Below are 72,089 nucleotides of genomic sequence, written 5' to 3' on the forward strand. Positions count from 1 at the left end.
TTTTACTATCAATCTAAATTTTTTTTTTTCATAATTACTGTAATATTATTTAGTTTATAAAAAACTTAATAATTTCATTTAGTTATCAAAATATTTGTTAAGTAATTAAGGCAAATTATAGTTAATTATGTGATTATTATTGACTATTATCTAAATTAAGCTTAATTGTCTGATAATTATGATTTAGACTGCTAGAGTCACAAACTCTAAAAGTTCCTCAAGTTTATAACTACAACAAATGTATAAAATGTAAAGTTTTAAAAAATACATAAGTTTAAGTTTCGTGTTACTAAAAAAACATTGTTAACTATTAATTTCTACTTCACAAAGATTTTTGTTTCAAAATGTAAAACTTATATTAACAGAAGGAACAACCTCACCAACCTACTGAAACAACTTACACTTATAAGTTTAACATTTATATTTTTTAAGTCTTAACTTTAATTACCTTTATTTTTAAAATATACTGCAGAGTTATTTTTTTAGGTGTGGTCCGTAAAATGTCTTACTAAAACTTAAAACTACAAACAAACTTAAATTTAAAACAAGTAAATTACTAATGTTTATATTATACCGTGAAAATTTTAACAAGTTTATAAGTTTAGCTTTTAAAAAGATAGTAACATTCATATACAAAATATAAATTAGTTTTAAGTTTTAAGTAAAAAAAAACTAAGAACGCATTAAAAAAGAGTCTGTTTTTAGATATAAAAGATTATAATATTAATTAATAATTATCGAGATAATATTATAAGCAAAATATATATTAAATCTGTTTTGTATTATTTAATATATATATACTATTGTTTTAAGTTTAGCTTGTTAATAAACTTTTTTAAATCAGACTGTTTGTCAGGCTTTTTTATTGTTTGAAAATTTCAACATAATAGAAATCATTTAGACAAAGTAAAATAAAAGTTTTAAACAGTTAAGCTTTTTAAACAGTACAAGGAAACAAAAGAAGTATTGTTTACAAGTTTATTAAATAAACTTCATAACCATTGTTAAGTTACTTTTAAATTTTTATATATTAATCTGACTTTTGAAATTTAATTTGATTACGTATAAAATACTTTTGTATAACTTTAAAGTTTAAGTGCTGAAGATTTTCTAATATTTAGTATTGTGCTTGTAACTAGTATACAATATACGACTAACTCGTTACCTTCTTCAACAAAATAACCACAATTAGAATACAGTAGCTACAAAGCAAAAAGTAAATTGAAAAACTTTAAATTGAAATTATTGCAAAAAAAAGGTTACTTTAAGTAAAATACACGTTTAATAGTTATTATAAAATCAGCAAACTACATTTTAATTACTTTTACACACATTGAAAATTTTACTAATTGTCAATAAAAACGGAACAAACACAATGTTTTCTTTATAAAATAAAACAATTGACAACCATAAAAACAGACTTGTTACATGCTAAACTTTTGTATATAAGAAAAATGTTTTATCTAAGGAATTTTAGTATTTGCTTGTGCTTAATTTAAAAATGATTATACTTTTATAAGTACACAAAAAATTTAAGTAAAAAAGTTTTATTAAGTACAATATGCTTAAATTTCAATAGATTTGTTAGAATTTTGGTTGTCAATTAAAAAAGTTACTGTTTTTCTATATACACCTCAATAAAGCTCAACTTATTTAAAACCTGTGTGCTCATTAACATGTAAAAGTGTAACCTCTTTTTTAAAAACAGAAGATGAAAATTTAATTATTAATAAATTAATATTTCGAAAATTACACTATATAAAAAAAAATTTAAGCTTTTTTAAACAGATATGGAAATATTCGTTTTCTAGTTTGATATGATCAATGATTTTTAGGTTTTTTAAGTATACATTACATATGGAAATAAAAAGCATTGTACAAATATTTATAAATCATAGTAAAATAAACTGTTTAAACATTAAAACATTTTAATTCAAAATGAACTAAAATTAATTATAGTAGCTAAAATTTTCGTTTTTTTTTGTGTGCTTTACTTTTATGAGCTTTGGCATTTGTTATATTTTGTAATATACATTGTAAACGGTAAAGATTTATTTCTCTAAATATTTTCAAAAATGTTAAATTAAATAAAAATAATTTCCATTTGCACCATTTAAACTCCTGTTGTTTAACTATATATATTTTGGTATTTTTTAGCTATTTTTAATTCAATTTTTTTTTCTTTAAGTTATTTCATATCAAGCTAATTTTGAAAATTTGATAAGACTTAAGAACAAGTCGTTATAAAGCTGGCAATTGTCATATGTTTTTTTTTTGTATTTAAACGAAGAATTTCTCCCTAATAAATATTCTTTACGTAAAACCTATATTCAAATTTATAGTTTTGATTGTTCCGTCTTATTTTACAACGAGTTTCTAACTCAATGCTTGACTAACATGTTTGAATACAAAAATAAACTTCCTTATCGAATGAATTTATCTAATATTTATAAACTGCATTAGTATTTTAGATGCAACTAAACCACAGAATTATCTTTTTATAGCTTTTGTTTTTTCTTTTACCTAAAATTTTTAACAGCAACGTTATTTATTGTAGAACTGGTAAAAAAAAAGTTTCTAGAGATACTAAAATGAATATTAACATAGCTTTATCCATAAGGAAATATACAGCTATTTAAAAATTTTTTTTAGCTGTTCAAATTAAAGGTTCTGAAAGTTTTCAAAAGCTAACAGTACACAGTTGGTTATATTTTAAAAATTTTAGTTAATTTGTTGTATACTTTTTTACAAAAAAAAATCGTATGTAAGGTTGCTATAAACTATTAAAAAAGACTTTTCGAAAATGATTAAATTAAAATAAGCACTTTTTAAAATGTACGCTCACTCTTCAGCAAAATTGGTGTGCACCAAATGCTAATGCATACTATTGTGCAAAAGTGCTTATATTGAAAAACACGGGTCTAAAATTTTATAAACTTTTTGAAAAGTCTATTGCTATTGCGATAACATTTAAAACTAGTAATATTATAAATAGAACTTAAATTTAATAGCTTTTTTTTTAATAAAAAATTGAAGTTTACTTAGTTTTGTAAAAGATTTGCTTATTAAATAGTATATTATTTATGTAAATCAGCAAAAAAATATCTGTGAAAAGTTAATAAAGTTAATACGCTTATCAATTTTTAATACCATTTTTTAGATAATTGAAAAAGTTTAAGTGATTATGAAACATATTTCTCAACAACTACCTAAAAACCAGATTTCTAAATTTAACACCTAGACTATCAGGTTTTCAGCTTTTTTTTTTCAAACTTTTATAAACTTTATTGACTTTTTTAGTCATTGTATAAATTAGTTGTGCAGCCTTTTCAATAAAAACTGTTATTTGTAAAATTTTTACTAAGTTTTATTTTATTAGTTTACTATAAACATCTTTACAAAGTAGTTAAAAGGTATTGCTGCGGTTATTTATAATAATTATGAGCTTAGCAAAAGAGTTTTAGATTGTTGTTTTGTTGTAGAGTCTTTGGTTCACTTGTTTAAATTGTCATGAAATAATAAAAACTTATTAGATTACTCTTTATACACTTATTAGAATTACCACTACCAACTTATAAACGAAATAAATGAAGTTTAACTTCTATTTAAAAATTGTTTTATATCACGTATTCGCACTAAAAGGCAAACTAATTGACGCAATTGTAATTACTGATGTTTTAAAACCTCAACTAGTTTTATAAACTACTTTTTTACCGCGTAAACTATTTAACATACACTTTTTATGTTTGTTAAAATATAAACTGTATCCTTTTATACAAAAAATATATCAATTAAAAATCTTTAACAAGTTTGATGATCATAAATATTTAGTCGCATATATCAATTTTGTTATTTTCTACTTACAGATTCACAAAAACCTTAACGGTATTATGAATTTTAAAAAAATACATACTTTTGCTTTTATTAAAAAAATCTAATTAGTTTTTATTAAAATAACAACATTAGTTAACATTATAGAAAAAAATTACTTAGACTCTGAATATTTTCAATTTCTCAAATGAATAAACAAACTTTTCAAGCAAGTGACGATGACAAACAGAACCAGACAGGTTCAAAACCATCTCCTCAACAACCAACAAACAAAGAATCTAACCCGATTACAATAAATCAGGCTGTAACGGTAAACGTCACACAAAGTCAAGTGAACAATAAGAAACCCAAATCATGCAAGGCTTTCTGCAAGCACTGTGACAAGATCGTTATGTCAGTTGTTGCCGTGGAGGCGTTTGGGATAACAAATCTTTGGTGCTGTGTGGCTGCTACGATTGGATTATGCTTAATACTAATTCCGAAGCTGGCAAAATATTGTCATGAACACAAGTGTCCTGAATGCAAGTCACGTCTAGCGGTTTCGGAGTCTACAGAAACTGGCGGAGACGCTTAATTTTTTAGTAAAAGGTTTTGTTCTAATGCTTCTTTTTTGCTGTATGAAAAGCTATATAAATTTATAAAGCAATTTTTTTATTTGCAATATGCCTTAGTTTGGTGAAAAAGATCAACATTTATATCTAGTAGTTAAAAAGTTCAAAAGCTTTCTAATGAAAGTACCACAGTAACCTTTTGTCACTGACTTAACTTTAAACTACTTGAAAGGTAAGTTATGAGGCTTTGTAAAAATATAACAAAAAACATTTGAACATTGAAAAATGTTTACTTACTTTTTTTTGATTTAAAATCTACACTAGTATCTCAGATTGAATAAGCTACCTAATAAACTTTAACAACCTTTTCTCAATATTGCTTTAATAATACTTTAAATAGTTCTTTATAAAATAAAACTTGTTGCGCAATAATTTTTCATAATGCGTAGTTTTCGTTTCACAACAAATAAAATACTTTTCAACTTTTAAAATAAAAGAAGAGCTTACAATTAGTATTAAAATGAAACTTTGATAACTTTTCTAAAAGTCTTACACGCGTTATAAACTTCCAGTGTTTATACATAGTTTTCTTTTAGCTATTAAATGTGTAAAACTTCTTAAATCTAAAATACTTAAATCATCTAAACTAAACTTAAAATGAGAAGAGTACTGAAGTCGACTTAAACACGGAAGAGTGTCAATGCTATTTTTGTATTTATAATTGACTAAACATTGTTAAATTTATTTTGCTGTTAAACAAAAGGTTTCACAAAATAATATGATTAAAATGCTCGACGTTGGCTTTGCATTAGATTATAAACATAATAGTATACTTAATAAGTAACAATGTAGATTTCTTAAACTATTTAGTAGAAACATCTTTGCTGATAGTAAGTCTATAGTGAACTAATTTTTTATCTAAGATTAATTTTAACTACATTGTTTAATATATCTTCAACTTTTCAGTTTGACAGCAATAAAAACAGTAAGCAATTAAGCAAATGCCTAGCGAATATTTTATTAGCATGAGTAAAGTTTTTAAAGTATACTTTAAACCTGCTTAGAATAAATAAAAATTACTTTATCATGACTTAGCTTTAAAATCTAAGACCACTTTAAAAAATACTGGTGTATTAATAGTTATATATTTCTTGTTATTTATAATGAAAAATCAAGTTTGATAAATTCTATTATATTAAAAGTATTTTCTAATCAGCTCAAATTAAAGCTTAAAATAAAGTTATTTCTTTTATTTTGAATAAAAGTAGGGGAAAGAATAACAACTCCCTAAATTTATTACATAAATTATCGTTATGTTAAAGTAAACTTTACATTAATCTATAAGGTGTATTTCTTTACAAACATAAATATTTTAGCACGTGTAGAAAGTTTATTTACCATTCTAAAAGAACATTTACCATGATTAAGTAAGATTTTTTAGTTTTTTTATTATTTTAGTTTATTAAATAAGTTCATTATTTGTAGTTCAAAATGTTGTTAAACACTTTACTTTTTTTTATTTTTATACCAATAATGACATATATAAGTTTTAATTTATATAAATTTTCTGTAATCATTGTTTAAAATATTGTTCAATGAGTACTAAAAAAACTCTATATTAACGTATTTTATTTAAAAGTTACACTCAAAAGGGTTTAAAGATTAAATATCAAGCTTGCTTACTAACTTTCTTAAATTATTGAAAACAAGAAAAAAAAAGTTTGGTAGCATTTATTGAAAATGTCAGGTCGACTATTGCGCAGTTTACATTTTATAGTTTCTATTTATACTTTTAAGCTACATTTATACCTAAAAATCACGTTAAACCTTTTTTTCAAGTGTGCATATGTTAAACTTTAATCAAAGGTGTTAATACCTTTAAAAGGATAACTTTATTTCTGCAGAGTTAGTCTGTTAATGGACGTAGTCATCGTTCATATGTTTTGTTCCAAGGTATTTTAGTCAAACTAAGTTTTTTTCTTTGTATTTTTTATTAAAAAGCTATTTTTACGATAAAAATTGGTTTAAAAACTGTGCAAAACAATCTAAATTGTTTTTTTTTAAACCTGTATAATAGTTTTAATTTAATTTCCAGTAAGCTACGGTTGTAGTTATATTGTTATTTTATTAGTATTTGTGTATATTTTAGCCTTTTTTATTTTTGATAAAATGTTTAAAATGCTACGGAAGCCTTCAAAACAGCTTTTTTATTCAACAGGCTCGTTAAAAAAAACTGGCCCATAGCTTATAAAAGGCTACAGACCTCTCGTCTACACAATAAATATCATACCTATACAACAATATATCGAAGTTCTTTAAACGCAAAGTAATAATACTAACAAATCAGTTTATAAATGGTATCAAATTCAGTATTTTACAAAATTTTATAAAACTTTTATTGAAAATAGTTGACTGATATTTTAGATAGTTTTAAGTAAAAAAAAAAAAGTTTTGTTTAATGTTACACATAAAGTTCACTTTACCAAGATTTAGCAGCATTTCATACAAAAGTCTCTAGGTTTTCGGTTTAAAAAATTCTACAAATTAAAATTTTTTAACGTTTATGTAATGAAAACTACAAAAAAACTATTTTAGCAAAATATTAGTACTTAAAGTCTTTGGTCTATTTTTCAGCATACACAAAATAACTTTCATCATGGTTGACGAAGCCAAGAACGCTACAGAGGGCGGCAGTGACGTGACTGTTCCGGCAGTAGCATACAGCATTCAGCAAGAACAAGTTTCAGTTCAACCTGCGACCGGCGATGATGAGGAAGAAGCGAAACCTGAAAACTCCAGAGTTCCGTGCGAAGCTTACTGCAAGGATTGCGAGAAAAAAGTGACGACGTGCGTTGAGATGGAAGTTGGAACTTACGCCAATCTGTGGTGCTGTCTGATATGCTTGTTGGGAGGAGGCATTTTGTGTCTTTGCTACATACCTTACTGCAAAGACTCGTTCTTGGATGCGGTGCACACTTGTCCTGAGTGCGAGGAAGAGATTGGAACTTGCAAGCGATACGAGTGTTGAATGTGTTTCGTTTTGTTTAAGCTCGTAGTTTTGAATTTAGTCTTTTAAACTTTGTAAGCTTTTTAAAAAATCCTTGTAATATAAACTTATGGTACATTAATAACGTTTAAACTGGTTTAAAATATTAAAATGTTATTTTGAAAAATGTTTTGCTTGATGTTTTCAATTAAAAGCCGTAAGTAAAAAAAATCAGCAAACAAATTGCTACTTGTAAACATAAGTTCCATCTTAAAAATACTTAGTCTTAGAAAAAAAGTTAAAGGCAACAATTTGTTTTTATTCTAAAAATAATTTCATCTATTTATTGTTTAAAGGAAATAAGTAGGTTTTAAATAATATATTAAACAAACTAATATCTTACTAAGCTACTTATACCAACTATAAACTAGAGCTGGGCAACGTACAACCAGCAGCCGGAATTATTTACAAAAAAATCAGGCTCACGACGTGTTTTCAAGCTTAAAAACATCTTGTAAAAATGTTAAAAAATTGATATTTGTTTAAAAAAAACTTTGGAATGTGTTCTTTCTTAACTTTATTTTTCTTCAAAGTAATATTTATTAAATGATTATTTTATTGAATTTGTGATATTAAAGATTTATATTTTTTGAGTATTACAACCTAAAAAATTAGCGACTCGTTTAGACTTATTTTAACAATTCCGGCCGTGAATAATTTTTTCAGGAAAATATGACTTGACGACTGGAAAAATTTCCCAACCCTATAATAAACATAACTAATTAGAAAAATTTAAAAGTGAACATAACTTATTGATTTTTTTAATAAATATTTTTTTTACAGTCTCTTTATCTGTAGTAAAAATTATATTGATTAACTTCAAGTTTTTAAAACTAACTTTGTAGTTAATAATAGAATCAAATTGAATGTTGCTTATTATCGAGCTATTCAAAAACAAACTAATATTTATTTCAATTACAATATAAATCCCTTATAATTTGAAGATATTTTAAAATACTTGATAATTATGGAAAAGCTACTACTTTATCTACTTAAAAATTAAAATTTTGTTTTTTCTTTTAAGTTAAAAGTGTAGTTTTATTGACAAAAAAGCAGCCAATTGTATAGACATACTCTAATATTTAATGTTTTCAGTTATAATCTAAGTTCATCATATACTGTTTTCACATAATATAGTTTATAAGGCTTTAGCGTTTTTTTATTTTAGCTTTATATAACCTTATTTTTAATTAAAAAAAAATCAATTTAATTCGTGAAAAAATTCTTAACTATTTTATACGAAAGTTTTACTTACTTAAATTGTACGCAGCTTTTAATAAAAAGACTTTGTTTAAACAATCTTTTGTGCGCCGTAGTACTTTTATAAACTTGCATTTAAGACAATAATTAAAACAACAAATTTAGGTTGTTTTAGCATTATAAAGATTTTTATGAAGTTGCTAATCAATATTTTTACATGTTATATACAAGATTTTTTTTTCTAGAAAAAAGTATTAAAACCATGTCATTTGTCTTGTCATTGTCTTCATTTAATCAAAAAAAAAGTTTTAAATTTATTGCAAAATAAAAAAAACATCATACTTAAATGTTATTCTTATTTTTATTCATTTATATAATAAATTAGTGTGTATTCGAATGATCCAAGTATTCCTGCTTACTAAGTGTTTTTATGAAAACATTTTTGAAATAAGTTAAAATTAACAAATAACGTTTTTCTATCTTTATTCTAGCTGAATATATATCTTAATTTAAAGATTCAATAGTAATGAACAAGTTAGACAGTTTATTGAAAACGATAAAAAATCAACGCTCAAAATAAGTTTAAAGAAGCTGAAGTGTAGAAATACCTTACAGTCTTTGAGCTATAACCCATTTAATTAGTTTAATTATTTTTAGCTATATAATAAATTTTTCTAAAATTAACAAGCTAAACTTCTTTTCTAGAGCAGAAGAAAATAAACTAAACACTAAATAAAATTTAATTCGGAGTTACTTAACATGAAAAAGTGGTACATAAATGGTAGAAAAACTTTACTTAGAATGATGTACTCAAGGGTCATAAATCTCTGTTATAAACTCTATAAATAGACAAAATCGTTTCAAAATCTTCGTGCTTCCAGAAAAAAATTATTATATGTTTATAGTTATTAAATTTTTACAACTGTAAATGTATACTTATACCTGTAAAAATAAAAGTAAGGGAATAAATCATGTAAACAAAACAAAAAAAGTTTAACTTAATCTTATATTGATTTCTATATGAGAAATATGATGTATATATATATACCACAGATGTTTTTGTGTCAAAACTTTATTCCGACTAATGGCGTTTCACTACTTTCAAATAAATTTAAGAACAAATCTACGGAGTCTATAGAATATTAACACACATTAGAAAAAAAGCATGTATAATTATGTGTAGTATTTATGTGAGTAGTAACTATAAACGAACTTTATGGTTTAAAAACATAAAAATATAAAATTGTCTACAAAAACTGCAAATTTAATAAAAGTATATACTAACCTCAAAAAATCTTAAAGTAGAATCGTCGGTTGGGGGGAGAAATATTCGATAAATCTTGCCGCTTGTTCAGAAGTAGGTCTTTATCTTCTGCTGCAATTACTGCTCTTTCTGTATTGCAAGTTGGGCAAATTCTACTTACTCCGTTAGATGTATGTTTGATCTTTGAAACAATACTCCACTCCATGTTTGGCCTTTTACCGTATCTGTGAAAAAAGCTCCAGACATAATCCGATAAACGCGTGCTTTGTTTTTTATTTATATTCTTAAAGCCGTAAAATAAATAAAGATAACTGCCCATTAAAAGGTAATTGTTTAAAATAAAAATGTAATTTATAAAGTTAAAGTTGAAAGTAAGGGTCCTGATAAAATTTATATCGGAAGTACAGCAGGGAGTTTCAAGGATAGATATGCTAACCTTAAACATACTTTCAAAAATATAAATTCAAAACATATATTTCAAGATTTATCGAATATTTGTCCCCCCAACCGACGATTCTACTTTAAATAACTCTGTCTACTTATGCACTTATTTATTTTACAACATTTCCATATACAATCACAAACACTTGCAAGTTAAATACTTTATGTTTTTAAGCTGCAAAGATTATTGATTAATTTGTTAAACTTATTATGACGTAACATTTCTGCACAACTTAATTTAATTTTTTCAAAAACTTGCCTAATCTTAAAGCTTTTTTGAGGTTAGTATATACTTTTATTAAATTTGCAGTTTTTGTAGACAATTTTATATTTTTATGTTTTTAAACCATAAAGTTCGTTTATAGTTACTACTCACATAAATACTACACATAATTATACATGCTTTTTTTTCTAATGTGTATTAATATTTTATAGACTCCGTAGATCTGTTCTTAAATTTATTTAAAAGCAGTGAAACGCCGTTAGTCGGAATAAAGTTTTGACACAAAAACATATGTGGTATATATTCCGATAAGCTTAGCTTATCAGAATCTCCAGGATTTAACGCCTTTTAACGTTACATCTTATATATATATATATATATAAGATGTAAGGCTATGTAAGATGTAAGGCTGAGGACGCGTATTAAACGCAGAAACAGCTGTACCAAGCAAAAGTTTATTTTGTGTATGTTATTTCTATATATATATATATATATATATGAAATAAGGTTAATGTTTAAACGTAAACACTTTCAACTGAGCCCACTTGAAGGGCTTTTAAATAATTTATTCAAATGGCGATTTTAAAAATTCTGGAACATATGTTTCACAAAGCTTTAATTTTTCATAAAGCTTTGATCATCAGCCAGTTAATTCAAAATACAAAGCACTGTACTAAACAAAGATACAAAAGTTATGCAAAAAAACAAAAAACAGTATGACGTAATATTGTACATTACAAATATTCAGTACAAAAATCGATCTACCTTCTAACTAATTAAACAATAAAAAATATATAAAAAATGTCAGATTTTAAAAAGTTTGATATCAAGCACTCGATTAAGAATATTCCATGTGGTAAACAAGATGTGTATAAGGAAGCATTAATACAGAAGACTCAACACTTAGTAAGACGGATGCGGTGGAAAGCAAAGTTCTTCGAAGAAGAAGATCAAGTGGCTGCAGAAGAACACGAAACATACGGGTTCAAAACAACACGCACACCTAAGCCAATACAACATCTACAGGCATTTGAAGAAGACCTAATAAAAATGGTGCAAGACGTGGAGTTCAGAACAAGTAGAAGCCGTTTCCAAAATGAACTTTCAAAGATTGTGCAGGACATAAGTAAGTGCAAAAATTTGATTGTGCCTTCTGATAAAACTTCTAATTTTTACGAAATTTCAGTAAATGACTATAAAAAATTATTAAAGCATTTTATAGTCAATTAACTGTTGTTTTCGTTAATTTTAGTTGTTTAATTAGTTAGAAGGTAGATCGATTTTTGTACTGAATATTTGTAATGTACAATATTACGTCATACTGTTTTTTGTTTTTTTGCATAACTTTTGTATCTTTGTTTAGTACAGTGCTTTGTATTTTGAATTAACTGGCTGATGATCAAAGCTTTATGAAAAATTAAAGCTTTGTGAAACATATGTTCCAGAATTTTTGAAATCGCCATTTGAATAAATTATATATATATATATATATATAATCAGCTGAAATACTATCAATTTTACACTTAAACAGTCATTATAGTTGGTGATTTAAATAATAAATTTTCTGAAATTAACTTTATTATAGACTTAGTAAATTGACTTACGCAAAAGAAGTATTAGGTTCAATAAACATTTTAGTAAAATTATAAACCATAACATAAAAAAGATTCACTACAACCTGTAGTTGACCAATGTCATTAAAAATCACCATACTCACTTTGGAATATCCTTAGATATAAAGTTATCATTAGTGTTTTCCTAAAATGTATAAAAAAAATAAACCGTATTCAACATACTTGTACTTAAGTATTTATTTTTTCTTTTAGCAAAATATATCTTAGATATACCTTCAAAGACTGCCTTGGTTTTTGAAAGCTGTTAGGCACTTTAATCAACTGACTATGTCCTGATTATTTATGTCCTTGTTAACTTATACACTTTGGTAAAAAATAAATATTTTTTAGTAATTGTTTTTAAAAGGATATGTACTTTATCTAAGTTTCAAAATAGCACAAAAAATTAACTTGTTAAAGTTTATCTAAATTTATTAATGTGTTACAACAATGAAAAGAATTAACATTGACACATTATTCTTTTTATGCGATATCCAATAAGATACAATAAAACAAAAAAAGTTGTTAGTTCTTCAAATCATCTTAATAAGTCAAAAGGTATTTTATTAATCTTTTGTCTTAATATTCTATTTCATATTATATGGATTATAACAGTTATGATTTGTAATGATATGATGATATTATTAAAGTATATTATTTTTCTTTCATTTTAAACTTAGATTACTTTTGTTGTAAGTACTGCCGATGTTACCTTAATGAAACAAACCAAATTTAAAATAAGTTCCGTTCAGCTACTTTTTGCCTGAAAAAGACAAACGAAAAGTACATACAAACAATAAGAGTAAGCTAAATCAAAAACTTGTAATCTTTTATATAGAAGTACGAAAGAAAACACAGCAAATTGTTTATAATTTCGCATTAACTGCAGAAGTAAATGGGTCGAGTATCAATATCTCAAAGACATAATCACCTTTCAAACAGTAGTAGTTTGTCAGGTTGTAGCTATAAACATCAAAGCAAATAGTTAAGCCTTCTAGACATCTCAGTTCTCAAAAACTCAAGTAGAGTTGTCATTATCAACAAACTTCATTAACTTGAGAAATAGTCTTAAATATAAACTTACGATACTTTGTATGAAAAAGTTCGTAATGAGCACAAAAGGAAAGTAATCAAGTGTTTCTTCTTATGTTGAATGTACTAACAGCATGACCATTAAGATACAGTAAACTGCCACCTAGGTATGTACTTCTAAAAACAAAACATGTTTGTTGAAAGAATATTAGAATTCCTAAGTATTTGCTAAATAAAAGTATTTATATGTAAGCATTTATTTTGGTGTGTGTATTTATATTCAACCCAGAAAGTTTTTCAAAGTTTTTGTATTTTCCTGTACGTTTAAAATTTACAGCTTATATATTATTAATTACTTACTTTTAATAAATAAAGATTGATGAAATCATTGACCATTCTATATCAAAATTGTGTTTAGTCAAAAAAGCTAGTTTAAGGTATAAAATCTTACACCTGCTTTTTTATTATTTAGTAATTTTTGAATTGTTTAATAAGTGTTCAGCTATCGCTGATGATCTATTAGATGGTTTTTTTAAACCAGTGTCCATCCATCTTCTGAGGGAATTAAAAACGTGTTGGTCCCTTCTAATATGGAATCTTTGAGACGTTCTGCCAATGTACTCACTGTCACAGTGGCACTTGTACATATAAATAATTTTGCTTTTTTCCTGATCGGCAGTACGGTCTTTGCAAATTCCATTTAAGGGCTTTCTTGTAGCATGACTGATTCTTAGTTGTACAGAGTTAAAAGTGGAGTTTACAGTGTATTTTACAGTCTTTTCTAGAGCAGTTGCTACTTTACCGAGATATGGCAATCTCAAATATACAGGGCATTTTCTAGGACCAAATTTAACCGGTTTTTCAAATTTTGAGATTGTATTGTTAATTGTCTTTCTGACTATATGCGATGGATAACCAAGAGCTTCAAAAATATTTTTTATTTTATCTAATTCCTCTTCAAACAACTTTTTCGAGCAAATCTTGTGTGCTCTGAATACCAAACAAGAGATTAAACCGAGTTTTTGAGATAAAGGGCAGAATGACTGAAATGGAATATATTGACCAGCAAATGTAGGTTTTCTGTACACAGTGGTAAGCAACTCGGAAGATGTACGCAACAGATGTACATCCAAGAAAGGTAAGCAATTGTCTTTTTCTTTTTCAATAGTAAATTTTAAATTTGGGTGTAAATTCGAAATTTTGCTAAATAATTCATCAATGTTATTTTCATCATTGTAAGACACAAAAATGTCGTCAACATACCTAATATAGTTTATTGGTTTTTGATAATTGGAAAAGAGCAATGTTTCAAAGTATCCCACAAAAATGTTGGCTAAAATAGGGCCAAGTGGACTACCCATCGCTACTCCATCTATCTGTTTATAAATATAAGAATTAAATCTGAATTCAACATTTTTTACTGCCATGTTTAACATACTAAGACAAACATCTTTTGGAACAGAAGGAGCTGTAAGACCAGAATTGTAAAGTTCATTTAGACATATATTTATAGTTTCATCCACTGGGACATTAGTAAAGAGGCTTTTTATGTCAAAAGAACACATGTTACTTGGTAAAAAAGCATTTTTTCTTATGACTTCAACGAATGAGAAAGAGTCTTTTATACAGAAAGTGGAATACTTACTGGAAACTGGTTCGAGGATTTTGATTAGAAGCTTTGAAATTTTATATTGTGCAGAACTACTCATATCTAAAATAGGTCTTGTTGGAACACCGTCTTTGTGAGTTTTAGGTAGTCCGTACAGTTTCGGACACTGAGAACCTGAAGGTCTAATAGACTCATACAAATCCTTAGAAATATAACCTTTGGCATACCAACCTCTGAGCTTAAGTTGAAAAGCTCGTTCTATTTTAACAGTTGAATCAAATCTTTCAAAAGGACCTAGTTTAATAAATTTATCTTTATCTTCTAAAATATCATACATTTTCTTTAAATAATCCTCTCTATTTAACAAAACAAAAGATGAGCCCTTATCAGCCTTTAGAATTGCTATATCAGGATTAGATTTCAGAGACTTATAGGCTTCATTGCAGTCTTTAAACATTCTAAAATCAGAAGAGTTACATTTTACATTAGTAAAAGAATGAGACAAACTGTATAGCTTTGCATTACAACCGTCTAACTTCTCTTGGGATATTGGTCTGTGATGTCTAAGTTGTCCTGATAAAATTTCAAACTCAGAGAAAATTTTTTCACGTTGCAGGTTGTTAAAGGGGATAGAGAATTTCAGACCATTTTCTAATACGAACTTTTCATTAACATTCGGTACATAGTCAGAGAGGTTTAATACTTTAGTAAATGTTGAAGAAAAATTACCAAAACGTTTTGTCCTGAGGTGTAGTAAACTTTTGTTGTTTTTATCCAGAATCTTTTTATCATTTCTTTTGATAAGTTCACTCAAATACTTAATAAACTTTAATCTATCTATCAATGACAAAAAAGTGACAATAATTTTAAAACTACTGATAAAATTCAGTTTAATATATTTGTTCACACTGCACAGTCTACCAATTTCATCTTTTATAAACATTTTTTCTACTGATGGGCTTTGCTTAAGTTTTGACCTTTTTATTCTGTGATAAATTACATTTGGACATACACGAGACTGGATACAATCATTTAAGAACTTGACTTTCAATACATTATTTTGTAACTTCAGTTTACATTTCTGAACTTTGTTCAACAATATCAATTGTTCTTTGGTGTACTTATGTCTTAACTTAGCATATAACTTTTTAGTACTACATATCTTGTACAGAAATCTAAGACAAAATTCATTCAAAAACATCTTTATTAAAGCAACAAACAAGTAAAATCGATTTCGGCTAACGCTTTTCAATTACTTTAGTTAGCAACTAATTTTAAGATTAAGTTTTGAGTATATAAATAGTTAGAGGTTACATCAGAAAAATCAATTAACACTAATTAGCATAATTGAGCAAAATTAATTAGACATTCACTATTCATAAATGCATATATAAAAACAGTTTATCAGTAATTTAACTAAGATAAACAACATCAAAAATAAAAATAAAATAAAAATAAGCGACAAAATTCAAATAAAATCTATAACAACTTATAAAGATTAGATTTATAAACGTATTGTTGCTTACACAATTTAGGTTTACATGTTTTTATAAATAGAGATTCTAAAACACTAAGGTGATAATCGTTACGAGCTTTACTTAAAATTGAAAAGTTACTATCACTATAGTTCTTTGCGCAATCTGAATTGTTTAATAAGTGTTCAGCTACCGCTGATGATCTATTAGATGGTTTTTTTAAACCAGTGTCCATCCATCTTCTGAGGGAATTAAAAAAATTAGTAATTTTTGCATTTTAACTGATTGGAACATAAGTGACCAGTTAATTACAAAAAGTTGCACAAGACACACACTTTCAAAAATACTAAATATATTTCAAGCGATTCTCTTCAGTAGAGTACAATGCTAATAAACAATAAGAATTTACACACTTATATAATAACCAAGTAATCATAAAGTAATCAAGAGATAAATAAAAGACAAAAGCAATTAGTAAAAGTTAAAACCAAATAAGTCCATTTTCGTTATAGTTAATCTACAGTAAAACTAAATATAAATAAAATTAAAACAATTTTTATAAAATGTTACGAAAATAAAGAAACAGTATAGTCAAAACCTTTTTCTTACATAAAACAGGTTTCCTTAACAAAATACAAATGGCTTCTAATTTAATCAAATCAAAAATATTACTACAAATTTAATAATTTTAAATCTATCTATATTATAATTGTTTGCACAAGTTGGATTATTAACTAAATGTTCTGAATTAGATGAACGTTTTAAACCTTAACCGGAATATCATCTTTCTTATCTGACAGGCAAAAATTCTCTATTTAGTATTCTACAATTAGTAAAAAATAATTATTACGCAGCGAACCCTAGAATTGTTTTTACCTCTAAACCACTTATAACACCAGGTGGTAAGGATCCAGTATCAAAATTAAATTAAAGTATGGTAATCTACCAGTACAGTTGCTGTTGTACAGCAAGTTTTATTGGATTAACAACTAGACGTCTAAGTAAGAGAATAAAAGAACACATATCAAAATTTGTAGAGAATTTTTGCTTGTCAGATAAGAAAGATGATATTCCGGTTAAGGTTTTGAACGCATCTAAACGTTCATCTATTTCAGTCTTGTGTAACTTATTATAATTTTAACTGATTGTCTTGGTAGACAACACAACTGTATATGATAAAATGTTATGATGATGTTAGGAGGAACTGATGTAGTGGTCGTAGTCGACTATGGTTTTCATAGTCAGAATTGGCGGTAATAGAATTTATAATTTCATTACTTTATACTCTTAACATTAATTTTGTTTTTATATGCATTTTATATTTAATTTTTAATCACGGAGTATGTAAATGCTAATTGCACTGTTCTTCTAAATTTTGTAGGATTTTTTTGGTGTTTTTTAATTATGGAGTATGCAAATTTATATTGCACCGTTCTTTAATTTCGTTAAATAAATAAACTGTTATATTTTAGTTTTAAGTATTTGAATTAATATACAATATGTAAGTTAACTTATTTTCTGGTTCGTCTAGTTTTAATTTAATTCATTATAATTTATTTTTAAATGCAAACTTTTGTATTTCTATTTTTGAATAGTTTTTTAAACTTTAAAGTAAAAAAGAAAAAGCATTTTGAACACCGAGTTTTTCGGCTAAAAAGTGCGTACCACAGCAGCAGTTCGTACCTAAGAAGTGCGTACCTTAGAAGCAAATTACTGTACTTCCTACAGTACAGCTTCTTATAGATATTTTATGTATCAAATGGTAAAACCGAGCTGTTAATGTGGAAGTAATTTTGCGATGCACCATGTTAAAGCAAACTGAGGTGGTCATGTCCGTAGGATACCTTACAGTAAGATTTCAAGTCAATATATGAGAAACTAATTATTTGTTGTGAGAAAAAAGTATTGAAAAAACATGCTTTTCAGAAACAGCCCATAAAATTTAATAGAAGGTTAATAAAAAGATCTTACTTCGTTGAAAACAAAAAAAAAGAAAATAAAATTAAAAATCTTAATACTGTTATCAAGTAATAACTTAACAAGGTCTGCCCTTCAAAGAAGAAAATATAGATTTAGATAAGATTAAGACATCATTTAAGACAGTATGCTACTTTTAACAAAAAACAATAAGTAATTCTAAACTAAACTGTTGTTAAGCTTTCACTTTATAATACTATAAGAGCTATTTTGATGTTCTAATTACAAAGTTTGAGTAAAAACATATCTATAAAATGTACATTCTTTTATAAGCTTTTAAAATCTTACATACTAAATTTCTTGTTGAAAACAACTACTAACACAGTTTTTTTATTACAAAATCGTATAGGAGGCAAGATGTTATATAAAAATAAAATAAGGAAATAAAACAATTGCTCTAAGCATGATGATAGATAGAATAAACATAAGAAAAAAATCAAAAATTTAATAAAATAGTTATATAAGCAGAGTAATTTTTGATAAAAATTAAAAATCTTAAACGTAACTTTTTTTTTTTTAATTTTTTTTAAATGTATGCTACAACTTTACACACTTTTTATTAATCCAAAATTCTATACTTCTAAAGTTCATAAATTAAATTAAATTTCTGTTTTAGCTTTTTAAACATTTTTTTTTTTTATTCACTATTGAAACTTTTAACAAATGTTTATCTGAAAAGTTGTACGACACCATTAAATTGAAACAGTCGTAAGTATTAAAGATCAGCTTTTTGATTACAACCAAAAAAAATATAATTTTATAAGATAATATACAGAAAAATAAGCTTTTACGTTTGAGTGATCATTAGTACAAAGCTTCCAATAGTGTTTAATTTCCTTTGTAACCACCAAAGTATATTTAAAAGTTCGAAATTTATATGCAGCCGTTAATAAATTGCTCAAAAAATATCCGGACATTTTGTCCAGTCTCTACTAAAGTATTGGTCTGGTTTAAACTTCCAATCTTCAGTTTTTGTCTCACTGTTTTTCGTTTTAACAAACCATCTGCAAAAAAATAGTCGTAGGGTTCTTAAAACTTATGAGATACTTTACCTTTAAAGGCCTAGAGTAATTTTTTATAGTATTTATGAGTTTCAGACAAACAATTTTACAAAGTTTAGAAAATAGTACTTTTATAGCAGTGCACAGAAGAACGCTTCAAAAAACTTTGTTTTAATATACTTACGTATTAGAATAAACATATTTTAAATAACTTACCGGGGTGTCCAATCTGTTTTACTTTTTGTTCTTATTTTTTTCGCGTTTCTCTGTTTAGTTTCTAACCGATTTTTTTCTTCAGCCGCTGCGTCTATAATAACATTTATAAACATTAGTCTTTAACTTAAAATAACAGTTATTAAAAAAATTTGAAGGTAAATCATATCTCAAAAAAAATCTGAAATGTACATAACTAAATCAAATTAATAAGGTACTGTAATTAAAAGGATTAGTTTATAATTGTATTTTTGATAAATATTACATATCAGAAAAAGGTTTGTTGAAATTCCAAGGTTACATTACAACTCAAATTGTGACAATTAAACTTTTTCAAATACCAAATTTTCAAAAAGCCATATGTAAAAAATCAAAAACATAAAAAACTAGTTTAAGTAATAGAGATTATAATGGATAAAAATGTTTTAGAGATAATTCACCATGACTCTAAATTAACAGTATGAAATGTCGGAGTTTAAACGGTCAAGTTTGAAATGGTCTTTACCCCATTCTGCTAAAGAAATAAAATCTTTAACATAATCTACTAAAAGCAAGCACATATATATTTTCTATTTATTTAAAGCTAAAAAAACAACGGTTTTAATTAGTAGAAAAGTTTGTACATGAGACTACTCAAAAAACTTCTTTGTTTCTTGAACATTATCAAACTACCAAATTTTAAAATAATCATGTTAATCAAAAAAAAATAAAAAAATAAGAAATGGCGTTCATTAAAAAAATCAAAACTTAGAACAAAGCAGTTTTTACAACTTTCAGTAAAACAACATTTAGAATACTTTTATATTAGGTATAAAACTTTCACCACCTAACAAAACTAAAAACTTATTAGAACAAACCAATATCGGCATTTTCTAGTTTCCTGATGTCAGGTCTGAATCTGGAATCGGTGTGCGGAATTTTGTAACCTTCAACTTCCTGCTGGTTCAACTGCATGGCAAGCTTCGTCATGCAGTACATCTGAATACAAGAAAAAGTTTTCAATTTTCAAATAAATTTTGAAACATAAATTTGTACAATTAAAAAGTAGTTCAAACTACTTTTCAAATATATACTTTTAAACACCTTATTGGATAATTTAACTTTTAAATAAAAAAATGTATAACATTATAAAAAAATTCTAAAATTTTATCTTGTGCTAATAAATGGTTTTACTATTTTTAGACAAATAAAGACTATCTTGATTTAGCGCTTCTTCATATTCAGATTGAGTGTATTGCGCAATGTTTGTAAAGAATTTGTAAAGACCATACGAAGTTTTCAAAACAAACGATCAAAATATTTTTAGTTATGTTATTACGTGGTTTTGAGCAAAAATTTATGTATAACAACACGATTGTCTCAAAATGTGATTTATATTTTTACGTAATACCTCTTTGTTAATTGGATTTCAAATCAAAAACTAGTTGCTCAAGCATATAGCAACCCGTAAAGTTTGAAGTAATCGTAAAAATCACTTTAAACAGTTAAACAACACAAAATTTAAAAACAATTCATCTAAACTGTGCTTGCAAAATATTGTAAATTTAGTTAGTTATTTAGCTGTAATATTACATAAGTTATAAAAAAAAATCAAAGTAACTTTAACTTATAAAAGATTCTATACAATTTAGGAAAAGAGTCATTAAACGCTAATAAACTTAATATCGTTAAAAAGTACTATACCGATTGTTCAAAACTTCTAAATGCTTTAATCAAAAATTGTAGCAGAGTCAATATTTTTACAGAAATGGTGACCATTTATACTTATGGTACCTTGACAGCTGCCTAAAGTATTCTTATAAAATCAGATTCTACCAGTCAAGAGAACGATTATAATAGCCAATAAAAAGGAAAAAAACTACTCTGGTCTATTCAAGTTAACTAATAGTATCTTTATGGAACTGAAGACTACATATATACTGTACATGTTAAAAAGATGTATATAGGCAACGTAATAGTTAATATTAATCCATGCACTAAGTATTCATCCTTTTTAAGTAACAGTTACTTAGTTGTTTTATCAATTTAATTTTAAAACAAATATTTTTTTAATTACCATTGTAATCATAATTAGCTTTTATTTTCGACTGAAAATTTAGTTTTAAACAAATTTTTATTTATTAAATGTAGTTCATGTTACCTAGAACTTAAAACACTATAGAGTGTAATATCTTTTTTATCAAAACAAAACATAAAAACTACTTGTTCAGAACACTTAGGTCGTTCGATGACTTTCCATAATAGTTTGCAGTTTGAATCTTTTGATAACAATTCCAAAGCTTCAATCATTGAAAGTGGTTCTGACTTTTATAAAATATAGGTTTAAGTATATGTTCTAAAATTCACAACTCAAGTTAATATGCTTACATTAGAAAAAAAAAGAATTAATTAGCAAATTAAAATAAATAAAACTGGTACTATTTACATACTTTCTTTTTTGAAGTTTTCTGTTGATAAGTTTTGTAAGTTGGGATATCCAACGAATATATGAATTTGGTCCAGTCACCGATTAAAACTCTAACTTTTTCACCTCTAATAAAATTTAAGATTTATAATAAAAATAGTCAAATATATTCAAACAAAACACAAAATTGACAAAATATTTATAGTCCTAATAAATTTGTACAGTATACAAGGGTCTTTATAATTTGGTAATTTAAATTCTATCAAAATTAATACTTTATTTTAAAGTCTTTACTTACTTTTCGTTGTAGATAGTAGCTTCTATTTTATTTAGTGAGTTGTTCTTTAGCCAGGAATAACTTTTAAATGTAACATCACATTTTTCTTTGCAGCTAAAAAATTAATATACAGATTTAAACGTTAAAAGGTAATATTATAATTTAGAAGTGTTTAATTATATAAACTATCTATAATAGCTTTCTAAAAATTTTAAATTCATGATTATTTGTGCTTATTAGACTTTTTAAGCTTTTATACTTATCACTAAAAAAGCATACATACAATTTTTTTTAAGTTACAGAATCAAACTCTTTTCTACAATAATATGGTACTGAAAAAGAGTAGCTACTTTATACAGCATTGCCAAAGGTTTTTTGTAAGTTTCTTCTAGGTTTTCTGAATTTCTTCCAGATTTTTTTAAAAACAAGTTTTTTGGTCCATCTTTAGTACAAAATTAAACTTAAGTTAAAATAAATTATCTTTATTAGTATAAGTACATTAAAAAGATACTTTAAAACTACTTAAGATGTATTATAAAATAAAAATAATTTTTCGTTAAAAGATTTTTTATACCTATGATAGATTTTTCATATATAACCGAAGTTTTGTTATTTTACATGTATAGGGTAGAGTTTATATTCTTCTTCAAGTTTTTTCTATTGATTTTTGTTCGAAATTTCAGTTTTTTTCATAGTTTATTTCGAAAATTCTCAAAATCAAGGTTTTGCAGATTTTTTTGCCTAAATTGTCAATTTCCAGGTTTTTCAAGGATTTTAGGTTTTTTGGCAACCCTGTATTATAACAATTAGAAAAATAAAAGATCAAATAATTCAAATAGTTATTTATACCATTAAAAAACAATTTTATATTCAACTCAAAGCTTTTATTTTAAACATTTTACCAGAACAAGCGCATGCTTCTATTATAGAGTAGGTGAACCAAAACCAAGGTTGAAATGCTTAATTAGCTTTGAAAATAACAAGATTTATGTCATCTTAATAATTATGGTATGCAATTAAAACAACTTTGTTAAGTACTTATTTAAATAAAGTTTTATAAGAAAACAAATGTTAAGTATAAGCTTGTTGTTATAAATGTTGTATCATTCAAGGACGTTAATACTTTGTTCTAATTATAGAAGCCTTTTTTATATTTTTTTTATAAAGTAAAAAACTTATTTTAATAATTTAAGTGTTTTAGTTTTTCTACTTTCCTTCATCCACAGCATCATTTAATAAATTCGGCGTTTTTAGCTACCAGGGGGCAATAACTGGCAAGGGCCGAAAAAGTACATGGTCAACAACTAGTAAATAGACGATTTTTATTGAAGAGAGTAACTACGAAAGTGAGTTTGGAAAACATTTATCTACAGTTATATGTTGTAATGTTTAAAAATAAATAAAAAGAACTATTGTAGTACATATTGCTTTTTTGTATAAGTTTGATAGAAAGCAATAATTTTTTTTTATTCCAGTTAAAAATTCATAAAAAATTGTTATTTATCCTTTACAAGTTTCCTAATTTGATTTCATTAGTTGTAATAAACATACTAATTTTATCTACTGATATCTAACCAGTCTAAAAATCAGCTAAACATAACATAATCAGTATGTAAGTTGTTGATATGATACTTTTAAGTTTTTCAAAGCTAAATAATTACAAAAAAAAAATTACAAAATGTTTAAAATAACAACAAGAAATAAATTAAACTAACTTTGTTTTATGAATGGTAATTGTACCATGTTGTTCCATCCAGAGTTTACCTACAATTATGTTGTTTACTGACAAGGGAGGATTCGTCCAATGGTAAGATTCTGAATGTCTGTAATTAACAACTTTGTTGAAAAGAAGGAAAACACTACTAGTTATATAGCAAGAAACTTATATTTGACTATTTTTAATACACTTAGCAAAACATTTTGATTATATTTAGTTCTTCCGTGATAGTTCTAGCTACTGATACTAGTTTTTTTTCTACCTAAGTTGTCTTAAAGAAATCTAAGTATAATAAAATTTTTGAAAAAAACGAATAATTTCGTAAGTTTATAATTAATTCTAGAAAAAAAATTAAACTTTAAGTTTGAAAAAAAAACAGACCATAAAAAAACATAGTCCTTAATCACTAGTATATATTTATCAAACTTAGTTTGTGATACGAACTAGATTTCTTCCTCTATTTTTTTTTAATTAATATGTTTTAATTATTATTAATAATTTTTAATATTTAATTTTGTTTAAAAACACAGCCAAAACAGTATTGCAATAATTAAAACAAAGAGAAAAAAAAAATATATATAATACTAATGCATTAGATTAAAAATATTTTATAGCTAACAAGTCCTTGAGCCTTAAAACATACCCAGGATTGTATGGTTATAGACCGATTGAATCAAATTTAAACATCTAGAATAGTTTTATATTAAGTATTACAGATAAACTTATGTGAATACCTTTTAATTGCAGATGAATATATGTTATCCAATGCTTAGCACTTTTTTCAAACCATAAAATAAGCTTTTTAAGTTATAATAAAAGGGTTTGCTTGTGTAAGCTTGCTTAAATTATCGCCTTGTTAAAGCACAACTGTTTTAACGCATGAACTCAATAAAATTGCTTCATTATTTGTGAGCTGGATTTGACAACTTTATTAGTTAAGTTATGATTTTATAAGCATGGTACTAAACTGATGGGAAATCTAATGACATTGAAGTATATTGATGAAGTAATAAAAGCTAGTATTGCAAGTTTGATAAATAAAATTATTCAATTTAACTTTGTTCTAAACTATTTTTTACAGAATTAAAATACATAAGTTAAATTTTTGTTAATGGTATAAAACTTATTTTAGTTTTTTAACTCTATTCATTCAATACATGTATTAATTTCTAATTTGAAATTTGTTCAATAACAATGGTTTTGAATATACTAATTACATATAAAACATTTCAAGTTTTTCATATAAGTAATTTAGGATATTCTAACATATACTAATCAATTGTACGCAACTAAAAAATCACATTTTTAACGACATAACTAATACGTCTAAGTTTATTTTTAAATTATTTTTGAATTGAATAGCGATTTTATTTTAAAATTTATTATTACAGCTTTCTTTTTGGTTTAAAAAATTTCAAACAAAATATATAGCTGAATACTAATTTGTCAATAAAGTTAAAAATTCTATAGGTCTCTTTAAAAAAGTTAATATTTAAGCATTGCAATTTTAATTTTAGTTTTAATAATCTTATATAAAAATCAAACTTAAAAGATCTATATTAAATAATTGAAACTAGTAATTCGGTTGTAATGCAAAGAAGACAAACATTCTACACTTATAAAAAAATGAGATAATTTTCAAACTTACTTTTTAAGGTCAAGGTATACGTGGCCTTTCGGCTCAATTTCAACTTTTCTTCCGCCAAACCTTATTTTGGGGTCGCACGAACCTCGAAACTCGAAAGGGTGTTCAGGATCGGTTCCGATGGCACAAAATGCAGAAATGGGCGGATGGTGTGACACTTGTTCGGATACCCAGTGGAACCCCAGGTCCGATCTACCAGCAGAATGATACAAAAGTGAGAAATATTGTTAATTTAACAAAAAACCTAATCTAGATATTTCTAATTATTTCCAGCAGGTTTTATTTCAAGAAATCGAGTAACATTAATTTTTTCTATTTAATAACCTTTATAGCAGGGTTTCGCAAAGTGGGCCAAGTGGACCCCTTGGGGGCCATGACAGATACTCAGGGGGCCATGAGGTCATAATTTGAAACTTACACTAGATATTCAGGAGGTGCTGATGAAAAGAAAAAATAGTCTTTTGTGTGTTTTATTGGTAGTTTTAAAACTTACACTAGATATTCTAGATTTGCTGATGAAGAGCAAAAAAAAAAAGGTCTTACGTGATTTTTATGGTAGTTTTGAAACTTACACCAGATATTCTGGAGTTGCTGATGAAGAGCAAAAAAAAGGTCTTATGTGTGTTTATTATGGTAGTTTTTGAGTATCTTGGTACAAGGGGGCCAAAGCTTTTTTAGTTTCTTTATATGGGGCCATTTGAAAAAAAAATGTGAAACCCTGCTTTAAAGTTTTTGTTCATTTGTTAAATTTAAAAACGAAATTAAAAATTCAATCTCCTAATCTTTTCATAGTTATTTTAAGCTATAATATTGTTCATACTTTTTATTTTTAGGTAATGCATAACAAACTCTTATATTATGAATAAAAAATATATATAATTATCTTGTTTTTAACAAAAAGCGCTTAACTCTTTACTTGAGTTTAAATATATGCTTAGTGTGCGTTTCTAAACTAACACTTTATTTTCTATAATTAAACTCTTCTTTCTTAAGTTAAGCATTTTTTGTTATAAAATCGTATTAAGGTAGTTTTTAGCTAAAACAAAAGTCATATGAGGGATCAACCTATATTTTAAACCTAGCTTTTTTACATTTTGTATTAGATAAAAGATAAGTTTACAGCTTAGGCAAATTCTAAGTGGCATTTTAGACATATGGTAACAAATTCATAGGATCCAATTAGTTCATTATATAATAAAAAAATGAAATAAAAAATATTATTGATATTTAAAGCTTGTTTTTTCAAATATCTTTTATCTCCTTTGATCCTTTATGACCAGTAACTACTTAGTATTTATATTTTTACTATATTTTTTTAATGTAAAAATAATTATAAAATATTTCAAACAATATTGTACTTATCATTTTACTACAAGACTAATACCAAAAACAACCGAGTAAAAATGTATAAAGTAAAAATACCTTTTGTATTCGTAAGTTTCACCAAGTAGTGGGTTGAATGGTTTTCCCAAACGCTCATACTGAGAGGCAAGCGCAGCTATGGCAAAAGTTGACACCATCTAAATAATTGCACAAAATTAATTAGTGAAACGCTTATACAAGTACAGAAATGTACTAAAAAAAGTTTATAACCTAACAAGTTTAGTTTATCTGTTATTTCTAACACATAACTGCTTTTAATATTTGATAAATCTGATATACATATTTCCTATTAAATAAACTATAATGATAAACAACTATAATGATAAGCTTTATGAGTTTGTACACTTATAGTAATATTTGAAACTATTGGTCGTTCGTAGTTTTTGTACTTGTGGTGACTTTTAAATAAAGTAAGTAATTTTTCATAACTCGAACCAATTAGCAAAACCAATCAAAACAGTTGTTATAGTTAGAATTTGAAATATTAAGAATTACTTTTCTTTTTTATTTCAATTCTAAGAAAGCTTAATTATAAAAATTTATAAAACGATTATTTACTGCCGTCGAAAACTAGCCTAAACTATTTTGAAGATATTTTGAAGATTTTAAACTATACTTATTTCAAATAAAAACTAAATCTACAGGTATGTACTACTAAAAATTGTTGATCTAGTAATTAACTTATAACCAGTTTCACTGCTATGATATATGTCATTGATAAAAACTCAAAAAGTTAATAAAGTTATAAACATAAGAAAGTTTTGTATTAACGATTAAGTTTTATAATCTTTAAAATCGATAACAAAAACTAGAATAGTAGAGAAACATTTCTTGTGTTGTCTAAGATAATATAAGCTTTATTACTATTTTATATTCATTTTCAACTCTCACAACTAAGTATACTTGCAACTAGTGTTATTAACTTTTTTCATTATAGTTTTTAATATATATTTAAATATCGAAATTCCTAAATCAATTTTGTTTTACAGTTCTTCAAATGTTTTACAAGTTAAAATACTAGAAAAGTTGGAATTTTGACTTTTTAATTTAGTTATTTTTTAATCAAAAAAAAAGTAAAATATTCTCTCTTACTCTATTTTCTATATTTATATCTTTGATTTATCTATGTTGGAAAAAAATAATAATATTAGACAAGATAAAAGGTATAGATGTCTCCTTTTCTCTAAACTCGATATAACAATATTTATAAAAATCCAATCCTTCGTTTTAAAATTACTTTTATTTACAAATTGTGCTTTAATAATATTAATTTAGGAAATCTTCTCTTAATACAAATTTTTAAACATTTTATTATGGTATAATTTTTTACTGTGTTTAGACATCTATTGATACAAACTAGTACAATTTTGACTTTTAGTTAAATTTTTGTCAGTTATTAATTTTTTTTGCAAGACGTATTGTAAATTGAAGCTAAAATATCAAAGTTAAATTGTAGTGAGTTCATCAGTAGACAGACTAAAGTATTATATTTTTAAAAGTATTAAATTTTAGGTTTCATGACTTTCTGAATCAATATGCCATAGTTTTACTTTAATTGTTTTAAAATGTTACCATCGTAAACAGTTCAATGTATTTCTGAAATTACCTTATCAATATTTACTTAACAATAAGGCAAACAAAAATGTTTATCATAGCTTCAATAAAGATAGCTTTCGGTTTTTTATTCTTTGTTTTAATAATAAAATAAAACATTATTTAATAATATAAACAACTTCTTTTTTTTTAATTAAACTTTTTATTTTATAAATGTTAATAACTTATTTCAAAATAAACTTAAATTAATTGTAGAACTTTAAATTTTTGGTAAGAATTTTTATAACAAATGTCACATATTTTAGTAAAATATTAAAAGTTTCGTTTTAATTGCTTGAAGAGGGTTTTTTATGTTGTTAATTTACAAAATGCATTGTGACCATACTAATACTGATTTAATAAATACTACTTTTACATGACTGATTTATTTTTTACTAAACATTTTTTACTGAAAAATATTATAGATCTTCTCAAAAAATTTTTTTTCTAATAAAAGTGCTTTTTTTTCTGGTCGAAAGTTTTACTAAAAAGCTCATTATGACGTCTTTAAACTTATACTTAGCAAAGTATACTGGATTTATCATACCAGCAAACAAGTGCAAGTAAAACAAAACAGCATACTTCCAATCTGTTGATGGAGTCTTCCTTGGCGGAGGCTTGTTGCAGCAGGTTGGTATAGTCCATATACTCACACAACCTCTGTATGAAGCTCAGTGGTTCGTTGAACACTACCGGCATCGTTATTCGTGACAGTTCCTGATTAAAATAAATCAACTATAAAATCTAAAAAAAATGTTTTTATTTATTAAATTTGACTTTATTTTTTAGCTAATATTTTTTCTTTAAAGGTCGCGACGTCTTAGAAAGTAAAAAAAAATATCTAGATAGGTTACTTATTACTTATTGAAATTGTTAATAAACATAAGTGTTTATTTTAATATATGAAAGACTACAAACATATTTGTATTTTCAGATTTCTATATTAAGATGAAATTATTAAAAACTTAAATTTTAGTTTCCAAAGCTTTATATGACATGCCCTAAAAAGGTCTTGAATTTTATTTATTTAATTGAAAAAAAATCATTTTAAACAAAAATTTGATTCTATTTTTTAAGTATCATTGTTTAGAAAAATTTTAAAAATTAATAATATACTATAAATTCTACACCCACACAAATACATACAGTTTATATATAGTTTCGTTTAAAAAGAAAATACTGTGTTTAATGAGCCAAAGTACTAGTTTACCATGTTAATAAATCAGGGAATTAAAAACTTTAATTTGTTTTATTGTTAAAGTTTTGAATTATTTTTAACATTTTTTTAGCCAAGAAAAAGATATACATCGACAGTTTCACATATATTTTTAATACAAGTTTTAATAATTTATAAAAAGTGATTAAGTATATGTTTAGGAAGTATTGGAACTTTTTGTATAAGTATTAAAGATCACAACAAAGAGTAATTCATTTGAAGTTTATTGAATTAGCTTCTTGAAAATCAATATCTTTTACAACAAGCTTTTTGCAGATTTTAAAGTTTGATATATTTTAAAAAGTTTTATCTTTATAAAGATTTTTTAAATTTATTGTTTAGACTTTTAAACCACACTAAATATAAACCACAGATAATATATAAACATATATATATATATATATAAAACTATTAAGAACTTAAGTTTGTAATATAATATTTAGTTACTAATTTTAAAGACTTTAAAACTATCAAAACTATAATTTACTACTAAAAGTTTAAAGTTTAAGTCTATAATGTGTTTAATTAAACTTAAAACTGTTTGTAAATAAGGTTTATGACTAATATCATAGTTTATAATGTTATTTACAACTGACATACATAAAATTTTACATATTACTTAAAGCTGAAAAACTAAAACTATAACAGGAAATTAGAAAAAATAACATTAATACTTTAAAATAATATATTTATTGCATTTCTTTATTACTATTTAATAATGCTTTGGAAATAACCATGTTTATAATTGAGAGCTTAAAATTTGTAAGATTTAAGATAAGTTTTAAATGAAAGACATCTCTATTATAATTTCTCTTACAAAATATTTCAATAGATTTATGCAAATTGTATATTTTATTCGCGTAGATTTGCATAAATCTATTTAAATAAGCTCTTTACATCCCAGTAAATTGAGCATTCTTTTTTAGTTAAGGCAAATAACTATTACAAAATATTTCTAAAAACTTGAATAATTTTTTTATCATAGTTTTTATTTTATGCGAGACTATAAAAACAATAGACAGTTCTATAGAAAGTAAAAAACTTGCTGTTTACAATGTTTTAAACAACCTAATTTATTATTAAAATTTTAAACATTTAAAAACATTCTATTTAGACTTTAAAATATATTAATACAAAATAAATTTCGAAAAACAAAATTTTCTACAAAAAACTTATTGTAATCCAGCATGTACAATGTGATTATAATTGATAATAACTTTTATTTTTTAGTACAATATTCTTTATATTAATTTAATAAATATGTTAAGTAATATAAATAAATCTAAACTGAATATATAAAATGTTTGGAATGTTAACAAAGTATGTCATTCTTATAGATATAACAAAAAAATAACATGTTTTAACACATTTTAAACAAAGTAAATTTAAACAACAAACGGAAAAACTTTAAAATGAAAAACACAATTTATTCAAAAAATATTTTTCTAGAACAACTCAATCTGTAAAACTACAAGCAACACGATATTACAATACAAAACAAACTTTTCCAATGCTCTGCTTCAAGATATGCCAAAGACTAATTGAATCTCTACTAAAACTTGTACAAGGTAGCTCATTTCTGTGTTCGAACTCATTTGTTTGTGACGTAGCAACTATTTTGCTGGGAGCTTCTTCCTCTGCTAAATGATAAATAAAAATGTTAGTATATTTAAATAAGAATATGAATTTAATATGCAAGTAATTTATAAAGAGTAAAAATATACATTTAGTCTTTATCAAACATAATAATTATTATTTACTAAATAAAGTGAGTTACATAAAAATTAATATTATTAAACTTTGAAAATTATGCTTGATAAGTGTTTCAAACAACTGTCAGACTGAATTGAACTGTATAACATAAAGTTATATCAATGTTAATATTTCGACTAGAAGTATAGTAACTAAAACTGAAAACTAAAAATTACTAATTAAAGTTAAGATATTACATATTTTACCACTACAGACTTAAAAATCTAAAATAAGTTAAATATTTTCGTTTTAATACTTTTTCGCGTTTTAAAACGAGTAAAAATAGGTACAATTATATTCTATTTTTTATCATATAAAGTTACACATAAAATTTCCTTCTCATATTAAAACAACTACTCTAATATTATTTATAGGAAAATAAATTTTTGGTAAAACTATAAAATAAATAAACTTTTTTTAAGTTATAATAACCATTGAAAAATTCTTTATAAAAACTTTTTTAAACTTCTTAATCAGTCAATTTTTATTGCATAAAACATTTACAGACATGTTTTTCAAGCTTTAATATTTAAAATTGCGTTTTTCAAATTGTTATTTTTCAGAAAAAATTAAACTTTAATGGTAAATTTAAGTGGAGGAACCATTTAATTGCTACACACGTGAAAACCTAGAATTTTTAATTTTTGAGGAACAAATTGTTTTTAGTGTTGTTAACTTATTAATAGTTCAAATTAAATTTAAACCTTTAAAAGGATGCGCTTCACTTAGCTATCTTTACAGTAAACATATTTTATTAAAAATTTATAATAGCTTTTGAGCTAATAATTTTTTTAAATATGTCAAGTTTTTACTAAAACTTAATAAATCATTTTGATAAATTTATAAATTTTTTGTTCTAATAACTTCTGCTTATAGTTTAAGCAGCATTTTTATGAAAATTATAATATCTTGGAAAATGGATACAAATGTATCTATTTTAAAGAAAAAGTTGAAACATAGTAAGCAACGCACGAAAGAACCTGTAGAAAAACAACCGTTTTTTAAGGTTACAATATAATTTAAATATACTTCTTTCAAATGTAATCGTACAACAACAATTATAGCTAATATTACTTTGTTCCTACAAAAAAAACTCATAAAAAATATTAAAAAACCATAAAAACGTATTTGAAAACAAAACTATTGCATTGTTACCAATTATAAACTGCATTAAAAGTTAAAATTCAAACCTTGAACAGCATCGTAAAATTCGTCATCGTCGTCGCTATTACAAATAGAATCTTCAACATTTTTGTTAGAAGATGCAGACATATCTGATAATTCCTCACCACTACAGTTTGTTATATTTTAGTTTCATACAAAAAACTAGTCTAGTTTAGCTTTTTTTTATTGTGTTGTATAAATAATTTTCAAAAACAACAACCTTAATTTGATGTTATATTCAAGCAAAAGGTACAATCTTTTTAGGTTAGTGTTAATTTAAGAGAAGCAAAGGAGTTAACTTTTTTGTAGTCACTGTAAACAAGTTAGTTTAAAAAGTGGATTGATTTTTTCTGACCCCATAAATAATTCAAGACCGTCAAAATTTTATATAAAGTTCTAAACTGATAACAGCACGTTTTACATTAATTGAAATACAAAGTTAAATCATTTGTTTTAAAATTTTTTAATACACAATGTTCCATAGTTCACATTATTATATGAAGTCATAAACAGCTTTTACGAATATTTTTATACATCATTACAAAACCTGATAGCAACATTTAATCCTTCAAACAGACTAAGATAAGTTTAAAAAAATTAGTTTAAAAAATTCGCTAAATATGACAACTCACGTATGAGATATGTCCACTTGGTTTTCTAGTATGTGATTTTCTGTTGCAAGAGCCTGAATGCTTTTTTGTAGAATTTCGTTTTTTTCACGTTCTTCACTTACTCTTTGTTCAATTTTCTTTTTAATAAATTTTAATAAATTAAGCGTGTCTGTAAGAGATAAATTTTGAGAAAGAATACTATAATTTAATGTTATATACAAAACTCTTAGTAGTTTAAAAACTTTAATTAAATTGTTTTAAGATACTTTTTAGGAAATCAGATGGGGAAAATGTGTTAAAAGAATCTTTTAAGAACCAGATGGTAAAAAACATTTTAACACTATTTAATTTTTACTCATGCATATATTTTTAAAAATTAAGCGACTTTAATCTAAAAATTTATCCCATATTAAACTTGTTTTTTTTTAATACTACTTTTGTAATATCTAAAAGTTATTCTTAATACCATAATGTCAATTAATCTACTAGTACTAAAATACTACACCAAAAACATGCATTAAACTTATATTTAATCAAAACAGTTAAGTAAAGTATTGTACTAGAGATACAACTCAATCCAAAAACTTTTTATTCATAAATATCATTTATACCGTGTAAAACGTATAAAAAAGCTATATGGAACTTATCAAGCGTTAAAGTATATACATCCAATAAGTAGGCATAGTTGCGTTAAATGACTGGTGTTTAGTCATTATTATAGAACATGTTTTCCAAAAAAAAAATTTAATCTAGGTTTAATATGAAATAAATTTAAGATTTTTCTTTACTGTTTTTTAACATTTTAAATTAGTAATTAAATGTTATTTTTAAACAGTTACTAACTTTTATAAATGTATATTAAAAGCCTTTCATAAATTATATAAACACTAAATATTTAAAGCATACCATTAAATTATTTAAATTTTAGTAAAATTAAAATATTGATACAATTAGTTTGTTTTATCTTTTTTTTTGCAAAAAAAAAACAAGCTTTAAAAACGTAACTTAATATTTCTTTAAGGCTCTATGTTATTATCTAAAAATAAATTAAGTTATAAACAATGTTATACCAGTAAATGGCTAGTTAAAAACTTATGTTCCAAAGCTTATGCCAACTAAATGTTATAAGATAATTTTCTTTTATATCTATCTGTATATATATACATCTAAACATATCAAAGGTTACATCACAAGTCAATTGTAAAATGATTTCCGCTTTAGTTCTCTCATAAGACACACCAATACTTCTATCGCAAACATTTAAAAACTATTTTAATGATAAAAACTTCAGCTTCATAATTCATATACTATTACAAATATTTGTAGGTATTTGAATCTTCAAAAATACTACATAAAGTATTAATTTTCAAAGGCTAACTTTATGAGTTGGTGTTTAGAAAATTATATAAAACCATTAATTTATTTGCTTAGTTTTTGTTTAGTAGTTAAAGATAAAAACCCTAAAGTTTTGTTTTAAAATTTTTAAACTTGATAATATTTTTAAGCAGCGTCAAAAATTTATATTTTTAAGGATTTACTTCTTTATAGCAATAATAAAAAATTAGTATCTTTTTTTATCCGGTGGGATCAAAGACATAAAGACTTGAAATTTTGTACAAAAAATTTTTAGACGATTTTTAGAAATTTTACCACAACAACTTATAGTTATCAAATTTGATTAAGTATAACTTAACTTTTAACTAATAATTTTCAAATGTTAAAGTAAGTTTGAAATTTAAAGTATTCTGAGTAGTACTTTTATTCAAAACAAGCTGCTTTTAAAACCACAAATTAAATTAACAATTTTCTATAGTACAATTAAAGCACTTAATTTAATAGCTTAATTAACTTCCTTTTATTAATTTCTAACATAATAAAAAAAAGTACTAAGATAGTATTCAGATTATTATGATTTCAAGTAATTATTATAGAAAACAATCGATAGTCTTTACATTTATAAGTATTGAAACAATATTTTAGCTGAACAAACTTCTTTAATTTGTAAATAAAAAGATTTTTTTTTGTAATCAGGTATTGATTTAAGTACGATGTTATGGTACAAACATAAACGTAAGACATGGATGATAACAATCTTTCAAATTTATCTTAAAAACCTGATTTATTGAAAAGAAAACTTTTTTTACAAAACTTTTATGTTTTTTATAAAATTTAATAAAAATATACTGTAAATAAAATTACTTGAAATAATTAACAACAATTTAGAAATCTCAGAACAACAATAAGTACCGTAACTAATATGTATCAAAAATATTTAAGATATCATTAGCTTTTGTCACATTCACTAATTAAAACTTTTTGTTGAGTTTGCGTACTTGAAGAAAATTTTATAGTTGATACTTTTTTTTATAACAAACAAACTATAATAAAGTATCATTCATAAGAATTTTCTCCAAATATGCCAACTTAAGAAAATATTTTTCATAAGTTTAACTAATAAAAAAAATTTAACGTCTTGATAATCCGTAAGTTTGCAAAAATACTTAACAGACTTATTAAACCTATCAACAAAAACACAATTCACATAAAATTCTTTTCATAAATGAATCAGTTAAATTAAAACAGCCACGCTCAAAATTGTTATCTAAATGAACATAAAACAAAAGGTACAAATGATATACAAAGTAAGGCAGAAGAGGAAAATTTTATGATAAACAATACAAAGGTTTAATAAAATTACGAAGAAAGTCAGTCATCTACATGTATAAAAATAAGTTAAGTAAACCAGTAAACTCTAGTCATGAAATTTATATCAAATTTAGAAAGAAGATGCTAACAATCAAAAAATAAATAAAAAGAAGAATAGTGTGAACAATTAAAACTGTGATCAAAAACCACGTTGATGATTTATCATAACAAACTTACACATTACTCTTTCTATATTAAACCTAACTATTTTTTTTCAATGGAGCTCTGTAAAAAATAAATACTGTAAGGAAAGGATAGAAGCTAAAGTAAGTGTATCTATGTGTTTACTAAAAATAAAAATCATTATAGATTAGTGGTTAATATTAGATACAATATATAATGTTAAATCCGACTGTCATAAAACTATATAATATTTTTAATGATTAAATTTAAATTATATTAAAGTTAAGTCAAGTAAAATTGTAATAAATAAAAACAAAAATCATAAATTAAAATATACACTACTAATTGTTTATTGTATCTATTATTAACCATTAATCTATAGTAATTATTTTTATTTTTAGTAAATACATCTTTACACCTACTTTAGATTTTATTCTTTCCTCACAGTATTTTTTTACAGAGCATCGTTTAAGTGTGTTAACTTGTTAACACACAGAAACATGTGTAGGTTTAATAAATAAAGAGTTCGGTGTAAATTTGTTATTATATATTCAAGTGAACTTGCTTTACTAGGATCTGTATTAGCAAACTATTAACTTTAAATTTTGCATAGTTGATGATTCATGTTCATTTTATATAAAAAATGTTAAGTTGAAAGAACCTTTTGCAAAAAAAAAAAACTAGTCAAGCTGTCCAAAAAAAAAGCATGACTAGTGAGTTATATTATTGAAAAAATAAGTTCTTTTAGCATTTATTTTGACTAAGTCCTTTAAAAATATAGTTATTTTAATGAATACTAAATACAGAAGTAGAACTTAAACATACATGTATGCATATGGTATAAAACTAAATAAAATAAAATATTTTTTTAAATCACTTTACAAATATGTAACTAAACTAGATACTTAAATTTGGTTTTAGAAAATTTCCAATTATAAGATATTATGAACTATCTGTCTAACTCTTCAATATTTAAATGATAATTATCTTTTTTACAAGTTTAATCTAGCTTCTTTGTTAAATGGACTTTAAAGCATAATTAGCTATAGATTCTAAAGTCATAACAAACATATTGGTCTACAGATAACAATAGGAGTGATTAAAATCTAAAATAAATAAAAAATTAACTAAAACTTTTCACATCTACATAATAATAGTTTAACAAAGATCAAAAATCCAGTGCTTAATATCATCAAAAGATAAAATTAATTTATGCGATAGTTTTATAACTAAAGAATAAATATCACATATATTGAATTTTATTAGCTAAAACCTAGTCTAAATTTTTAAAAGTTTTTTAATTAAATTTAAAATACTTTTAAATAAAATAATTACCTTAAAAAATAATATTTAACTAGCAATATGTAAACAGAAAATCAATGATGTAAAAAATAAGTCTTTAACATTGAACGACAAGAAGAAGTTAGAAACTAAGTAAAACAGTTTGTAAGATATCTCTCTGTAAAACCAGAAATAACTCTACAGCTATGCCAGAAATTTATTTCTATTTATTTATATATTTGTTTATTTCCTCCAGCCATGAATATTTAAAAGTCAACAAAAGGCTGCTTCAATAATAAAAATCTACCGAAAATGTTAAATAATGAGCTAGTAGCTATGTATTTTTTTATTATAATGTTATCTGTTCTGGACAAGACATTAAACTGTATCCGTGGTGTATGACGCGATAACCGAAAGGTTTTTCGTACACCAAGTCCTTGGACAAAACTTACTGGTGCTTTTTTTTGACGTTATATAAACAATATAATGACTAACATAACAGTCAATTTTAATCTTCACACAACTACGGTCAACGTGCATTAAGGACATCAACTTAAATTACTTACAAGCTAAACTTTTATCATAAACTGCTATGAGGGCTGAATTTTACTATGATTTTTCAGGCCTGATAAGTAACTTATAAAACGAAGAAATAGTTGGAAATATTAGGTTTACTTGCAGTTTTTGGTAAAATCCTTAGCCTTTTTACACCATAAAGCTTAAAAACTTCTAAAACAAAATTAATAAACAATACTGATTAGTGTATATACAAAAGTAAAATCAGCTTATCATTGTTGTGTAAAAATTTTAAAGTTATATTTTAAACCTTACATAGAAAAGAAAATATAAAACTTGCATATGTGTAAAAAAGTTATGGAAAGAAAAAACACAATTTTAAAAATTGAGTGATACTTATACTAGGCTATTTATATAGACTTAATTATATACTATCTAAAGAATCAAAAAATCAGTTTTTTGAATTATATTATAAACAACATAAACAGCAAGAATTTGAATATAAAAATCCATCAACTTACATATGTTTATAGCATTAATAAAATACATTAAGGCAATAATTTGAATAAATAAAAACTTTTTAGAAGAGAGTTTTCTTCAAAACAAATTTGTTTCAAAATGGTTAAATTAAATAATTTTAAAAATTGTTTCTAATATTTCAAATACTAATATATTTTTTGTAGATCAGTAATGATGCGTGATGACATCATAAGAGGTATCTATCTTAATTTTACACCTATTTTGTTATTTTTTTAATTGTTATTAACTACACTGATGTGAACATAAGTTGAGAACTTTTTATTGAACAACTTTAAAAACAATTACAAAATAAATTACACTTATCTCTAATCCTTAAAAAATTTTTTTTGTTATTTTTAACACTTAACTGTTTCAATAAAAAAACAATAACAGTTGAGGTAGTTTAAACTTCTTTATGACGTAATCACGCGTCACCCCTTCTGTATACTATCAGTTAAAACTTTAATTTGTATTTACTGTTATAAAACAATTAAACCTATACGTTTTTAGTATTATAGCAATACGATTAAATGTTTTTTTTTGTTATTTTAATTTTGCAAAATATTGGAATAGGTTTAATTAACGTACAACCAATTAACGTACTCCAAGAAGTTTTTTACAGATTTTAACTTTATATTTTACTTTAAAAAAATTCAGCCTAATAATTTTTTTTTTTTTTGATAAAAATTTTCAGATACAAAGATTTAAGGTGCATTTATTAGACAATAGTAAACTAAAATGTAGGGCTTTTTTTTTTAATCAAAAAAGTTTCCCAACCTTTTTTACTTGACACTAAAAAACTACATATATATGCGTAAAACACAACACTTATGTGTTAGTAATATAAACTTTTATTTATGTACATAAATTTCAAATAGTTTTAAATTGAAAAACTAGTTAACCAATTTTTATTTATGAAAACTGAGCATACAATTTTTTTTAGTATTTATTTTGTAATAACATCTTCTTTTTACTACTTTCCTTTAGACTAGTTATGCTTTTTGCTTTACATATAGCATTAATAAACATAAGTACTTTTTAAAAACAATTTAATAACAGTTACTCTTTTTGAATAAAAAAAATAACTGTGAATGCAAAACAAATAAAATAAAATTTTAGATCTCGATGTAATTATTTCTTAAATACAATCTAATTTTAACTTGGTAAACAAATCAACTATTTTTATAAAGTATTGTACTGTGTTAATTAACTTTTGTTCAAAAAACATTCATTAAAATGATGTCTATTCGAAAACTTAAAACACTGCTTTAAAAAATTTCACTTATCAATTTATTTTTTACAGTTTACACTCAATTACAGCTTTTATATTTAGAATGAAAATATGCAACTAAAACTTATAACTGCAATTGCGCATTCTAATTATGTGTTCAATTATGCGTGGCAAAATTAAACGAGAGAGGTTTAAAAACTAGCATAAAAAACGAGAGAACACAAAATGGACTTTTTCAAAAAAACTACTTTTGAACAGCTGATTGCTTTGAAATATTATGGAAAGATTTTATAACAACTTTTCAAGAGTATTTACTATTTTTTAATTAACATGAAGATAGCAACTTCTACGGTAGAAAAACTAAAATATTTGTTACTGTCTTTCACTAAAAAAACAGCTGTAAAAACAGGAAACAATATTTCATTAGAAGATAATATAAATTATGTTACTTTAATATACATGAAAAAATATTTAAAAGTTTATAAAGAGCTGGATTATAATTCTAAATATTCAGGTACCTGATTCTATTTTTGATAAATACATAATTGTTTATAACCTTGCACCATTTAACCATTTTAAAAATAAATGAAAATTTATGTACATTTGATTTTTAATTTTAATTATCACTATAATTAAGTTTAGAGTTTCCTGAAAGCTTTTAAATACGGTACTACTAAAAGATTTATTATTAGTACTTTTAATTAATAATAATATTTTTTTTAATAATTAGTACTTTTAATTAATATCAATTATATTATGTTTTGATAACTAAAAATTTTAACATAGTTTTTTTATTGCAAAACTAATGAATGCAATAAATAAAACTTACTTTTGTGCAAACCGAAAAAACTTAGGAAACATTTAGCACTTAACTATGTTATAACAACGAATTTAGAAAATATATGCTAAAAATTAAAATGCATCATTATTTTTTTCTACTATTGCTGTAACTTATATAAAATAAAGTGTCAGCGAAAGTCATCAGAGCCAAAGCCTAGACTTTCGTGTGCCATGAGACAAGCACAAGTAAACATAAAGTTTAGTACTGACTGACGAGTTTCAATAAAAATTAAACCCGGGTCTCAGTCTACCGAAAGCTTTTGGTATGATAATCCAAGTGGTATGATCAAAACTTTTTTTTAAACACAGAACATACTTTTATAAAGAAACAAATATAGTATGCAAAGTTAACAGAGTATATCGTTTTATTAAACCAAAATAGAGAATAAAATTTATGTTGTTAATCTCGTATTTTAAAACTAAATAGTAAGACTACCTTGTTTTTTAGATTAAAGCACTGGTGGCAAGATGAATAGACATCAAATAATTGCTGAGAAGTTTTTAGTAAATCCTCAAATTTGCTTGATATTTGCATCAATTGTCTGTTTCCTAAAGTTATTTAAAGGTTTAAGTTTATATAACACTATAATTGATAAGTAATATTTTTTTTAATTTTCTAAAAGAAATTTAAGTTTAATTCCTTATTTTGAATTTCGATTATACAAGCTATACGACACCTTTAGGGGAAATAAATTACGGTAGAACAATCTCTAAATTATTCTTTCAATCCAAAGTTTACAAAAAAGTTTAAACTTAATTAATATTGAACGTATAAAAATATTACAAACTTTTATTAAAACTGAAGTCGTTATCTTCACTTGGAGTTATAAGATTGTGTAATAAAGGTTTAATTTCTTCCAAATTTTCTTTCATCACTTTATTGTGAGCATTAGCATTCTGTTTACATTATCTTCAAAGTTAACTCATATTTTTCTCTTTTATTCACAAATAATCCTTTGAATGGATTTAGCTTTTTCTACACCAAAGTATACTTTAAATCAGGGTTTCCTAAAAAGACATATGGCCCCCTTGGGGTCATGAGTAGTAAAGGAAAACAGAAGGGCCATGATTCTATAGTTTGAAACTTAAACTAGATATTCTGGATTTGATGGTGAAGAACAAAAAAAGTATCAGGTGTATAAAAAGGTTATTTTGGAGCTTATACTTCATACTATAAAAAAATTCAGAAGTTTGGGGGGTCATAAGTTTTAAATGTCAAAAGTTTATGTAAAAGGGGGAGCCATGAGACCATAATTTGAAACTTACACTAGATGTTTTGGAGTTAATGGTGAAAAGAAAAAAAAGATAAAAAAAGGAAGTTTTTTGAGAAGTCTTGTTGGAGGGGGCCATAACTTTTTTTTATCTATTTAAAGGGGGCCTTATGAAAAAAAGTTTAGGAAACCCTGATTTAAATATTTTTTGTGTTTGAACAGTGAAAACGATTTAAAAAAATCTAACAAGTAGCATGTTATCGATCGTGATGTCATCAAAGATGTCGTCATCCGAGTCGCTTTCGACTAATTTGTTTTCTTCAACAAACTTGTCACTGTATGCTGAATGCTCCATTATCACCTTAATCCATTTCTGTTTATTTTTTTATATAATGAAAAAATACTATTTAATACTCTCTCTTAGAATGTACCTTCATGTGAAAATACCTTGAACGAAAGTTTTTAATATCAGAAAGTTTAATTATTTTCTGTACAAAATAAAATGAACATTTAACTTTTTATTTATACAAAATATCTTTATCATAATTTTTAAGCAGCTAATTTATCTTTTGAGGATTCATAAAATAAAAATAGTGCTATTTGTAAAATTTTAGAACTAGATTCTTTAAAACTATTTTATTTTGCAAGTAAATTTTTGTATGCCGTAGTCTATGAAATCTAAGTTTTATTAAATATTGCTTTAAATTGCATTTTGTTTTAATTTATCTCAAATAAATACTTGAGTTTTATTGTTTTTAAATATTTATAACAACTCTTCAAACACGCAAAATAAGGTACTGTGTAACTGAAATTAAATTTTGTTTTTGTTGTGGTTTTTTTTTATTATGTTAATGCTTTATTTAAATTGTAGGCAGTGACGTTTTTTTTAATTTATATCTGTACTTAAAAGTATCGACTTCATAAAGTTTTAATATGTTAGTTTTTTCGGAAACTTGTTTATAAAGATCGTTTATTATAAAACATATTTTATGATAACAAGTTTCTGATTTTTTTAAATATGTTATACCTAGCTAAAAATAACAAGGTGAACCGCTGAAACTACACTATTTTCCGTTTAAAGAAACAAAAAACGTAGATCATATTGAGCAATCTATAAAGATTAACTTATTGTTATACTTAGAAATAATTTTAGTATATTATACTTTCAGTTTTTAATATTTAAATTCTATGTAAGTATTAACTGTGTTGTACTTGATAATCCTTTTTAGTAACCCGGTTTCGTACTAAACTCTAAAAGTCTAAATAATAAAAATTCTATAATTTTCTTAAAAAACCATCAATTAGTCAATTTATACTTATCTTAAATTTTAATTGTGTCTCAAATGGGGAAATTTTTATGTTTTTAGAAATTCTTATGACGTTTTCTTTTATGTTTCTTAATAAATAAAGTAGTGTTAAACAATTAATTTTATCGTTTATTTTTGTTTTATTAAAAAATTAATCTAATAAAGTTCTTTTGAAGAACGTATAACTTTAGTTAAGTATTATAACACAAAAAAAAATTAACAGCTAGCAAATAACTGTTAACATTCAAATTAAAGTTTTGGAGCTAAAACTTTTGTATTTATAAACTTTTTAGAAATTTTAAAAAGTATTTAGCGTATGCTTTAAAATACTTTATAAGTGCAAAACATTTCTTAACAATATTTATTTGATAACTAACCTCGCGCTCATACATGGCGTTTTTGCCATTTTTAACCGACAATACATGCCGTGACCCGTCATAATACTCAACTATGAACCCGTTCGAATCTGGTAACTTCTGTAAATGCAAAATATTTTCAAAAACCAAAACATCAATTTAGCCAAATAAGCTTTCAAACGATTGCAGTTGAAAAGTAATAAATAACTCACAGTAATTTTCGCCTCATTGAGGTATTTGAAGCTGATTCTTTTTTGCCTCATCACAGCATCCGCCCTCTTGCAAAAAAATGAAAAAATTCCCCTTTCCAAAACCGCCCACTGGAATTTTATACCCGTGAAACGTTTCTTCTGTAAACAGAACAGTTATATAACATTTTATTAAATGTAGTTAACATCTATATATATTATTTTGTCAATGCGTATAAATGACCTTTATTCAACTTCAATTAATGAAAAATATAATTATACGAGTAATTTTTGGATAAGAAAAATTAGATTAAACTTTGAAATAAAAGCCATTACATATTTTTATGTATCAAGTTTTATACTTTTAATAATGGTCCTTCGAAGCGTTTAGCCTCTTTTAAGTGGTCATACTTGCGTTGAACTTGTAAAAGTTTCCTTAGTTGTGGCGATTCACACATGTCTAGAGCTGAAACTCCTATAAAAATTAACTTCGTTTTAGTTATTAATATACTTGTTACCTAAATATTTTGATTCTTTATAGTTAACTGAGTTTATGAAAAAAACATTCCAATAAATTCATAATACAGTCTTCAATAAATAATTATAGCTTGTTAAATCATAACTGAAAATAAAATATTATCATTACGTTTATAAGAGTAAATATTATAAAATTTTGTATTATTTTACGGAAATAATTCGATAAGCTTAAATATATATAATACTAATTTTAACATTTTTTATAAAATTAGTATTTCAACCAATTAAATTTACTTTTATTTGTGGATGAAATATTTCCGATTTTTTCTTTAAATACTTGTTTTAAAATGGAAACGAATAAAGTACTTTTAAAGTACTTAATGTCATGTTATAGTTTTGTTTAGTTAATAATTTACTGCAATAAAACATGTTCGATGCAAAGCCTAACTCGAGACTTAATAATCTATTCATGAACAATGAACATCAGTTTTTAAAACCCAAAAGTTATTGAAATAAAACTAAACATAATTTATTGATAATACTTTTAGAATGTTATATTTCATTACTTTATAATGCGTTTATTTTTTTTTATGTTTTTAGAACAACTGCAATCCAAACATTTAACTTCCAATGCAATAAACTTTTAAAATTGTAGTAATAAACATTTTTTAAGTATTAATTTGTAGTACATTTAAATAAATTTATAAAATATAAAATTTCTTTTAAACAGTGTTTCAAAACCTTAACGTTTGTGATTTATTCAAATAATAATAAAAACTCAATGTAAATCAGTATATACTAAAACATTTTCACTGGTGTTAATTATTATTGATGTTTCTGTAGCCTTATTATGTTAAATTATATATTTTATATACATATTGTTTCTAATAAGAATGTTAAAACTATAAACATTTTTTGTCTCATATCATATTTTTTCCCTTTTCAAAAACTAAAGATAACAGAAAATTTAATAACTAAGTCATACTCTTTAAAAAATAAAGTAAATGTATAAGATTAATCTTTAGCTTAATTTTTGTGTCAGAAAATTATTTTTACTACTAGTGCTTTTTTTTTAATTAAAACATTAATTAGCATGCTTGAAAAATTTTAATCAAAATCGAAAAATATATTATGGATTTTCTAAAAAAAACATTTCATAATGATTAAATTATAAATGGTGTCTAAAAAACTTAAATTATGACCAACCCATTTAAATAAATGTTGTTCTAAACTATACTGATTTTAATTTTGATAGAGTTCAGCTATTTGTTTTATACCAAAAATACCTAAAGAAAAATAACATATTGTTTAATATCATTAGGACTGCTAGCAACTAATAGAACTCCATTAAAAAATTACACTGACTTTTATTACAAATTTATAACAAAATTACAAAAATAATTATAAATACTTTTACTTACTTCATGTTAAAGCTTGAAACAGAGTTGCCAAAGGTTTTTGAGAAATTTATTCCACGTTGTCTGAATTTCTTCCAGGCTTTTAAAATTAAGTTGAAGATAAAAAACTGACTTAAATAATATAACAGTGTTTTTGTGTCAAATAAAAATTTTATTACTTTACATGTAAAATTTGTTTAAAATTTCAGGTTTTTTTCAAAAATTTTCATATTCCAGGTTTTTTGGCAACCTTGTTGAAAACATCAAGGCTGTATTGCAAAGTGTATAGTATATATTTAAATTTTTTTAACTTATATAAAAGTAATAAGCAGAACCGTACGACCACATCTACAAATGTCCACGTGACAGTCTGCGTTCTAGTGTTTTCCTTATTATGTCTCATCAGGCAGACATAGTTATGATGAACCGTTGTGTTAGTTTAACCGAACATAAACTTAAATTCTAGTAATAAAGTACACAAAAAAGTTTTACCCCTAACTTATTTAAAGTATACAAATAAAAAACCTTGATTATTCTGTACACTTGGGTTAATACCAGCTTCAAGCAGAAGTATTGAAATGTTTATGTTATTCCTCAGCACAGAATGGTGGAGACAGTTATTGCCATCAACATCGCTTACTAGCAAGTCAATTATACTTCTGTGGTTTTTCAACTAGAATAATAATAATAAATTAAATTTATAATATTATTTTTTAAACTTTTACTAAAAATGTAGTTAACTTTATCTTAATTTTTCTGCAAACCACCTTTACTTGATATTAAAAATATAAGTTTTAACATGTACACATAAGGACCCAAGCCTTGTTGAACTAGAAATAGGTTTTTTTTGAAACCTTTAATAAATATCATTAATTGTACATCTTTCAAAAATACAACTTTAATGTAGCTTAAGGTTGTATGAGAACATTTCAAAAATAAATAGAAAAGTTCTATCAAACTCAAAGCTATGAGACTTTAAATAATGTATTTCTCACATATTTCTCACTTTATGCTTTTTAACACTAAATATTAAGTTTTGATAAATACATTAAATTTAAAAATTAAAACTTAAACTTTATAAGGACGTTTACCTCAACTAAAACTGTTTGAAATAATTAAAATAACTTTACTTTTTGCATAAGTAGCAGGTTATCTGTATTATTTTTTAATTATACTCCTAAGGTTGTTATGAATATCTTTTTATTGTGCGATTTGTTCAAAATTTTTGTAGGTTTACTAGATAAACAACCAAAATAGTGCGAAAAAAGAATTTGACAAAATTTAAAATTAATTTACTGTAGTGCGACTAATGAATACGTTTTATACATTTTTGAAAACGTAACTTAATTTCTTAACAACTTGTATGACATAAAAAAAAAACATTATTTTATTTATATTAACGTTTTTATAAAATTTTGGATTTTAAATACATTAACTTTGATAAAAAATTATGCATTGTAAATATGAAGCCATTGATATCTATTGGTCAAATCTAAACTTATACTTTAATACTTTTTAACCGGTTTTAAAAGTTAAAAGTAATTTTTGAGATATAAGTGATCAAAGATAGAGACTTCAATAGATACTTTATGGGAGGTATAAAGGCGAAAATAGACTATTTCACTAAAAATCTATCTCCTCCTTCAGTTATTGAGCAATTGTTTTAAAACTTTCTCTGTATAATCTTTAAAAAAATTTCCAACTTGTAGAAAACATTTTTTTTAAGTATTTATTTTATAAAAAATTAACCAAAAAGTTTTTTTTTTATTTTTAGTCATGAATTTTTTTTTTTTCAAAAATCCGCTTTCTAAAAGTTGTTTGTAATATTCTAAAGAACATTTTCTGAAATTTTGAAGTAATTTTCTTAATAGTTTAAGGAGAAGTTTCGTAATATATATTTTTTTTTACGAGTAAATCGGCCTTATCTTTTGTTTCATACAGTTGTAATAGATTTATTTTTACAAAACTGGTTCTATCTTAAAACTTGATTGATTTTTTTTTCTATAACAAATATTTGTTAGTATATATTCTAACTAAACGCTCAAAAATGAGCAAATGTTAGTTTTTGTAAAAAATAATCTTGCATTTTCCTCTCCTATGGCCTTAATAAGATTATGATGGTAAAAAAGATCAATATTTATTAATTTCCAGAATTAGAATTATACCCAACTTATTAAATTTTTCAAGCAGCACAAAGTTTTTGCACAAAAAAAAATTTAATGATATGTTTTACATAATGATCTATAAACAAGTTAAAAGTATGTTTTTAAGTAACTTAAAATATTTACATGCCAGATAATAGATTTACAGCACTAATTTTAGAAAAAGTTTTTATTTTTGTAGCTAGTTTACAACCTTCTAATGTACAGTATATACATAAAAATCAAATAATCTTTTTAACGAATGTGATTTTATTTACCGATTATAAACCTAAAGTGATATAGTTTAGACAGCCATTTGTAATAAAAGATGCTTATTTTGTAAAATTTTATATATATAAAATAATGTTAATGGCTATTTTTATTTTTCTGGTTTCACTTCAAAAATAAAGTTTTGGTATATTTATATTTGGTTGATAATTAAATTTGACCAAGATTTTAATAAGAAAACTTAAGATTATTAATAAACTAATAGAAACCTTTTTTTTGTATGTTAAATCATTTTATTTTAATTTGTTAGTACAGCTCGTTTATCTTTAGTGTTGATTTTTATTATGTACAACTTATATCTAAGTTGGTCGTAATCATTTATATAACAGCTTTAAACTTTTATCAAACATTCTAGACAAGTCAGTTAGTTAAGTACTGCAGAAAACACAGATTAGGATTATCTGGTAAACCATTTGAACTTCTTTAATTTTTCTTATAAATTCGATCAAGCTAAATTCACACCAGTATGCACCCCCTTCCTCATATGGTTACACATTTACAATTAAAAATAAGGTGGTAAAAATTTATTTTTAGTTAACTACACTAACAAATTTTAGCATCAAATTTAAACTAACAATTTAAAAAATTATAATGCTTAAAAATTACCATAAGTTTAACTTCTTTTATGTTTTCCTCTTTAATGAACCTTAAAAATTGTTCTGATATTTTGTTCTTCTCCATGTTTTCAGATGCTTAAATAAAATTGTTTAACTAATTAAACTTTGACGTGTAAAATACTTAGCATCAGAAAAATATTTATATAGATAAAATAAAGTCAGTAAAGTTAAGATATATTTTTAGCTTCAAAAATAGGAACACTTAGTAATTACTTATATTATATTAAAAAGAACAATAGCAATTGAAAACTTTTTTGACTTGAAATATTTCAATTTGATATTTTACAAGATTCAACTAATATTACTTTTACAAAGTTATCTGATATATATAACAAATATACTTTGAAAAAGAATTAAAAAATTTAGTGTTAATAAATCAAATTTGAAGAAAATCGTGTAATTATAACTACTACTTCAAAGAGGCTAGACGATCTTCGCAGTTTGTATAAGACAATTTTTACTGAACTAACATTTTGAAAACAAATTATGTAAATAAATTAAATTTAAGGACATTTAGTTTATTTTAATTTTCAATGTATTAAAAATAATAGTACTGAGTACAAATTTATCTTAATAACAGTACTAAACCCTAATAAATAACCCATTTTTAGCTTAAGCAATTTTATAAAAAAAACATTTTTCAAGGTAGTTTTTTTGTAAAAATTAGAAATTTCTAAAGTATTCCTTTATTTTTCAATTATTCCTTTTTCAAATCGATGTATACAACATATTTTCACAAGAAAAAACCAGAATGAAATAAATAAAAAAACAAATATTATTACAAACAAATATACTAAATCTTATAGCTACAAGTATGTTGACATAATTAAAAGTTACTAAAAACAAATTAAGTTATCAACGAAATCAACACCTTGTAAAAAGTATATGATTTGTTCGTTTGTTGCCAACTGACTAGGTAATTTTCCATCGTTGTTTGTTGCTAAGCAGCTTGCTCCTTTTTGTACTAAAATCTTAACTGTTTCCTGAAAATTAAAAAGAATTAGATTTTAAAACATAATTTTAAACCTAAAACTTCTACTTATGATCTTTAAAAGTTATTGTTACACTAATATTTTCAAAAATCATTTGTTAGTAAAAAACAAAACTTTTTAAGAACAAAACATCTCAAGAACATGTACACTATTATGAAACTTTAAGCATGCATGTAGCTAGGTTAATTTCTAAGGTCTCAAATAAAAGGCTATTTAGAAACTTTAAAAGTAAGTTAATGTTAAAACGATTTACCTGTTTAATCTAATAACTCGTTAATTGTTTCAATGTTGTTATCTAACTAAAACGAATAAACTAAAGTCACTATTTAAAAAACAATAAGTATAAGAAGTTTAAGTCAATCTAATTTAAGTAAAATAAAGCATTTTTATTTTCATTTTTTCTGCCTTAAAATTTATTTGAAAATTCATGAAGAAAAGAATATTTTTACTGTATTGATAATAAGATAGTTTCTCGCCTTTTTAAACCTCTTGATTAAGAAATTAACTGTAAAATTTGTTATTTTATTCTAAGTTTTAAAAAAACAAATTTTATAACTTACAAGGCGATTAGTAAAAGCAGCTTTGTGTAAAGGTGAATCTCCAGTGCTGTTTGTGATGTCACTATCTGCTTTGTTTCTGAGCAACAATTCAACTGTGTCTGCATGACCAAAATAACTTGCAAGATGCAAAGATGACCATGATTTGTTTGGTTTAGTTTTTCCTGAAGAATTAAATAAAAAAATAATGAATTCTTTTTTTTAATAAAACTCTTGTACTATAACATAAACTGTTTAGGTAACTTTAAAAGCTATAAATACTAGTACACCTATAAAGTTTATTAAATAAAGTTTAATTAAGAATTATTAAATGCATGAATTTGGTTGACCTCTTTCTCTACTTAATAAACCACAGGGTTGCCAAAATTATTTGGCAAACTTTATCCAGATTTTTAAAAATACACGGTTTTGGATCTATTTAAAGTTTAAAATTAAGTTTAAGGTTAAAAATTGTTATAAGTAGTATAAGGCATTGAAAAGATACTGTAAAGCTACCTTTGATGAGTTTTTGATAAAAATAAAATTTGATGATGACCAAAATATTTATCTATGTGATAGATTTTTTGTGTCTAATCGAAATCTTATTACTTAACATGTAACTTTAAAGTGTAGTAACATTTATATTTTTATCGCTGGTTTATTTTAGTTTGTTTTTAATCTAAACTTTTTTATTAGTACATCAAAGTTCTTCAGTATAAACATTTAGTTAATTTTTACATTTAATTATTATGTCATTTTATATTTTAAAACTTAATACTACAGTATAATTTTATTTCTATTTCAATTCAGTTTCATTTAGTAAGAATCAGTTTTTGACAAGATTACTTCGAAAGTACTCAAATAAATTTAAGAAAAATTAAATGTGTTTTGCTATATTTTTCAAATAAGTTATGCACCGGAAAGAAGCTGTTTAAAAGCAAAAAAAGTTCTTAAGTACATAAAAAAGTATTCCTGCAGGTTTTTAATATATTAAAATAAACTAAGTAACAATTTTTTTTTAGTTATTAATGTACATAGATACGTAATATAATACTAACTTAGTTATTCTAAGAAGCCCAAAAACCACCAGTAAACTATAATGCTATTAGTATAACATTTGAAGATGGATTATTAAGAAGAATAAAAATCAAGTATATTGTTGACAAGACTTTTATATATTTAAAATAATTAAATAAAAAAGTAGAATATTTTTGATAATTATTAACTTAAAAAAGTTAATAGTTAAAACTAACTAGTAAAAATTTTATTAACTTATTTCGAACTTATTTCGAACCATTATAAGACAATATACTTACAAAACTTATCAGATATAAACATAAACTTTACTGACATAGAAAATTAATTTCTGAAAAACTATCATTTAGTACATTTTTCTTAAATTCTTATCGCAAAGTTTTGTTTTTAAATAATTTTTGCTAATGATTTGATTATGAATTCTGAAATTATAGAAAACTTAAAAAAAAAAATTTAATTTCAAATATAAGTTACAATTTATAAATTTCACTATTTCAAACAAGCAGTAACATAAAAAAAAATTCTCAAAATACGCACTATTAAAACTTTAATTAAAAAAAATAAATACACAAAAAAGAAAAAAAATGTATAGATGTAATAGCCAAACAATTAAATACTGTTAGTACTTAGTAATAATCAAACTTTTTTTATTATTCAAAAAAAGATATGACTTTTATTTTAAATAGTATGTTAAAACTAGTGATGTACCGGACTCACTATCCGGGTCCGGGTCCGGCCGGATATTGCCATTTTTGTCTGATATCCGGATCCGGCCGGACTCTAATTTGAAAAAAATGTTCGGATCCGGTTCCGGCCGGATTCTAGTTTAAAAAAAAAGTCCGGGTCCGGTTCCGGCCGGATTCTAATTTGAAAAAAAAGTCCGGATCCGGGTCCGGCCGGATCCTAACAGAGATCCGGCTGGACCCGGATCTATTTAGTAAAAAAGAGCATACTGAAAAGTATTTTTTCAAAAACAAACCCTGTGAAAATTAATAAGAGTCATATTCGTCAGTTAAAATTAAACACCTACCGCGATTGGCTCATTTTGTACACGTGACTAATTTACATTTGTTTACATTTAAACTATAAATAAACCTTTCATGAAATGCAACTCTTTACATGTGTTGTAAAATTGAAAACTTTGGAATGAATACTTGCATTATTTATTGTTTAAAGTTGAGCTCAGAGAATATTTAGAGTTAATACGGTTGAATGTACGAGCCAATGAGAATCATATGACGAAATGTTTCAAACTAAATACTGATGCAACAAAACATCAGAACACGACAGGCAGTTTATATGTAAGCAGTTAGTTAGTTAGGTGTGCAGCTTGAAGCAACAGAATATCTTGAACGTTTTTGTGAGTGCTTACTGTAAGTAGTGCTTTGTCTTAAAAGTGAATATTTCAACAGGTGTTTAATTGTTTAAATATTTAAGCCAGGTTTATAGTTTAATAGTTTATTAGAAATTTTACAGTTTCTTGTTTACTAAAAGTTTTATTTAATTTTTGGTTTTTTGTTTTAAGTCTTTTGATATAGATTTAAATAGCTTCCAGTTTTTAAAATGTTACCAAAGTAATTAATAATTTTGTATATGCTAGTATTTCTTGTTGTGTTTTTTATAAAAGATTCATCACTCAAAACTGTCGTGTCTGATTATAGAAAGTAGCCTCAGTTAGAATTTAGTATTTGTTAGATATTAATTAAATTAGATAGGATTTAATTATGATGGGTAGTACTAATAAGTTAAGTGTACCACAATCATTCCAAAACTTTACTACCAAATTGTCAACCTTTGCTAGCTGTTCTACTGATTATTAGATTAAAGTAATTTTACAGTTTTTAAAAACCTCATTCTGACTCAGGCTTGTTTATACTCACTCTAGCTAGTTTTATTGACTTAACAGTGGCAACCCTGCTAATTTGAAACTTTTTGGGAATTTTAGAAAATCTTGGACTGCCTCAGGCTAGTTTAGTTTTTTATAAAAACTCAGGCTGGTTCTCTTTTAGATTTTGAATGAGTTTGAGCTGATCCAGTTTTCAATATTTTGTAATTTTCTAGTGTATTTTATTCAAGAACTTGATCTCAGATTTTTAATTGTAAATAACACCTAAATTTGTAAAACCTGTGGTTAACTGTTCTACTTATTATTAGATTAAAGTTCTTTTTTTTCAGTTTTTAAAAACCTCATTTGACTCAGGCTAGTTTATTCTAGTGATGTACCGGACTCACTATCCGGGTCCGGCCGGATATTGCCATTTTTGTCTGGTATCCGGATCCGGCCGGATTCTAATTTAAAAAAAAAGTCCGGATCCGGTTCCGGCCGGACTCTAATTTGAAAAAAAAGTCCGGATCCGGTTCCGGCCGGATTCTAATTTGAAAAAAAGTCCGGATCCGGTTCCGGCCGGATTCTAGTTTGAAAAAAAAAGTCCGGATCCGGGTCCGGCCGGACCCGAAATTGTGGGTCCGGTACATCACTAGTTAAAACTTAAAACAGTTTTTTTTTACCTGTATCAGTTATTATTTTTAACTTTATTTTTATAAAAATTTAAAACACCACAGTAGTATAAATCATTAAGTATGCACAAAAGAAGTTTAAATTAAAATAGTTAAAAAATATCAGAACTATTAAGTAATTATTTAAAAAATATCTCTTACTATTTTCCTTAATATCATTTTTTATGTTATTTAGTTTTTAAGTTTTTGTACTATAAAATATATACTTGTATAAAAAACCTTTTTACAAAATTTAAAAAGTCTGTTAAATTTTCTTTTGCTGAAAAAAAATTACACATACCAATATGATTGATATCAATGTTAGTACTTTTTAGCAGCAATTTTTCTATTTCATCTGTATTACCATGTCTAGATAGGTTAAGCAGAACAATTTCAGCAGATTCTTCTTCTTCTTTACACTTTTCATAGTCCATCTTTCATCAAAAAAAGTCATAAAAGCTATGCTTTATCTGGTAAAAGCAAGGTATTTGTCAAGTTATTTTTATTTATTATGTTTTCTGTCTTCTTAACCTCTGTAAGATTTTCTTTGTCAGTATAATTAGTATGTTATTTAATTTAAAAACGTTTAAATATATTAAATTTTAACTTTTTACAATAATGTGTTTTCAACATAAATCAAACTAATGAAATATCAATGCACTTATTTTTTTAAATATGCTAATACTGAAAAACTCCAAATTTCCATTTTTTAAAGTGATAACATTAGTCAGCTTAGTTACACTAACTTACCTGAGTCAGTTGGAGTCATTTATTGGTTTAAAAAAACTAACATTATTTAAACTAGTAGTATAACATACCTTTTCTAAAATGATCAAGAAATAAAAAGAAATGGAAAAGTTTGATAGTTTTATTTATTTAAAAACTACATCATTTTTAGTTAAACAAGTAAAAAACTTTAAATTAGTAACTAGTTTTACTTAAAAAATATCAACTATAAGATATTAAATACAATATTAAGTATCGCTTCAGTTTTTCATTAAGTTTAAATTCAAATAAAAAGTCTATTCAAACTACTATCCAGTTAGATTAAGTCTTTTTTGCAAAAATCAAAATCCTAACAACTAGGATCTGGTCAGATTCAATTTTAAGGAAAGAGCATAAGTCATGTTTTTGTATGAAAACACCTAAAATTTTACAAAGAAACTTAGCAGTTTTTTTTTTTTTGGAAATACACTAGTTCTAAGAAAATCATCAAGCAAATCTCAAAAACAAATCTTAAGTAATAGATAATTTTACAAATAACATTTGGTTCTTTAAATGATTTACAAACACTTAAAAGTCTTTTATTATCATCATTTAGGTATAAAACTATTGAATGAAATGTTTTTAGGCTAAACTTATGTTGTAGATTTTTTTTTTAATTATTAAAACTAAATTATTTTTAACCTCTAAATGTGCTTGGATTTCTAGCTTTAAATTTAAAAAAAAAACAGTAGTGAACTTTTTTTTATGATTTCCAGTTGTGGGTCCATTGTGAAGAATTTTTTTTATTAAACTTCTTTAACTACTAAATAAATCTAATAATAAACAGAAACAAACAAAAAAGTTATAACAGTTTTGTAATTAGAAAATATAAATAAAACTGCTGTGTTTCTTTCTAAAATTTAAGTTTAAAATTAAAAATTAGCGATCTACTAGATAAAGGGATACAGATCTGAGGATAGACCTTAATATAAATTAAAATCAGTTATGGTTCTGATGGATCTATATTGCAAACAAAGAAAAATAATTCACTTAAAATTTAACTTATACTTTTTCACAATTTTTTTTTATTAGGAAAAAAAAACTTAAGTTATAGTAAAAGTTCAAAAGCATAGTTAATGCAAATTGTTTGTGTGTGAAAAGTTAAAATACAATATTTGAGTAATAATATTTATTACAGAACTTTGTTAACTATATAAAAATACTTTTTAATGCATTAACCTATTTGTTAAGTTTAAAGAACTACTTGCAAGGGACTAGAAAAATCTGGGGTTTGGATTAAGTAGAAGACTATTACTGACCTTCAGTACTTGATTTCATTGAACAAAAAAAAACCACTCAAAATATTTAGTCCAGTTTAACTTTGGCTGTTATGTAAGCAATTAATTAATGTATATCCAGGTTTTCCTATTACATTATTTCTTAAACAAGAATTATATACATATATTAATTAATTTTTTTTTAATTTTAGGATTTTTTAGAAATTTTTAGTTAATACCTAAAGTATCATATTTTCTTTTTTTTTTTTTTGTTAACTTATATTAGTAAAAATATCTTTTTTGAATTGTGCAAGTTTTATGGTTATAATTTGTTTTTTTTCAACTTGCCTAAAGATTTTTCTTTATAAATCTAAAAACTAATTTCTTATTAATTGTTTAGAAAGGATTTTAAGTACATCTTCTTACCATTTAATGTTGATATCTGAAAAAAATGAAAATAAATGTATAAATTTTTATTTAACAAAAAATATGCTAGAAATAGTTAATTCTAAGACCTGGTGTAGAAAAACTTTCCAGTTATGAGTTGTACACTCTGTTTGATACATTTCAAAATCATAACAAAGTAGATTACTACTTTAATAACTTTAAAAACAATTAACTATACTAATAATTTATAACTATATATTATTTAATGATGACTTTTTTTTTATATAATTGAATTTTTTTCATAATGTAATAACATATTCTTGGTATTTTTTATTATGTAATTTTGTTTTAGTACAAATTCAATCCAAATTGTATATCAGCTGGTTTACTTTTGAAAAAGTACCTTAGCTAAGAGTTTTCCTTAATGATAAATTTTTGTGACGATTCAATAGTATATTTGCACTGCGGTTTTAATCATATACTACTCTTACTCTACTCTATCAGTCTTCTTATGTAGATAAACATTTCTATTATTCAATGAGTAGGCCACATTTCACGATAAAAAGTAAAATTAAAATGTGTAAATTTTGTAAATGTTATAAAAAATAAGCAATTAAAAGTATATAAGTTGTAGTTTGCAAAAGTTTTTTTTTTTTAAACGATATTTTAAAGTACAGGTTACGGCTAAGAGAATTACGATACAAACCAAGAGACTGACTATCATTTTAGCGATAAGCCTATAGCCAAGTGTTTATCAAGTATGATATTTTAGGTAAAAACAAACCAACGTTTAATAAGTATCATAATACTGTTGATGACGGTTTATAGCGCTACAAAAAAGACGCTTACACATCACACACAATAACAAAAATACAAAGCAGACTGTGTTTAAAAATGCTGTTTTTAATAGGTAAAAAAATATAAGCTACAAAAACAATATATTTAGTTATAAAATATTAAAGTATTTTTAACTATACTAATAATTTTACTAAAACATAGAATAACTTTAAGTATTAAATTTTATAAAGAAACTAACATATAAATGCATTTTAACATATTTTGATTTGAGAAAGCATTAAAACACTCAAAACAGCTTTTACTTTTTTTAATTGTTTAAATAAATACAACCTGATAAATTATTAAAGATCCATTTTTATCGTTTTTTTTTTTCTGCCTCAAACGTTAATAATATAAAATTTATTTTAGTTATATTTTAACGTTTTGTTTCTGTTGAATATGTTTTTTAAAGAAGTCAAAGCTGTTTAACTTAAATGATTTCAAAATGTTAAACACTAAAATTTTCTGAGCGGCTTCCTGAAAACTTTTTTTACCCCTAAAAACAAAAAGGATTACAAAAAAGTAGGTTTAAATTAGTCAATGAGTACGTTATTTAATCTAAAGTTTAACTTACTTTAGTGTAATTTAGCTTTTGATCATGATTTTTTATTGAATTAGTATTTGCTGAACATTACAAATGCAAAAATAGTATGTAAATAGTAGAAAATATCACTTTTGTGTTGTGTATTAATTGGAAACAGCTGAAATTAAAAAAAAAATTCTTTATGATGTCATATAACTTTTCAATTTATGAGAGCATTTTTGTAAAACAAAACCTTAAGTAGTTCGCATGTAGTTTTTGTTAGGAAAAGGTTTTATAAGAAAACAAATTAAGGTTTTACACTATTTTAGAACTAGATATTACAACTTTGCTAAAAAATAAAAATTTAATTAAGTTTAATTATTTTTTTTACGTGTTTTAAATTTTCAAGTGTAAATAGCTGTTAATTACTAAAATAAGTGTTATAAATTTATAAAATTAATAAATCTAATAATTTAGTTGTTGAACAAAAATAAAAAAACTAAACTTCAAAGCTTTCTAAAAAAGAGTTAAAAATTATAAGTTGATAATAGAATAAGCAGTTTCCCTTAAAAAAAACTAAAGTCAAACAATCTAAACCAGGGTTTCCCAAACTTTTTTGCAAATGGCCCCCCTTAAAGAGTTTGAAAAAGCAATAGCCCCCTTCAACATATAGGTTACTCATAAACTATACACACAAGACCTTTTTTTTTCGCTCTTCATCTGCAACTCAAGAATATCTAGTGTAAGTTTCTAAAATACCATAAAATACACATAAGACCTTTTTTTTATTCTTCATCTACAACTCAAAAATATCTAGTGTAAGTTTCAAGTTATGGCTTCATGGCCCCCCCTGTGGCTCCTTTACTGCTCATGGCCCCCTGAGTATCTGTCGTGGCCCACTTTGGGAAACCCTGATCTAAACTTAACATGGTTTAATAGACTAACACAACTTAAAACTGCTAACAAGCAATTATTTCAAAACTTCATGTCATAATATATTATTTTTTGTTTAATAAATGTTTAAGACTTATTGTAAAAGAAAAAGATAATTAAATAAACATTTGGTAACATCCAATCTTTACACCGTTTTCAATACTGATTTAATACTTAGACTGCCCAAAAACTTTTATAATTTTAATATTGCTTTTCTAAGATATAATAAAATTCAAAAAATGTCTTAACATTGCAAGAATAAATTGAAAAACAAGTTATAAAGCGGTTACAACTTTATAATATTATGTGTTAATTTTATTTTTTGATCAGTTAGCTATTTAACGTGTTTAAGGCTGCCATGAAATGATTGAAATACAAAGATGCCGAACGCAGAAAACACGCGAAAGATGTTGAAAATTCGTCATTGTTGTCAGCTTCTACTTAAAGATTGTGGAAAGCTTTTTGTGGAGGACCAATTATTTTGAGCGTTTTTTTCGTTAAATAGACAAAAAATAATAAAATATGAACCTGAAACACAAACAAATCTGAAAGTGAATTGTTATTAATTGATACGTAATGTGTTTGTGTTCGTCATGTTTTAATGTTTCAAAATATGGAACTAAAAACTATTTTAATTTATATTTGTTTTTAGCTTTCTAATAAATTTTTCAAAATTTTTGTTATTTGTTAATAACATTCAAAAATAAACTAGTTACAATTGTACTAGAACGACCAATATGATATTCAATAGAAAATAGTAAGTAAATTTGTCCTGGAAAATGACGTTATGCTGTATCCAAATGGTGTGCGACTCGATAACCGGAAGGTTTTTCGTGCACCACGTCCTAAGATCAAATATTTTTAGCGCATTTTTAGTTTTTTAATAAACAATACTAAAAATAAAATTGTATAAATATGTTTTATTTTTTTAGTTCTTCAAACGTGTAAACTGTTAAGTTTAATTAAAAAGTGTTATATTACTCAATATTTTTTTTACAAAATTATAATGATGTTTCCTACAGATAAATAAATCTTATTTCAGAAATTCTTCGAATGTTTTCTTTTGTAAGCTCAAACCTTCAAACATTAGACATCAAAATAGGTCCTCTGCAAATTTTAAAATTTTGTTAGTAGTTTGATAGATAATAATCAAAAAAAAATTTTCATATCAACTAAATAATAGTCGTGAATTTAATTGAATTATAAAAGAAAAACATAAATTATTGTTTTGTTAATTTTTCAAATGTTGCTATTTTTTATATATATAAATTGTTAAGTTTTTTTTTTGTCAGACCTGCTATACTTACGTAAAAAATATATTTGTATCTTATTTTCTATTGGCTATTGCATACTAACCTAATACAATAAAAATTATACATTATATACTTTAAGGTATAGTGTATGTAGTGTATGATATATAACATTATTATAAAACTAAAAAGGAAGAAACTAAAGGACTTTAGTAAATACCGTAATAGGTGTATTTTACGTTTTTAGTTTATAATAAAGTATACTAAAAAAATAAAATTTAATAACAGTTTAAAAACTAAGTAGTAATTGCACTAAAATTATCTATTTGTATAAAAAATACTTTTTGTTTTCGTTAATTCGGTTTAGGTTTTAGGTGTTGTGCTAATAAAAAATAACTTCTAGATATATATTAAATTTGTTTTATGTTCTTTACCTCCACCTAAGATTGACTTTTAGCAAAACAAATTGTTTGCATTTGTATTATACTTCATAAACAAGTAGCTTATAATTATCAGAAACAAAAATAATTTATAAGCCATGTTTCGAAAAATAATTAGTTTACTAAAAAATCTGTGTTTGGAGATAATGCAGATTTATCAGTTTTATTGAATTTATTAAACAATTTTTTTTTGATATATACCATAATACACTAAATATAGAAAGTCTAAGAGCTGAAGAATATGCAGTATGGTATTTAATATAAATAAAAAACTTTGTTTATCGTCAGATTTGCAGAAAATTCTGAAAAGAGTCATAATGTATCACTTTTTTATGGGCTACAGTACCACTCATACCTTGTAGTAATGGTATTCACAAGCTAGACACTTTTTTAACTTAAAGATGATGTATAAAACAGTAGTATATAGACATTAGTGTAGAACTTTAAATGAAGCTAGTGCGTGTGGAATAACGCTCGTAGTGTGTATTCAATAATTAGAATACCTTAAATCTTAAACTTTATAAATAATCATTGCTTATTATATACTAAAATAGTTAAAAACGTTGTCTTCAACAAATGCAAGTGGGAGCATAAGTTTTAGATCCGCTAAGCTTTGCAAAGATATAATTATAAAGACTCTGCTTTTAAAAAAATAAAAAAATTGTGGAATTTGGTGCTAAATCCTAGCTATTACACGTATTTAAAGGACAAGTTTACCTTTATTATTTACTGTATGCAAAATTTAAAAGTATTATTTTTAGTTGTACAGTTTTAGAATACCGACATAAATTTTTACGCTTAAAAGAATCATCGATGTCTGGGTTGTGAATTAAGTTGTAAAAATAAAACCAATAATAGTTTTTAGAATACGAAATAACAACATATTTTAGTAAGTAACCATAAGTAATTAAGCTTTTACGAAGTCAATTAAAGTTATTTTTATTAAAAACTATTTGTCTTTAACACTTTTAAATAAAAGAAAATTAATACTGTATTTAAAATTTCGTTTAAATATATTTTGTAACAAAAGTATCAACATCTAGTAATTATTAATTAGTTTTAAGGTATGTAACTTTTTAGTGTTAGTCGGTTTTGTTTAGTTTTATTTACAATTAAAACTGCTCTTTTTGATATGTCTACTAATAAAATGACTAGTAAACTTAATGATCAGTCTGATTTGATTATGTCCTGAGTCAGCAAAAAAAACAAATTTCATGTTATTTCTAATTTAAGTTATTGAAACTTTATTTTTGATTAGTTTTAATATGTTTTAGTAAGCTAGGTTAGGGATAAAGGTATAAATAAAAATAAATGAATAAGCTTTAAAAAAAATTGCTGACTCAACAAATATGCAAATCAGACTGGTCTTTAAATATACTTTTCTAATAAAATACCAATTAGAAACTAAAAAATCAAAACGAGGTCACCTTAATCCTATACAAATGCGTAAACTTTAACTATCAAGCATACAAGTTAAAAAAAAGTTTTTTAAGACCAAATTATATTTTGGTATTCTAACGGTGTGATACCAATCATTGATACCCGCCTTTTTTAAGTTCAATAAAAAATTATTAATTGTTGTTTTATTACTGTTTTTAAAAACTAGTACAAACAAGTATAAAGGCTTGTTTTTATAAGTACACAAATATATTTAATGTTAAAAGTTTTAAATTTGGTATGTTTTTTGTAAAAGTTGTCTATAAAAGTCGAAGTTTAGTACAGAACAATATATGATTTTAGAATTTTTTCAGGTCTTACACTAAAATTTTAAATTACTTTTGTTTTTAATACTATAAAATGATATAAGTAATCAAAAATTAACAATCAAAAAACATTTTAGAAATGCTAATACACATTTGTGAAGAAGTTAATCAATATTTTATAAAGTCCATAAAGTGTTTAAAATATTTTAGTGATTGACTTTCTTACTAGCTATCATTTAGTTTACTAATTATATGTCTAATTTTTTGGTTTTAATTATTGAAATAAAATTGACCCACATAGTTTTCATTTGTATTAATTATTTAAACCTATAGCTATACAAGGTGCTATTTTTTCTTTTTAACTAAAAAAAAACTTATAAATGACTCATTTAATTTTTATTTTATTAACTGATAAATAATAATTACTGCACTAATATTAGGAACCAAAACTTTAGATAAGCGTTTTTTTAATTAAAAGCTTTGTGGTATGTTGTTTTCATGTAATTGAACAATGAGCTACTAAGTTTAATTAAATCTTTTTAAAGTTATAATTTAGCTAAATCCAAAGACTATAAAAGAATTTTAAATAAATATTATTCAGTTTTGATTTTTATTGGATTTTCAAACTAGCTAGTCTAAATGTAATGCGTGAGTACGAAATAGTTGAACTCAAAGAGGACGATTGGAATTACAAGCTGCTACTCCAGTCTACTGAAGGAACCTGCAGAAGTGATGTCTTCTATAAAAGCATCGAGTTCGAAGTTGCCTGCATCAGCAGAGTCCAGTTGCGATCAAACATTGAAACAACTTCTGATCCGGTCGACCCGTACCTGATGATGTTTCATGGTACGCACAATGAAAAATAAAAAATATACTGGAACATGGTTTTAGTATTCCTGCCAAGGCAAGCCACGGAAGAAGGTTCGGAGAAGCCGTGTACCTCAATCCAAGCAGCGCTTACGCTTTAAGGTTCTGCATCAGTTACGAAATGACACAAGATTTTAAAATTAAACCAGACGGCATACACAAAGTGAAAATACTGGTGTGCACAATAGCAGTTCGATTAACAAACATGTTAACATACGACCTAAAGGACAGGAAAAAGAACAAAAGAGATAAAACCAAAGAGGAGGGATCAAGTTTTAAACGCTTCAAGGAGATCGAAATTTTAAATACGATAGCATAGGTAGACTCATAAACGTCGGACCAATTGAAGATCGAGGTCTTAAGGCCAGTACTTATAAAGTCAACCAAGCTTCCAAGGGTAAAGTCGACCAATACTGCGTTTTCAACCCGATAGATTAAGGGTGGGCAATGTACGGCCCGCGGGCCGGATCCGGCCCGCAGAGTGAAAATGACCGGCCCAGACTGTTTTTCAAACTGTAATGGGATCCGGCCCGCAAATGAAAATGACCGGCCCGCAAGCGAATTTACAGGCCCACAAAAGGTCAATATTACAAGACTTTTATAAAACTTTGTATCATATTTTTACAAAACAAAACTGTAAGAATTTGACTACAAAAACATGTTAAAAAATTACTTTATAAATTAATATGTACTAATAAATACTCTACTTTGTCCTAATATTTTGATTTTTTCTAACTTAGTTGGAATATACTTTTGTAAAAATAACCCAAGCAAAGTGTTTTTTTTGTTAAGTACGATATTTTACATACGTATCTTTGTCAATTCTATTTATAGACATTATTTAAACATCTGACATGTCTCAATCTACATCTTAAGTCAGACTTGAGAAAGTTTTTGAATTTGAACTTTTAAAAAAGTAATCAACTGTATCCACAAAATAAGATTCCGACCGAAACCAAAAATTTTACTTAAATTAGAGTCCGACCGGATCCGTATCTAAAAAGTCATTATTCTGCTGGATCCGGATACTGGATCCGGTAAGTAACTAGTTCGAAATGCTCCGGCCCGCAAAAGACTAAATTTTTCCGAATCCAGCCCCTTGATTGAAAAACGTTGCCCACCCCTACGATAGGTGTTGTGCCCAGCTATGTTATAGAGTATGAAGTGTCTTGGAGGCCGAATGAAAATTTATAAATTACAAACTTGTTCAGTAACTGTTAACATCTTGTTTAAAGTTTAAGCTACAAAAAAATAGTTTTGAAGTGTTAACAATATTTAGCTCCAACCTTCTAAAAACGTAAACGTATTTGTTCATGATTCTTACTTCTACATATCGAAGTTTACAGCCTAGATGTGTTAACACAAATAGTATCTTATAGTTACTTTATACTGCTAACGGAACTTTCTTTACCAATCCGCTAAAATGACAAATTAAGTGGTCTATATCAGCAGAATGGATTCGCGATCAAGCATCAAGTAACTTTTGATCCAACCAACCCGAATCTGATTTTATTTCACGGTAAGTCGATTGAAGAAGTGTTAGAAGATGACTTTCGAGTTCCGGAAGCCCATAAACACGGAAGAAGGTTCAAAAAACCAGTGTACACCTATGATTTGAAATTCCGCTTTTCTGGCAGTTTAGTAGACTATATTAAATCAGTCCTAAGTGGCCAGTGCAGAGTAGAAATGTTAGTGTGTACGATTGCAGTTTCATCTGAAAACATTTTAATGTATGACGGAAACAAGAACAGAAAAGGATTTAAAGGCTTTGAAGGATACTGCGTTTAAAACCCGAAAGATGTTGTGCAATGTTATGTGATAAAGTAAGAAGTGTCTTGGACGCAGTGTAAAGTTGTTGCAGCAGAAGATAAAGACCTACTTCTGAATAAGCGGCAAGATTTATCGAATATTTGTCCCCATAACCGACGACTCTACTTTAAATAACCCTGTCTACTTATGTACTAATTTATTTCACAACACTCACATTACAATCACATACACTGGCAAATTTAATAATTCATGTTTTTAAGCTGTATAAATTATTGACCAATTTGTTAAATTTATTATGACGTAACATTTCTGCACAACTCAATTTAATTTTCATTTTAAAAACTTGCCTATTTTTAGAGCTTTTTGAGGTTAGTGCCTACTTTTATTAAATTTGTATTTTTTGTAGACAATTTTATAATTTTATGTTTTTATCCCAAACTTTGTTTTTAAACCATAAAGTTCATTTATAGTTACTACCTACATAAACACTATACATAATTATACATGCTTTTTCTGCTTTTTTTCTAATGTGTGTTAATATTTTATAGACTCCGTAGATCTGTTCTTAAATTTATTTGAGAGCAGTGAAACGCCGTTAGTTGAAATAAAGTTTTAGCACAAGAACATCTGTGGTATATATATATACTAGTTTATATTAATATTATAAGTAAAGTTATTGCTTTTCTTCCGTTTTTTATTTTATAACTTTTTACTGAAAAATTTGAGTTTAACTTGTTGGTTTAAATGTATAAAATATCAAAAATACTGTGTATTTTATATATCCCAATAAAGCTGAAGTTCTCATAGCAAAATATTTCTATTAAAGTTATTAAAGTAACTTGAATTGGCTATAAACTAATATATTTCTTAAGTTAATTATAAAACAAAAGTTAGAAAAGTAAATTTTAGCATATCTCCTGTAGAGTTAACAACTTAAACTAACAACTTGTGCTATTTAACAGCAGCATACATCCGTTTATTTCAGTTATACGGTTGTGAAAAATTTTAGAAGGACTGTAAACATGATATAAAAAAAAACTTCTGTCATGAATATTGTCTAGCTATGTACTTAAACAATTTTCTTAGTTTAACACGCAAAAAGCAACTGTTATTTTATTTTGCCTATAAGCTCATAGTTAATGTTTAAAAATCAAGTTGTGATGAGTAATCCTCTAAATAGTCACTAAAGTTGCTAAATAAAAGCTCGAATGACGTTGAGAAATTAAAATGTAAATACTAACGTTTAAAATAAGTAAAACTAACCAAAATGAATTGAACATCTGCTTGATAAAACATAAGTTAAATAAAATATAATTATTTAAGTATACAACTTTTATTCCACAAGACGTTGAAAGGTATTCGTGATGTGCGACTCTATAACCGAAAGGTTCTTTGTGCACCAGGCCCTACGAACAAATACTTTGAGCCCTTTTTATTATAACTTTAAGTTATTTAATTTTAAACTTGACTGTTTATTCAATAACTTAAATAGCTTTACTTAACAAACTTGTTTTGTTTGGTATTCTATAACTTAACAGTTTTACTCTTGTTTTAGTTATATTCAATTTAAACCCTATCCTTAAACTCTTATTTTATACCATAAGTCATTCTTACTTTTCATAACTTTCCCTTTAGTCTAAATCTCTGTATTTATTGTTACAATATTGTTTAATCTAAGTATTCTAAATTTTAAATTTTTATTAACAATAAAAAAAAACGCTCAAATAGTTGGTCCTAATCGTCCTATACCTGGTGTACGACAAAACTTTTTTGGTTATCAAGTCGTACATGAGTTAGATACAATTTAGCGTCTTATCTAAGACAACGATGAAACTTTTTTATTTTCTAAACGTAACTATTTCAAATTTTTAGTCCTTAAAAGGGAATTGATAAGATTAAAATTTATAATTAATCTTATTTCTGTCCTGTAACTTCTTAATTCAAGTTTTTTTTGGCTGCTTTAAATTTTTATTGCATTACAATCTTTTGTACGGTTGAATAAAGTGAGGAAAACAAAAAGAAAAAGTATGTTTTGCGTTAGATAACTGTTTTTAAAAAAAAATACTAAAGTTATATATTGAATAAAAAAAAAGCTTTAACAAAAATAAAACATATTTTTATAAAATTAACTACCGAAAGCATGTAATGTAATATAAAACTAAAGAAAATATTAAGGAAATAAAGTTATAAAATACACTGTGAAAATATGTGGCTCTTCATAATTACAGAAAAAATGTTACTACAACGTAGTAGTTTTTTTAGGTTTCCAAAGTGAATAAATTAAATACTTGTAAATTAGAAAAATGATTGTATTCTTACTCAGAATTTCTGAGGTTTAAAACATGATATTTAAGGTAAGTCTTAAATATGGATCAATTTTTTTTCAAATATAAGCAGTTGTTCTTTTAATATTTTACTCTTTTGGAAATTAAAAAAAATGTTCGGCTAGATTAGGGGTGGGCAACGTTTTTCAATCAACAGGCCTGATCCGGGAAAATTTAGTCTTTTGCGGGCCGGAGCTTTTCGAATTAGTGATTTACCGGATCCAGTATCCGGATCAAGCCGAATAATGACTTTTTAGATTCGAATCCGTCTGAAAACTAATTTTAAGTCGAGATACAGATCCGGTCGAATTCTAATGTAAATAAAAGTTTCGGATCCGGCCGGAATATAAATTTATGCATACAGATTATCCCTTTTTTAAATCATCAAATTCAAAAAACTTAAGATGTTGATTGAGACATGTCGGATGTTTAAATAATGTCTATAAATAGAATTGACATCATAATTGACAAAGGTTCGTATGTAAAATATCGTACTAAAAAAAACACTTTGCTTGGGGTAATTTTAAAAAAATATTCCTACTAAGTTAGAACAACACAAAATATTAGGACAAAATGGTGTATTTATAAGTACACAATTTATAAAGTAATTTCTTAGCATGTTGTTGAAGTCAAACTCTTATAGTTTTGTTTTGTAAAAGTATGATACAAAGTTTTGGAAAATTTTGTAATATTGACCCTTTGCGGGCATATAAATTTGCTTGCGGGCCGGTTATTTTCATTTGCGGGCCGGATCCGGCTCGCGGGCCGTACGTTGCCCACCCTAAGCTAGATGTTGTTAACTTATGTAGGGTAAACGTAAATAACGAGCTTAAACTACTAAGGCATAAATTTACGCAGACTGCCATAATTTTGTTAAGTTATTTTAAAATCCAGTTTATGTTGTCTCACCCTAACCACTAAGTCATAATAAAATAATCGTGAAATCAACACGGCAGTTTAATCACAACTTAGTTATACCACATTGTAAGTTTTTAGTTTAAAAAAATTTAACTTCTTTTTATTCATTACGTTCAAGTTTTCATTACTAAAAAGTAATTCGCAGGCTGAAAAAAACTTTCTTGAAGTGCCTTTTGTTGCCCGACCCACCCTTAAACCAGCTCTATCTGGTAAAGATGTTCAAAACTTGATATGCAGTTCTAGTATCATACTACAAAATTTATTTGTCAACACTTTTGTTGACATACTAATAGTAATAAATTGTTTACACACCTTACACACCAAGTTAATTCATAAACATGTATATTGTGAAAAACTTTGTCTCTTAACTTTTCTTTAAGTGATTTTATATAAAATGTATGTTGAACACTTTTTTCACTTTAAATAATTTATTTATTATTGGATAGAGCCAAGTTTGATTAAATTTTAAACTTGAATTTTAGACTTAATGACTAAAGTATTATATACAAAGAAAAAAATTAGAAGTTAACATTACAAGCAAGGTGTCTAAGACCACTTGATATTGTTCAATAACCATGAAGTTTCACAACTTCATTTTATTATTCATATTTCAATTATTGATTTTAGAAACTGTCTACATCAAAGCTGCAAGTAAGTTTTAGAAACAATTTTTTTAACTGTAAATAAATTGTTATTCTTTAAATAAATATACAAAATAATCTTAATATTTTATAATATTATCAAACAACTGGGATTGTTACTAACGTACATGGTGCCCATTTTACCTAGAAACCTAGAATTTTGAACAAACTTATATATACAAAGTAATAAGGTTTAAATCAGTGGAGAAAAAAACTTATATTTTAAATAAAAGTTAGTATATTGTTCAGAATTTATTTATTAAAAAACATATTTGAAGTAGCAATACAGTATTTATTGAATACTTTTAAACTATGAAAAACATACTTTCAACTTATTTAAGTTTTCTACTAAAAAGAGACAAAAAAATTCTACTTGAAAATACCTGGATAAAAATCAGAAAATCTTAAAGAAATTTTAATAAAACCAGAGGATTATTTGATCAAATAAAACTGCAGATAGTCCTTGACAAGACTGGTGGCCTTGATTACTGAAAGGTTCTTTTTGCACCAGGTCCTAGGACCAAATATTTTGAGTGTCTTTTGTCTTTTTTGTCGTCAATAAACTATTTATATTATCTAGTATACTAATGCCTAGCAACTCTTACAAAATTATTTATTTTTAGTATTTGTTTAAGAGTTTTATGTTAAAAAAATTAGTTTTTATTATTCTTGATGCTAAAATACTTACAAACTAATAATAGTATTTAATTATGCAAAAAAAAAAAAAAATCATTTGCAACATTAAAAAAAAAGAGTTCAGTGAGTCTGCATTTATAAAAAAAAAAGATAAAAACTTTAAAACTTATTTTAATTGTAACTAGGTATTTAGATTATTTATGTTGTACAGGCTTGAAATAATCTTAAGAAAACGTTTAAAAAAAATAAAAATAATTTGCTTTCGTTATCTCAAGTTTAAATTTATAGTAAAAAGGGACAAGAAAAATTGTATTATGAAATCCCTTGGATTTAATACATTGGATAAATTGTAAAAAATACTGTAATACCTGAATTTTTTTTCAAAAAACTAGTGGTGTTCCCAGTATATATTTTCTATGAATAAATTCAACATACGTATTTATTTTACAAATTATAAGTTTAATGTTTTATTTTATCATTAAACTTTTGTGTTCTTTTTAATAAATAAAGTTTTTATGCCTATGTGAACAATAATATTATCAATATTTATAAAACAATTGACAATTATATTTTTCATTAAGGGCATAGATTGTTTTTTTTACTTGTTGATTTTATTTTAAAGATCTTAAAATTATCTAACAGTTATTTTTTACCTTTTCTTATAATAAAAAATAGTTTTTGACATATAAGGGGACAAAGTCAAAGAGTTCAAATAGATCCTTATGGAAAGGCAAAGTTAAAATGACAGAAAAGACTATTTCATTAAAAGTCTATCTTTCCAGTCTACAGTTTTTAAGCAATCTTTCTGAAACTTTCTCAGTTTAATCATAACTTAATATTAAACAAACCTATTGAAGAAATTTTTTTAATTTTGAGTAAAAAAAATATTTTTTCCTAAAAAACTATATTAAATTGAAACTAAACATTTAGATTTTTTGTGTTTTTAAAATTGTCACAATAAGATTATTTCTGATAATGCAAGGAACATTTCCTAAATATATGTCCTTGACAAGACGTTAAAAGATATCTGAGGTGTTGACTCGATAAGCACCAACAGGTTTTTTTGTACACCAGGTCGTTGGACCAAATATTATCAGCAATTTTAATTTTTTTTATTCAATAAACATTATGAGGTCAATAGGTTAAAAAATTAAGAAGAATATAAGTTTTTAACAAATCTTTAAAAATTCTGAGAAAATTTGCCTTGAAAGTTATTGATTTCATACAGTTGTGTCAGATTTTTTTGCTTGACTGTTAATATCTCAAAAGTTAATTGATTTTTTTGTTCTACAAAAAGTATCTTATAGTATATACTTTAAGCTTTTAAATATGAGCAAATGTAAATTAAAAAGAAAAAAGGCTTACCTATGCCCTTAACAATATATCTAATTTTATTAAAATATTTTCAAAATAAAACCAAGTATTATAGTAGCAAAAAATCATAATAGTGTAATCTGCTAAGTTCTTGTGCATGATTTTTAATAAGATAGTGATAAAAATAATTCAATATTTCAGTCAGCTTTCTTCCTGACAACTCTTCACCACTTGACCAAACATTTTCCCCTGGTGCATCTGTAGAAGTTAGAGGAAGTTTTATTTTTGACTCTGACGATGATGATCTTTATGTTTATCTTAACAACTATCCCAGTTATTCATCTAGACCTGCACATCCACAAGTTTGTTGATTTAAAAGTTTTAGTATTAGGTATTTGTTTTTTGTTTGTTTGAACTAAATATACAAAATAGTTTTAAACAGCTGTCTATGTGTTTGCACACGTTGTCAGTAAAATACAATTTAAAGCATATTTATTGTAAAAAATGTTTTTATTTGATTGTTAAAGATAAATACATGTTTGACCATGCATTTTGAATTGGTATGAGACTTTACTTTTAGACTTTTGTTTTTTACTGGAATATGACTGTATTTTTAGTAATAATACTAATAAAAGTATCATAGATTAGTAAAATCATAAAGTACTTAACTTTATTTTTCAAGGTATTTGTTATAAATTTATTACAAAACTTTGTTTTTAAATGTTGTTTTATAAGTTTAGTCAGCTAGAATTTTAAATTATTGTAGATCACTACATGTTGAAAAAAACCTTCAATTAGTTTTCGATCTATAAAAAGTTGGCAGCCTCATATAAGTTAAGAACTTTCTAAAAAAAACTTGCTCTCAGGCTGCACTGTATAAAAAAAGTCTTTTGAGAGCTGCAGTTTTTCAAAAAGTTATAGAAATCAATATACAAGTGTTACACTAAACAAAAAACGATACAAAATAAGTGATAATAAAGCAGTAGTGATTATTATTTTAAAAGTATATAGGTTGATATCACAAAAAAAAAAGCTAAAAAGTACCTTGTGGGCTGCACTTTTTTGTTTTGGGCACTGCATTTAACCTGTGGACCGTAGTTTGCATACCCTGATTTATAAATATAATCTAATTAAAAATTATTGTGGTGCCAAAGTTTAAAATACAAAATCATGGTATTTGATATTAAAAAAAAAACCAAAGAGTATCCAATAGATTTGAAAAAAATTTATGGAATATCCTGAAAAAGTGAATAATTATTTTCATAAACTTTGAATGTTCCTGAATTTTTGATTTTCACAATAAAAAGTTGTATAGTAATATTCAACTTCTTCTAAATGTTAATGTATTAAAAGTACTAATTAAGGCCGTATGGGTATTTTTTTTATTTGGTATTTTAGGTTTTAATCCTTTCTTCGAGACACTTTTAAAACTTTTCAAAATTTTGACAAGTATCAACAATTTAAATTTGTTAGTTTATTAATGTATAAAATGTTTTATATGTTTCAGACATAAATATAACACATTTTTTCATTTAATATCTATTTTCTAAAGTTTATAATACATTTTATATAAGTTATAGCAGTTTAATACTGATATTTTTGTTTAGGTTCAGATTTTTTTAGTTTCTTAAGTATATTTTATTTGTTGCAAAAAATATTTTGTTTTATTAGCTTATTTTAATTTTTAATTTTCTTTTTATTATTTTAAAATACAGTGGTGAGCGTTTTGAAATTATCAAGAAAATTTTCTGCACATAAGTTTCTAGCACAACAAAATAAAAGAAATATTTCATTTAATTTAAAACTGTTTATAAAATAGTCAATGAAAAAAATTCACCATACAATGTCCAAAATTCACCATATAAATACTCAACTTTTACAAATATACCTATTGCCTATACTCCAAAAATTAAATTAAACTTTTATAATCTGTAACAGTTACTTATATTTTACACTTTTAGCTTTTTTTATAACAGCTAATGAAGTAATTTTTGCAAAAAAGATAAATACATGGTAAAAAAAACTTTTATTTGAAAGAAAAAAAAATGTTTTAATTCTTAATTAATTTT

At 24.9% G+C, this 72,089-nt stretch overlaps 1 protein-coding gene across 1 annotated transcript; it reads right to left on the minus strand.

The window, feature by feature from the left end:
• Window positions 1-18,621: 18,621 nt before the first annotated feature.
• LOC145831254 (oxysterol-binding protein-related protein 1-like) lies at window positions 18,622-53,997 on the minus strand. Its single transcript, XM_082938426.1, has 24 exons — window positions 53,797-53,997; window positions 49,989-50,149; window positions 49,308-49,419; window positions 48,426-48,511; window positions 45,916-46,063; window positions 43,879-43,991; window positions 43,541-43,678; window positions 43,350-43,448; window positions 41,913-42,038; window positions 41,243-41,351; window positions 40,891-41,003; window positions 33,260-33,375; window positions 32,654-32,754; window positions 31,215-31,351; window positions 29,078-29,212; window positions 26,942-27,039; window positions 25,523-25,711; window positions 23,873-23,980; window positions 22,179-22,271; window positions 21,906-22,008; window positions 21,679-21,780; window positions 20,334-20,454; window positions 19,480-19,570; window positions 18,622-19,266 (listed from the first exon to the last, which is right to left on the minus strand). Exons 1-24 carry the CDS (start codon window positions 53,927-53,929, stop codon window positions 19,161-19,163), a joined length of 2,838 nt encoding a protein of 945 aa, XP_082794552.1. The 5' UTR covers window positions 53,930-53,997; the 3' UTR covers window positions 18,622-19,160.
• Window positions 53,998-72,089: the final 18,092 nt, after the last annotated feature.

Source organism: Thalia democratica, chromosome 3, assembly GCF_965202585.1.
Source record: "Thalia democratica chromosome 3, ktThaDemo2.hap1.1, whole genome shotgun sequence".
Classification (NCBI taxonomy): domain Eukaryota; kingdom Metazoa; phylum Chordata; class Thaliacea; order Salpida; family Salpidae; genus Thalia; species Thalia democratica.

Bases quoted from the DNA above. Each gene is read 5' to 3' on its own strand.
- LOC145831254 (XM_082938426.1), bottom strand. From the start codon at position 53,929: ATGGACTATGAAAAGTGTAAAGAAGAAGAAGAATCTGCTGAAATTGTT. The intron at 49,420-49,988 runs GTAAGTTATAAA...TTTAATTTTCAG, and splicing joins CTGCTTTTACTAATCGCCTT to GAAACAGTTAAGATTTTAGT. The intron at 46,064-48,425 runs GTAATTTTTAAG...TTATTATTCTAG, and splicing joins TAAAAGAAGTTAAACTTATG to TTGAAAAACCACAGAAGTAT.